Source organism: Mchenga conophoros, linkage group LG19 (assembly GCF_057382185.1).
Source record: "Mchenga conophoros isolate Kocher_MC1m ecotype Shallow Benthic linkage group LG19, M_conophoros_male_GT1.1, whole genome shotgun sequence".
In the NCBI taxonomy this organism is placed as follows: Eukaryota; Metazoa; Chordata; class Actinopteri; order Cichliformes; family Cichlidae; genus Mchenga; species Mchenga conophoros.
The window spans coordinates 26,649,745-26,703,586 of record NC_140544.1 but is presented as its reverse complement, the minus strand read 5'-3'; the positions used below and the strand labels follow the sequence as shown (position 1 = coordinate 26,703,586).

Below are 53,842 nucleotides of genomic sequence, written 5' to 3'. Positions count from 1 at the left end.
TGAGTTACGAAAATCCATGGGTTTATAAATGTAAATGTATTTATCATTGATGTACAATAGGCCCATTTAAAAGGTTACTCCCCCAAGCAAAAGGCACTAAAGTAGCCTTATCTCACACAGAATCCTCAACATTTTAGTGCAATATCAATTCAGTGCCACAGGATTACAGGCCTGTGGGACGTTGTGAAGACCCTGGAAAGACTTATCGTTGCCCAGCCCCGACCCAGTCAGGCCACATCAGAATCCCCTTGAGTTTGCTTGCCAGCCCCACCTCAGAGCTGAGGGCGCCATCATCTAACTGCTCATTCTTGTCTACGCCCATCTGGGCCAGCCGGTGAGACCTGTGAGGGTCATGTTTTTCAACTTTTCCAGTTCATTCAATACCATCAGGTCAACCCTTCTGAGTGATAAGCTGACAGTGATGCAGGTGGATGCATCTCTTGTGTCCTTGATTGTTGATTACCTTACAGGAAGACCACAATATGTGCGTCTTTAACATTGTGTGTCTAACAAGGTGATAAGCAACACAGGAGCACCTCCCCTTCCTCTTCACCATCTATATTACAGACTTCAGCCACTGCACAGAGACCTGCCATCTTCAGAAGTTTTCTGATGATTCTGCAGTGGTTGGATGCATCAATGAGGGTGATGAGATGGAGTACCGGGCTGTGGTTGACTCCTTTGTCACTTGGTGTGAGCAGAATCATCTCCAGCTCATCATCTATGTGTACACCATACCTTGGTGTACTCATAGAAAACACCAAACACCACTGCACTCTACAGTAAGGTCCAGAGTTGTCTCCGTTTTCTGAAGCAGCTGAGGTCTTTCAATATCTGTCGTGCAATGCTCAGGAGTTTTACAAGTCTGTTGTGGCCAATGCCCTCCGCTACGCTGTTGCATGCTGGGGCAGCAGGTTGAAGGTTGCAGATGGCAACAGGCTCAGTAAACTGATCCACAAGGCCAGTGTTGTGGAGACGGAGCTGGACTCCCTTAGGGTGGTGTTGGAGAAGCGGATGTTGTCCAAGATAAGGACAATGCTGGACAATACCTTTGCACGCACTCCATGACCTGCTGGCCAGTCACAGGAGCACGTTCAGTGAGAGACTGAGATTACCCAAATGCACCACTGAATGACACAGGAAATCATTCCTGCCTGTACCTGTCTCTTTGTACAACTCCTCCATCTAATGCACAGTACACACTGCTATAGTTACACCCTTTTGCACATCCTCTACAGTAAAATAACAAAGACAAAGTTGTACAGGTTAGAGTAAAATGTTAATTATATATATTTGACCTCTGTAACATTTTTGATATGTATAAATGAGCTAATTCTTATACTTTTAAAAGTTTGTAATATATTGTATTATACAATTAGTGTAATCTGTTACTATTATTGTCTTGGAGCAACTGTAAACCACATAGTTTCCTTAGGGTTTATTAAAGTATTCTTATTCTGATGATAAACTCTGACTTTCGCATCTGGAGCCCAAAGGAGGACTAAAGAGCTACTTGTCTCTCTCTGTGTGTCCATTACTCCTGAATGGCCAAGAACCTTACAGCGGTATATTCCAGTATTCTTTCTCTGGAACTTTATTTTGTGGTTTTTCTGTTGTTTTAAAAGGTACAGATTAAATGTCTTCAGTCTGTGTATCACAGTGTCCCTGAGAAAAATACTGAACCACAAACTGCCCTCAATACACGCACAGGTGTGTGTGACAAGATAAAACCACTGAAGTGCAAATATAAATGTGAACAGGTGAATGTGGGTTTTCATATACAGTCAGGTCAATAAGTATTGGACAGGTCAATATGTTGTTATGGTAGTTTTTCCTCTGTACACCGCCACAATGGATTTTACATCAAGTTAAGCTGTGATTAAAATGCAAACTTCCAGCTTTCATGTGAGGGATTGAACAAAAGTATTGCAGTAAATGCTTAGGAATTATAGCCAACTTTATACAATAATTGGACACCTGATATACCTGATTATTCTATTAAAAATGAATAAAAGACCTGCATTTATTCCAATTTTTCAACTTGCATTTGGTAGCTGGTCACTGGATTTCTCGATATGAGGCCCAGAGAAATTATCAGGGAGGCTATGATTAGCTGAAAAGCCAGAACAAACCTATCAGAGTGGGAGCTAAAACTTTAGGGTTGACCAACCTGGTACAGTTCTGCAGGGGGGAAAAAATGCAGTGACCAGCTCAGAAACGCAAAATGCCTGAAAAACCACACAAGACAAATACAGCGGAAGATCGCAGTTACTGCCTTGCTTCAGAATCCCCTTCACGACAGCTATTTAAGTCAAGAGCACTGTTGAGGAGGAAGGAATATCATTATGAAAGTCTACAATCAAAAGATGACTTCATGAATACAGGATTTACAATTAAGTGAAACCCACTGGTTACACTCAAGAACAGGAAGACCAGATTAGGCTGCAAAGGAAAAAAAATTGTCGGAAAGATGAAACCAGTGAGATAAAAGTATGGAGAAAGATCTACACTAAACCACATTATTTTTCAAACATGGTAGAGACAATGTTTCGGCATGGGCATGTATGGCTGACAGTGGAAGTGTCTGCTGATAGAAGTAGCAGAATGAATTGTGAAGTGTACAAGGCTATACTATCCGCTCAGATTCAGCCAAATACTGCAAAACTGATCAAAGCTTCACAGATTCACAGTAAACGGATTCTTGCTCAACGCATACTTCAAAAGCAACCCAAGCGTTTCTCAAGACAAACATATGGGATATTTTTCAATCCGTCACCTGATTTCAACCTAACAGATTAGCTTTTCGGTAATTAAATTCAAAACTGAATGAAGAGACTCACAAACAAACAGCCGAAGGTGGCTACAGCACTGGTAACGCTCATGGACTGTAGATTTCACACAGCCATCGAGTGCCAAGAATTTCCACTGAAGCATTAAAAATACTCCTGATATTTAAAATTATGATAGTTTGCTCAGTTACTACGCCACTGAAAATAGGGGACTACGTGTGAAACCCAGTGCCTCCAACTAAAGCACAAGCACTCCAACTGTGTCATTCCCAATCCTTGTGACCTGTAAAATGAGACATGATGATATGATCTCTGTGCAGTGTTGTCTCAAGATTGTTTAATTAAGAACATTTAGAAGTTTAACGAGGTATAAGTTAGCCTGGTCGCAGACATCTGAATCACTATGCACATCTCCAATTCCCTCCATTTGAAGCAGTAACAAAATAAGGTCTACAGTACACAGCAGAATTACATTTTCTATCAATAGTCAAACTTAGTTAACTGTCCAGTATTTTAAATGAACAACTAGAGTGAAAAATAAATATTACTTTGTGTACAGAAATGCATGTTTTCCTCTATTTCTTTGTCTGGTAAGTTCAGGTACAGCTCTAACTGCACTGCTGTACTCCACATGTGTAATGTGACTTAATCAACTCCACAAAATTTATTATTGTAGAAAACATTCCACCATCCTTTGTATTTACATAGGCAGACAATGCATCTGATTGTAAGGAGAAGTCTTCTGAACTTGGTGATGGAAGTTTAACAACCACGTTTCTCACAGCTGGCTGAAAAACAAACATTATCTGTCACAAAAGGCATTTTCAGATTTGCTACTAAAGTATGTGACAACAATAACTGCAAGCATTAACTGCTAATGCCTCTTTTATGAGTTAATCAGTCTGTGGATTAATGTCAGAGGCTTTCATTCCATGTCCTCCTCTAATGGTTGGGTCTTCACTTCAACAACTTTTGGAGGGATGTATGAGCCCATGCCTGCTGCTCTCTCTGCCTCTTCCTGGGTGTAGGGCTCTTCTCTGAGCTGTTTCAGTCTGGATGGGGAAAAAAGGAGGTAAGCCATGAAACTTACATGGATAGGATTACGAGCTGTAAGTCCAAATATGTGACTGTAGAGTGGTCCGCTTACCGTTTTTTATGCACTTTAGTTTTGAAGTGCTCTTTCAAGGATCTCATATCCACAAAATATCTCCTGCAAAACAAGAAGAGCCATCACATTAAAATAAAATCTATATTTCTTAAAAATTTAACAGATGAACAGCTCACAGCATAAGAGAGTATAAGAAGAGGGCATTTCATTTTAAGGAAGCCATGAGGATCTGGAACCCTGAATTAGGACTGAAATTTGCTCGAATCATTCATCATTGGGTACGCCACCCTTTTCCAGCTGAGACCTGTGGCCTCAGACTTGGACAATACAGAATATTTCTCCATTCCAGCTTTTCATATGGGAAGATTTACTTCTTTTCCAACCCCAATGGGAAAAGTTCGGCAGAACTTAAGGTGAAATATTAAATATCTTACTAAAGGAAATACTGATGAAGACTAAGAGTTTAGTAAGCAGCATATATATCAAGCAAAGTCAGTTAACAGATGGACTGTTACAGTAAACAGAGAAATACCTACGCGCAGTGTAAGCAGTAGTGTTGTGCACATCCGGTTACATCGTAGTCAACCTCCTGATGCAGCAGTTTAGCAGCCGTGTCAGGCTTCATGTCTGAGTGGATCTGATCCAGGTCTTTGGTCCTGCGCTTTGTCTTCCAGGTCTTTGCAATGTTCTTCTTCTTGCCATTGTTGTGGTTTCGGGTTTGTTTGGACTTCCCCATGATAACCAGTTGGTACTGTGTGAAACAAAAGGGTTTTAAACACCCAAAATGAACGCAGACACGTCACAGACTTGTGTCAACATTAAAATCTTTCGATTGTTTCACTGATACTTCCCAGTTAATATTCTTAGAATCTATTTACAAATACCGATCAAAAATATGCGTTCAACGTCTAATCAATCGTTACTGCAGCCGATCTACATCTAATAAGCCGTCGCAGATGTTATTTTCAGACTTTGCTTACCTTCCACACGTGTGACCGAGAGAAGTGAAATCTATTTCCGGGTCAATGGAGTAGAACGATACTACGCAGTCACCTCCAGAGGGCGCGAAACTCCCGGTCTCTAACAGTGGGGCGATAATAAAAACACCTTAACTATTTTAATTTAAACGCTAACAAAATTATATTTAATCGTAATTCACTTCAGATTAAGATTTATTTTCCTAGAATATCGGATTTTTACTAATAGCGCTAGCTGAGCACTTATTTGGCATGCAGTTTTAGCGAAAAATTGCCACCGAAGTTGAATAAAGTTGAATAATATTTGATCAACCAATTATTACGATTTTTTTTTTTTGGGGGGGGGGGGTACAGTGCAGTTGATTTTTTTCTGGTCTGATAAACTGTCAGGTGTGTTATGCTCTATGTCACGCTACCTTTTGGTGCTTTGCGTAACTATCAGTGTCAGTGTACCACCCGAGAAAAACTGTAATAAAGGTTATTATTTTCAGACTGAAAAAAATAGAATAGAAAGAGATGGATGTAAGAAAAAGCACACAGAGCTAAAATCAAGCAGAATAACTGAATTACTGTTCGCATAAATTTAGAGAGCAAAGTTTATATTGGATAGAAAATAAAGTATATCGATATTGCGGTTAAAAAGGAATAGCAACAACGGCCTGAATATAACAGTACAAGCCCACTTTGTATTTCTGCTCTTACCACCCCCTCTACTTACTTTTCAGGTGATCTTGGTGTCAGTTCAGCTGATGTATTTAAATATTCCGACAGCATTGAATGGGGTCGTCAGACTGCACTGCATACGCGCTGTGGTGGAGAGTGAAGATGGCGGAGAATAATGTCGAACCAGAGCACGAATGGAGCGACTGGGCCCTGGACACGGCCGAAGATACCCTAGTTGCAATGGAAAACCTGCTGGCCACACTGAGAGCTTTCGAGGACGTTCTCAGGCAACAAGAAATCTCCGTAGCGTCTTCCACGGAGTACTGCGATAACTTCTGTCAGGTAATGTGTACATGCAGCATCGAAGCTACAATTAGCCTATCGTTAGCTCACCGAGGACTGTTTTTTTCCCTCTCGCATCCCGCAAGCAGAATTACCAGCAACGATTGCTGGCCTGTTAGCTAACTGGCCAAGTTTAGGTTAGGATTACACCCAATTGCAGTACGTTTATTTTTGCATATGCTTTTGTGTTTTTTGTCATTATTATTATTATTATTATTTTTACACCCAAACAACTCACGGCCGTTGGACTTATTTGCAGCTCAGTGATTTGTTGCTCAATTTGCAGGTTCGAGTCGCCTTACATTCAAAGATCAAAGGTCTTTTAGCTTTGCTTTATTTGGGAAGTGATTATGGTGGCAACGAAGAAAATGTAATACAGATGTTTGTATGAATTTATTGACACAGTTTGCAGATCATGTATTACTGCATGCCTGTGGGGCGGGGCAGCGTCGAGATATGTTTATCATAATATTTTTGTTGTTGGGGGGCGTTTAGCTACTAAGGAGTGTTGCATTTTGACCACTTTCAAGAAAATACGCTTTTCCTGTGCTCTTGAAATGTGACAGTTTCTAAACCTGCGCATCTGTCAATTACGACAATGGAGATTTTTAGTCTCCCTTAAAGAAATCTTAGATTGGAGTCCAGTTAAAACACAAATCTAGTCATCATGGTAGGGAAATTACTGTGGCTTTCGCTTTCTAAAGGATCTGATTTAACTAAAAACTAGGTATCACTTTCATTTTTGCTGCTTAAGGGACTCTGCAAGTTTTTCAACCATTAGAGAGCTTCCCTTGAAACCTGTTCAGCAGCCTTTGAGAATGGTATAGCAGGAGTAATTCATTAGCTAGTTCACCCTGACAGGTCTGCTTTTGAATATTTCTCAATGATTTCAACAGCTCTAACTTCCCCCTTATAAGTAAGTTGAAAGATTGTATGCGTTCCCATGTTTGGTGTTGGTAACTGTGTAAAATGACACTTGATTTAACACTAAAACTCAATTTCAGTACAGTTTTAACTTCAATCTTCCAGGTTTTCGTAAAACAAAGGCAAAAAGATCTGTGTGACTCCCAATTCCAGTCGGAAATCTCAGGGATGTAATTAGTACACTGATGTAGGTCTTTAGGGCCTAGACTTTATTCCTACCTTCCTTTGAGAGGGTACTGTATATTTAGACAGAGGGGAATTAATTTAGTGCCTCTGTGGGCACGAGAACCACCTAGAAAAGTTCCTTCTATCTGGCAAATGAGACTCCTGGGATGCTGATAGCGCTATGATGATTTAATGTGTATACCCACCAACTACAAGCAGGTGACAGATGGGTGTAGATGTTGACTTCTCTGTTCCTGAAGGACAGCTGATCGCTGAGTATTTGCGCGAAACGAGACCTTCCTCCCTGTTAACAGTAAATGTTGAGTTATATAAAACACCTGTTTCTTGTAGGTAATATTAATTTAATTAATTGAATTTGATTCTGTTTTAAATTGTGTGAAATTATACCAGGTTGAATCATCCCAAGAACTCAAATTTAATGGTCATATACAGTATGAGATCATTATGTATGTGTGATGATCATGTACTGTATGAAGTCTTCCTTCCTTTTTTTGTTTTAAAGCAACAGTTAAGTCCCCTCAGGCCCAATCTGGAGCACAGCAGGCACACACCAGACAGTGTGTCAGCTGGGATCAATCAGGTATAGACAGGCATCTCCCTAAGGTGAAAACCTTTGATCATCCATGGCAAATGCTTCCTCTTCTGGTTGTAGTTTTTGAACATTGCTACTACATATTTCTACTCTACTTTCAAATCTGCTTCATCAACAATTTTTTTCAGTTTCTGATGCCTTTGTGTGTCTTTGCAGGCACTGATGCACTATGCTGGAAGCAGGAATTCCATGGAACATGGGCTGCCTCTTCTGGAGGTCTACTGTCTGTCCATAAACTGCTTTGCTTCAGCTCGATCCCACCTCACGGCAGAGTCCGACAGAGTGGCCCTCGTTTTGAAGCGGCTAGCTTTGTGAGTACTGTAAAATATACTGAATTATGAGAGATAAGCAATTGATTATCTCATGAGAATGTGTGCGAGGTGTCATAGGTGTCAAAGTAGTTTGAATGTCTGGTTTATGCATGGGAGCAATTTGAAATCATTTCAATATAACTTGTATAGACAAAGGCTATACGTATTGTGTGCATGTGTAATAGTCATATCACAACAAATGTCATGTCAGGTATATCAAACTCAGTTATTATGCTTTGAAACAAAAGGAATACCAACATGTTTTTTTACTAGTGTAACTTAATGTTTTTGGATACACAGCCTTTTTTTTTTTTTTTTTAATTTTAACATTACAAAAATCAACATTCTTGGTAGTGTGTCATACAGGCTCTGAGTGTGCACTGCAAAAGGAAGTGAAAGCACCAAACAGAAAAGAAATGCAGTAGACTAGAGAAGTGACTGAGTCTGATACAAACACCTCCTGCAGGATCAGATTGGGTTATTTTGCATGCGTTCTGTGGGGGTGGGCCACCTGAGACCTGTTCACAGTAACATCCCCCCCTTGTGCCTCATTCCCCACAGCGAGAGGGATGGGGCAGGTGGGCCTGTCCTCTCTCTGTCTACTAGTTTCCAGTGAATAGCTCTTCTGAGAGTTTGTGTCTTCAGCCTTCATCTTCTCTGGTTAGACAGGAAGCCTGTTTACTACAGTTCTATTGCAGGGCTCCATCTTTTACCACTTGCAAACGGCTTTACCTGCAGCACCACCGAGAGAGCAGTTTTACACGAACAATATCCTCACTCTTGATCAGAGAAGCAATAATACCAATTCCTCAATCAGCAGGCAAATCATTTGGTCAAAACATATTTTATATTAATAAAATTCAAGAAAGGATTGTTTTACACAGATTATAAAAACACATTTTCCTTTATTTTTTAATTTTTTATATTGTTTTCTCTACAGCTGCACTCCCCTCAGCTTCTTCAATTATTTACAAAGTCCTTAATAGCCTGCTCACTCAACTTTGTCTAATGTAGCTCAAATTCAAGCATTTTCTGTAAACTCAAGTCATTACACCTATACAGCAGGCTTGTGCTGTCTGAAAATGAGATCAAGCGTTGACAATTAAAGACACCAACGCTGATTGTTTCTTTCCTAAGTGGTAATAACTATTAACCAGTGGGAGTGAGTCTAGTCTCCCTCTTTTCCATCTGCCAATCCTCACAAGTACACTTTGCAATCTGACTAAATGCTTTATTCGTGTTCTCCATATGCCTGCCGCTATTCCGAGGCACTGATGATCCTGGCGCTTTTTTCCGTTCAGCCTTCTTAACATGTCTTTTTCTGTTGGGTTCAGTTTTATTTTTTGTTTCAGTTTCGCTTCCTTTTTTTTCTTTCTTTGCTTTGCTTAATAAATTCAAAGCAGAACATGGAGTTGGGGAGAATGTACAAATGAAATATTCCAGATACGTCATTGGTCTAAGAACATTAAACAAATGTTTTTGCAGTATGTATATCAATGACTGTGTGCGTGTGTTTTGTTTTTTTTTTTTTTTCCCCCCATATTTGAATGGGTAACGAAACACCAATAAAGCACTCGTCCTGTAGAGTGAGCAAAGCTTTTATATGCATACAGGAGTCCAGAAAGAGACATAGTACAATAGGTGGCTTTCCTAATATGAAAGACTTTTAGCTTTCTCACAACAGTCCGAGTACAAACAAGAAACTAAATATTATGGAAATCCTCCAACCGATTTGGTGCAATTGCAGCCTGCCTCTGCCCAGGGCATAAAAGTACATTTATACGTTGAAAATGGGAAAACATTGCTGAAATATAGAGTAAATGGTATTCAAATATAGAGGGTAAATTGCCAACACAGGAAATAAGTGGTTTTGTAAATTGATGTAAATGTCACAGCTATGGTTTAAATCTGAGGTATGCAGTGATACTAAGTGTAAAACGTAAGCAGTGGTAACTGTAATAATAACCTCAGCTAATTTTGTTCTTCATTTTGTGCACAGTTATATGCATGCTGTGCTTCCTGGTACTAACTGATGATTATTATTATTATTATTATTATTATTTTTTTTTTTTTTAAAGGCTATAGCATTATTGGTTTTGTCATTTAAAAATATTAGTTTAAGTAACTGTCATTTGCAAACCAAAACAAAAAGAAATCAAAGCTCACACTGACTGGGATTGAGTGGCTGTTGTTTGGGATTAGATGTGCTTCAAGACGTCCTTGAAGGGGCATTAAAGGTCTCGTACTACAAATGAGTTATCTAAGATATTTTGTGACTTTCTCAACATGAGCTGAACTAGGTCAGAGATTTGTGCCTTTGTGTTCATTGCTAGGACCAGTCATACGTCTTCAGCCAGGAAAGGTTTAGAGGCATGATGCGATCAAAGGTGTAGGGAGTTGTCTCATTACATGTGCACTGAAAATCCACTGTTATCCTGAATAAACTGTATTAGTCATGTGAACGGTATGTTAAACTTCTTCAGCATGCTGATTTGTTTTTAGGTTTAAAAACACTGTTTGAATGCACATTTTGTTTACCTGTTTTTGCTGCAGTTTGCAACATGTGGCCGCTTGCTTGTACACAAACTACACAACAATTTGCAATGCTAGGTTAGTGATGAAGAAAAGCATACATTTCTGGTTAGGAGGGATGCACATACTTGTAAACATGGAATGCTGTTGTTGTTTTGTTTTTTGGGAGTTTTTTTTTTTTCTTTTCTTGAGGTAGCTAAAAGAATCTGTGGGCAGTCACAGACTGCCAGTCTACATGTAGAGGGTGTGCTTTGTCAGATGGAGTGGGCTACTCTTGCTTATGTTGTTGTTGGTCTGTTAGCCAGCCATGGAGAAGAGCCAAGTTATAACATACAAAGACCTTAAGTGAAATCAGCCCACTTATTAACTGACACGTAAAGCGCAGTTATGGTGGTTAAAACCAATATGCTATCTGAACAGAAACTCGTATGTGAATGGACACATTTGTATAACCATTATTTGGTAATTAGACAATTTGTGTGCAATTATCTTTACACAAGCCTACAGAATGGTGCTTGAAGAATTAAAAAAAGCTGTGGACGTACGGTCAAACGAGTTGGCCACTGCTGAAAATGTTTTGATGCAACGAAACAAAATAATTGAAGCACCTTCACTTTTCAATATTTGTGTACTATGCAGTTATTGTCACTGACGTCATAGCGAGAAGATTTTGTATCTGGTCAGCTGCAGTGTTTCAGTGTGTTTGCATGTTCTCCATAGGTCCGTGTGGGTTCTCTCTGGATGCTCCAGCTTCCCACCACAATTGTAGTTGTCTGTGGATGTGGGTATAAATGGTTGCCTCTCTCTTTTTGCCAGCAACCGGCTGTCTGTTGAAGGCGCACCCCACTCTAATGTCAGCGGTAATAGGCAAGGATCCCCTGAAGCCTAAGTTCAAAGCTTGAACTTGAGATGATTATTCATGCTTTTATTTCCTCTCGTTTAGACTACTCTAACGGCCTTTTTACTTGTTTTAACAAATCAGCCTTAAATTGTCTTCAGACTGTGCAGAATGCTGCAGCACGTCTCTTAACAGGCACCAAGAGAAGATCGCATATCACTTCAGTCTTGGCCTCCCTTCACTGGTTGCCTGTAAATTTTAGGTTTCATTTTAAAATTTTAGTTCTAACCTTTAGGGCCCTACATGGTCAGGCTCCTCAATATTTATCTGACCTGCTGAAACCACATGCATCTTCTCGGGCTTTAAGGTCATTAGATCAGAGACTGCTGGTGGTACCGCGCACTCGTTTTAAAACTCGTGGTGATCGGGCCTTTCAGACTGTGGTACCACGGTTGTGGAATTCTCTCCCACTGTCTCTTCGCTGCACGGACTCCATTGATTCTTTTAAGAAACAGCTGAAGACATTTTTATTTAGAAAAGCATTTGATTAATTTCTTATGCTGTTTTTATAGTTTTATTGTTTTACATTGTTTTATTTACTGTTATATTGTTTTTATATTCCCATTTCCTGTGTTGTAAAGCACTTTGTGATTTTTATCTGTGAAAAGCGCTATATAAATAAATTTTACTTACTTACTTATAAGGATATTAATTGGCATGCACACAGATCCATGTGTACAGGAATATTAGTGAATATTAATATTGAATTATTAGGAACACTGCCTTGTAGGGGGGCGGCCATGGTGGCTTGAAGGTTGGATCATACTCTGCACACTCTTCATACTGTCGTTGGCTGTTCTGTTTTGCACTGTTTTATTATAGTGTCATAAAACATCTCCTTGTTTTTACTACAGGAGCTGTTTTGAACTGTTGCTGTCAGTGCCTGAGAATGAAATCCCATATGAAGCCTGGGTTCAGTTCCACCACTCTGTTCAGGTACAGGACCTTCAAAGCATTGTTTGCTGATGGGTGACTGCATAGAGAAAAGTAAATTTGTGTGTGTCTGTGAAGGGGGGGGTCAAGTTGAGTCTTTGGGCGTTTTCTGTAAAAGCCCTCCTAAAAGTAAACCCAAAGACGAGCTGTTTCAAATTGGTGTGGACAGCATTGTTTTGTTTTTATTTACCCCGTGGTGAGTCTAAAACATCTGTCTTTATAACCTCTCACTCTTCACAGGTTGTCAAATCTGTACTTCAATATGAAACCAATCTAGGTGTGAATATCTTCAGTATCAGGCTTGAAATAGTTAGTTATTTTCTCAAAGGATTTAAAGATACAAGACTTAAAAAGAATAGTGTTTCAATTTTTCTTACATTCAGCAGTTTTGTTTCCAAAGGATGAAGTGAAGCGCTTCCGTCTCATGGGGTGGGTCGCATGGCTGTGGACTTGATTTCTTGTGGCAAATGTGCACTGAAGAGTTGGCAGAATACGTTGCTAAATTGATTCAATATGTTCAAGCTGAGCAAAACTGTGACATACTGAGAAGATTTATGGGAATGTAATAGCTCTGTAGCTGAAGTCTCATATAGGTTTTTAAGTACTCTTACTTTCTTTGATACTAGATTTTGGGCTGCGAAGTCACTATATTAAGTTTAGTTCACCCACATGCTGAATGACATTGATTGATTGATGACATTTCAAAAAGGAGAAAAAAAGTCTTAATTTCTACAGACAGACTTGTCAGCAAAGAAAAAGTAATTCTAAACCAGGCTGTGCTGAGCTGTCACCTGTTTTCCTTTTTAGATGTGAACAGTGACAAACGTTTCGCTTGGTGTAGAGCAGATAATGAAATATCGCTTGTGCTGAATCACAAACTGTGACAGCCTTTTGAGTTGTTCATTTATCATTTTATCACACATCAACAGAGAGAAAGCAGCACTGCTGCCTCCATAAAGGGAACATAGCCCTTAATAATTATATTTTTTGTATTCATGAAAATGAATGTTTATAAAGATGCTGACCGAACAATGTTATTGTATTTAGCGTTACCATTTTTGTGTTGTGTGCAGATTGCCCATGATACCCTGCTACAGTATGGAAGCACAGACCTTCAAGCATTACTCCAAATCACAGGAGAGGGAGGGGCATGGAGCAACCCTGTCCTTACATCTCTCCTCACCGGGCAGCTGACTAACCCAGAAGAAGGTTAGGATCTAATCAACTAGGTTCTTTTTATTTGAAAACTATAGTTACTTAGAACTACGTTGGCTTTTTCTTTATTTGTGACTTGGATTTTGTTTGAATTCTGTCTTTAGTTAATGCATATATCAGCTTGGAGGGCGAGGGCTTCATGGAGATGCGGGTGAAACATCTGGAAAAGATGGGCGAGATTGCCAAAGCTGTGGTTTTGGCCAAAGCTTGCACTGAATGCAGCACCTTTTCTAATCAAGCCACGTTTCGTCAGACATATGTCTCCCTGCTTTGTCACCTGTTGCCCAACGAAGAGGCCATAATGGAGGTATTCCAGCAGTTTCTTTTTGTGAGCTGGGATTGGTTGCTTTGGTGACTTTTGGGTGTTTCAGTAAATTAATTAATGAGTTTCTACATTTATCATTTTCACCAAACCAACGTGAAGAGTATCAAAAATATAAGAAGCGTTCAGTGTGACACAGAATGTGTGCCAGGTGATCACGACTGATGGCCTCCCAAAGCTTTCAGAGGACAGACAAAAGCATCCATTCTTAGTATTCAGTCACACATACACAAGCAATCTGTAACTGATATTAGCTGATAAAGAAAAATGGGGCATATTTGCAAGTCAAATCTTTTTAGAATGAGTGTAAAAAATTTACCTATTCATAAGGGTTTTCTGCACTGACTCCAAAAATAGAGCTTCAAACCCACATGCAAATTGAGCTTTCAGTTTTCTGGCTTTCAGTTGGAGGACTCAGAAAATCCTCCAGCCGATAGAACATTTGGGTGCTTTGTGGCCTAGTTTCAGTTTGGCATTATATTGTATGCTGTAAAAGTGTTTTAGCCTGCTTCTTTGTACATAAATCTAACCCATGTGCACACAGAAGAACCTTAGCATAATAATTATTCTTTGTCAGTTACTATTGATAATTCCTGTACTAAGCAGTAGGGCTGGGCCATATTATACCGTTCACGGTAATACCGGTATAATGTTAGGCAACGATAGGAAAATGAAATATCGCGATAGAATGGGAGTAAAACGCGCATGCGCAGTGCCTTTGTTTTCATACACACATGGCCGATTGTTGAGTGAAACAGATGAACCAGAATTGGTTTGTAAAAATGGTGCAACTTCCATGATGTGGAACTGGTTTGGTGTTTGTCCGTCAGATACACAACAAAGCACATTTTTTTGCAGAACATGCAAGCGGCCGTTGTCATTGTCATATTTGTCGGACTAAGATGCTCTTAAATCTGGGAGTAATCTGGGTCCTAAACTCCGTATGCTTCAGGTCAAACAACACTGCAGCATCACTTAGAGTTAAAAACTGTCTAAATTCTTTCATCTTTAATAAAACGATCAGCATTGCTGCTTTACCAGGTGTAACTATAAAGTTTAACTTCCAGGCATCCATGAAAACAAAAGTTATTACATTTAACGGAGTTAGAAGTTAGCAGGAAGCTAGCGGAAGTTAGCTTGCTAGTTTCGCTAGTTACCTAAGCATGATATTGCATGTTCTGACTGAGAGATTTCTGAAAAAAATCAAACGTACAGCTCTGCTATCACTTCCAACATAAATGAAGACAGGAAACTAAACAGCAGTGACGTTTGTAGGGTTACTGAAGTTGGGCTAGCTGGTATATAATGATGTGCTACGTGATCGCTAGCGATACAGCTATGTTAGCATAACATAAACAGTGAAGCTGGAGGACGAACACTAACACTTTTCCACTTATAAAAGTTAACGTGAAGGTTCTTCATGGTTAGAGACAAATGCAATCGCATGGCAGGATGCTGTAAACGGACCAAACTTCAGTCAGGAGAACAACTGAGATAATCCATCCACAATACGAGGTTAGTCATTAATATACTGCAACAACATGGGAATAGAACAGCTGCCAGAGAATTCAACATTAATGAATCAATGGTACAGAAGTGGAGGAAGCAAGAAGAATGAGTTTAATAAAGTTTGATTTATCTGACTGCTTTGTTTCGCTTAATGTGCCTTATAATCCCGTGCACCTTATGGTCCGAAAAATGCGTACTGCACACTGCAGTTTAATGTTGCAAAGCACCTATTTTTAACTTCAGTGGATATTATATATGGTTATGCTCAGGATATGTCAGCCCATTTCTACTGGAAATGCCTTTTGGTTAAACTTTCAGCAAGGAATTTGCATTTGCACTGTTACATTTTTATAAAGCTTTAATGTACATAAAAACCAGCTTCTTGTTTAAGTGAAAATAAATGGAAGGTTGTCTTTTTGCGCTAGTAATGTTGTGGAGTTGTATTTTGTCTCGCATCAATTATATCGTCGGTTATATCGTTATCGCAAATTTTCAAATATATATCGTGATAAATATTTTTGGCCATATCGCCCTGCTCTACTAAGCAGTGTTTGGATTTGTTTTACATGCTGTCTCCTTTTATTCTTTTGATTACAGTGTCTCGCCAGTGTTTCAGATAAAAGTGCAGACTAGGTATAGGATTTGCATGATCAGAAAAGAAAGAAGTGTAATTTTATTACACACACAGAGTTGTCAGTATGTTGGGCATTTTTTTTTTTTTTTATATTCATACAAAAGCCACACAGCTTTGAACTCGGGATAAAAAAATGATACAAAAATAGTTTTGTTTAATCAAACGGCTCACATTTCCACACATAATATCTAAGTGAGCGAAGAAAGAGGCTATTATACTTTATAAATATAAAGCTGTGAAGAAAACTTGAGTCAGCGGTGCAGTGATATTTAGATCGAGTGTCCTATTGCATTTTCTGTGTGTGTGAGAGAGTGAAATGGAAAAATGGCCTTTTAAATAAATATAACATAATTTCTCTGCCATGAAGAGAGAACATTCATTATTATAATACAGTGAAGGAAAAAAAAGTTGTTGTTTTGTCAGGAGGAAGTTTTTAGTTTGCTCTCTTATACATTTTATAAATCAGACTAGTATGAGCTCCTCCTTGAATCGCTACCTTATCGTGGTGGAGGGGTTTGTGTGTCACAGGGATCCCAGGGGCTATGTTGTCTGGGGGCTTTTGCCCCCTGGTAGGGTCTCCCATGGCAAATTGGCCCTGGGTGAGGGACCAGACAAAGAGCGATTCATAAGACCCTTATGAAAAGGACACCGAGGGAACAGTTTACCCTGCCCGGGATAGGGTCACCGGGGCCTCGCCCTGGAGCCAGGCCCGGGGAGGGTGCCCGAGGGCGAGCGTCTGGTGGCCGGGCCTTAGTCCATGGGGCCCGGCCGGGCACAGCCCGAAGAGGAGACATGGGCCCATCCTCCCGCAGGCCCACCACCCGCAGGAGGCACCATAGGGGTCGGGTGCATTGTGTGCCGGGTGGCGGCCAGGAGCAGAGGCCCTGGCGGACTGACCCCCGGCTGCCAAGACTGGCAATAGGGACATGGAATGTCACCTCTCTGGTGGGGAAGGAGCCTGAGTTAGTGCGTGAGGTTGAGAGGTACCGGTTAGATATAGTCGGGCTCACCTCTACACATGGCTTGGGCTCTGGAACCAGTCTCCTGGAGAGGGGCTGGACTCTGTCTCAGTCCGGAGTTGCCCCTGGTGAGAGGCGGCGGGCTGGGGTGGGTATCCTAATATCCCCTCGGCTTGCTGCCGGTACGTTGGGGTTTTTCCCGGTGGACGAGAGGGTTTGTTCCCTGCGCCTTAGGGTCGGGGAACGGGTCCTGACTGTCATCTGCGCTTATGCGCCGAGTGGCAGTTCAGAGTACCCAGCCTTCTTAGAGTCCCTGGGGGGGGGGGGTGCTGGAGGGTGCTCCACCTGGAGACTCTGTTGTCCTGCTGGGAGACTTCAATGCTCACGTGGGTAACGACAGCGAGACCTGGAGGGGTGTGATTGGGAGGAACGGCCTCCCTGATCTGAACCCGAGCGGTGCTCTGTTATTGGACTTCTGTGCTAATCACAGTTTGGTCATAACGAACACCCTGTTCGAACATAAGAGTGTCCATAAGTGCACGTGGCACCAGGACGCTCTAGGCCGTAGGTCGATGATCGATTTTGTAATCGTATCAGCAGATCTGCGACCATATGTTCTGGACACTCGGGTAAAGAGAGGGGCTGAGCTGTCAACTGATCACCACCTGGTGGTGAGTTGGATCAGGTGGCGGGGGAAGACGCTGGATAGACCTGGTGCACCTAAACGCGTAGTGAGGGTGTGCTGGGAACGTCTAGCAGAGGCCCCAGTCCGCGAGATCTTCAACGCACACCTCCGGCAGAGCTTCAACAGCATTCCGAGGGAGACTGGGGACATTGAGTCCGAATGGACCATGTTCAGCGTCTCCATTGCCGAAGCTGCTGCATTGAGCTGCGGCCGCAAGGTGGTTGGTGCCTGCCGTGGTGGTAATCCCTGAACCAATTGGTGGACACCAGAGGTGAAGGGAGCCACTAGGCTGAAGAAGGAGTCCTATCGGGCTTGGTTAGCCTGTGGGACTCCAGAGGCAGCCGACAGGTATCGACAGGCCAAGCGGAATGCGGCTCGGGCAGTGGCTGAAGCAAAAACTCGGGTGTGGGAGGAGTTCGGAGAGGCCATGGAAAAAGACTTTCGGACTGCCGCGAAGAGATTCTGGCAAACCGTCAGACGTCTCAGGAGGGGAAAGCGGTGCTCTACCTGCACTGTGTATAGTGCTGGCGGAGCGCTGCTGACGTCGACTGAGAAAATTGTCAGGCGGTGGAAGGAATACTTCGAGGACCTCCTTAATCCCACTGAGACGTCTTCCGAGGAGGAAGCAGAGTCTGGGGATGAGGGGAATGACCCGCCAATTTCCGGGGGCGAGGTCACTGAGGCAGTTAAACAACTCCTTGGTGGCAGAGCCCCTGGTGTTGATGAGGTCCGCCCCGAGTTCCTGAAGGCTCTGGACGTTGTAGGGCTGTCCTGGTTGACACGCCTCTGCAATGTTGCGTGGAGATCAGGGCAGTACCTGTGGACTGGCAGACCGGGGTGGTGGTCCCCATCTTTAAGAAAGGGGACCGGAGGGTGTGTTCCAACTACAGGGGGATCACACTCCTCAGCCTCCCTGGGAAAGTCTATGCCAGGGTGCTGGAAAGGAGAGTTCGTCCGTTAGTTGAACCTCGGATACAGGAGGAACAATGCGGTTTTCGTCCTGGTCGCGGAACACTGGACCAGCTCTTTATCCTCTCCAGGATACTTGAGGGTGCATGGGAGTTTGCCCAACCAGTCTACATGTGTTTTGTGGACTTGGAGAAGGCATTCGACCGTGTCCCTCGGGGTGTCCTGTGGGAGGTGTTGCGGGAATATGGGGTGTCTGGCCCATTGCTACGGGCCATTCGATCCCTATACAACCGTTGCAAGAGCTTGGTTCGCATTGCCGGCAATAAGTCGGACTCGTTCCCGGTGGGTGATGGGCTTCGCCAGGGCTGCCCTTTGTCTCCGGTTCTGTTCATAATTTTTATGGACAGGATTTCTAGGCGCAGCCAAGTGGCGGAGGGCTTTCGCTTTGGTGGCCTCAGAATCTCATCTCTGATTTTTGCAGATGATGTGGTTCTGTTGGCTTCATCGGGTGAGGGCCTCCAGCTCGCACTGGAACGGTTCGCAGCCGAGTGTGAAGCAGCGGGAATGAGGATCAGCACCTCCAAATCTGAGGCCATGGTTCTCAGCCGGAAAAGGGTGGAGTGCCCACTCCGGGTCGGGGATGAGTTCCTGCCCCAAGTGGAGGAGTTCAAGTATCTCGAGGTCTTGTTCGCGAGTGATGGGAGAAGGGAGCCGGAGATCGACAGACGGATTGGGGCTGCAGCTGCAGTAATGCGGACGCTGCACCGGTCCGTCGTGGTGAAGAGGGAGCTGAGTGTAAAAGCGAAGCTCTCAATTTACCGGTCGATCTACGTCCCTACCCTCACCTATGGCCACGAGCTGTGGGTAGTGACCGAAAGAACGAGATCGCGGATACAAGCGGCAGAAATGAGCTTCCTCCGAAGGGTGGCTGGCCTCTCCCTTAGAGATAGGGTGAGAAGTTCGGCCATCCGGGAGGGGCTCAGAGTAGAGCAGCTGCTGCTCCACATCGAAAGGAGCCAGCTGAGGTGGTTCGGGCATCTGACAAGGATGCCCCCTGGGCGCCTCCTGGGTGAGGTGTTCCAGGCATGTCCCACCGGGAGGAGGCCCCGGGGCAGACCCAGGACACGCTGGAGAGATTATATCTCTCGGCTGGCCTGGGAACGCCTTGGTATTCCCCTGGATAAGCTGGAGGAGGTGGCTGGGGAGAGGGAGGTCTGGGCCTCTTTGCTTAGGCTGCTGCCCCCGCGACCCGGCCCCGGACAAAGCGGATGAAGATGGATGGATCGATGGACTAGTATGAGAATATTATCCAGATGTTGCATGTGCTTTATCTTCTTTTTTTTTTTTCTTTTTTTTTTTTTTGCGCTCCTGCCTCTGTGGCTCAGTTACCCCGCTTTTTCTATATGCCTCCAAGGGCATGCTCACCCCATTAGAGTTTAAGACTATTTTCTGTCCTCATGGGGTCATGAAATTCCTCCAGAAACATTTAAACATTTTAAAATGTTGTACTGCAGCTACAACAGCACTACTTCTTCAAAGGTCTGCATCTTAGAAAACAGCAAATTTTGTATTAAATCATACTGGGAGAACATTTTATCACCATATTCTGGTGGTAGTATATGACTGACATAAAACTAAATATACTCACCTTTATCCATGGATGTTGATTTTTCTGGCATTTGTAACTTTTTGTTGAGTGACTGGAGATGTGTTGCCTCTTTCGTTGTTTGCTGAGCAGCCAACATTATGTTTCCTGTAGATATCGAGACTGGACTGCAAGGACGTACTTGAGATCACGTGTAATTTGGAGACAGAGGGGGAGGAGAATACAGCGTTCATCCTGTGCACAACTTTCTTGACACAGCAGCTACAGCAGCAGAGTCTTTACTGCTCCTGGTGAGTGGGCTCTCTTTAAAGACAAGTTTTCTCTTTTAATTTTCTTTTTTTTAGACTTGATGTAGGAATTTATTTAAAAGAAAGTGATTCTTTGGTAATTTTTGCATTCACAAACAACTATATGTGTAAACTTTTTCTTTTTTTTTTTTTAAATTAAAGGGAGTTGATTTTATTGTGGAGTAAGCTTCAGAGGAGGCTTGACCCCTCACCAGTGTCTCTTCTGGAACGATGCCTTCAGCTAGGTGCCATTGCCAAAACAGTCGACCATTTGCTTTACTTGGTCCGTGTGATTCAGACAGAGGTGAGTGTGAAAACCCGTGCTTTACACTTGTGATACTAAAATGGAACAGGTTGTTTGTAGAGCTGGGCGATAGAACGATAACGATATGTATCGCGATATAACTTTTACTCGATAGAGAAATTAAACTATCGCGATAGACTTCGCCGCTCTTGTCCTCTTAAAAAAAAAAAAAAAAGGTCAGCCAATCCAAATTAAGTAGCACAGAGCCGAACCAATCACAGCCGCAGCGTCACGTCGCGTGACTTGTTACGTACAGCACAAGTGCCAAGCCGCACGTGTGTTTGTTTGGGAAGCAGCCAGCGGGTAATGGAGGAAATGAGTGTGCCGACTAGAAAAATCAACCGAGCGTGACCGAAGAGAAAACAGATGATGGTTCCAACGCCGGAGAGATTGTCGAACGGAAGAGCCATAGAAGTTCCGTAGTGTGAAGGTATTTCGGCTATTTCAAGTCTGACAAAAAATAGAGTAGCGTGCACTGTAAATTGTGCCGAAAGCAAGTCTGGAAATACAATAAACCGGTGCATGCGTCACACTGCGCCACGTTATTGTTTCGGTGAAATGAATTTCTACAATACTGTTACTGTTAATTCTACTCTCTGCAGTGTTTAAATGCTTACATATACACACAGTTACTGTCCCTCCACACATACGACTCGGTTCTGCTTCTATGCCCCAGCTTTGTTTACTTTTTCCCACCGAGGCTTCTAGACTTCTGATTGGCCAACATTTCTGCACGGTTAGGAATCTAGCGCCACCTGCTGCTTTGGCATGTTCATAGCAGCGGTTTCCTTCATTTCTGCCTTTATGTGTGGACGGGATTTTTTTTTAAAACGAAAACGGAAAATCTCCGTTTTCAAAAATACCCGTGTACGTGTGGACGTAGCCTCAGTCTCTGACTGGAAGCGCTAATTCGTCATTCGGCTTTTGTCAGACTAAAGTAACTGTTAAAACTGTTTGAAAAGCTAAGCTATACAACAAGGAGAGATTGAGAATTTCCTTTTAGTTCTCAGTTTATTTGATATTGACAAAAGTTAGTCAGTTTTGTCTGTTCTTCTGTAAAACAAACTAAGATTTATTTTTAGAATTAATATTTTGTTTCTAAGTGGAATTGACAATTTAGTAGTCTGTTTCGTTTGTTCTATTTTGAAACTTAAACACTTTAGCGGCTGCCTTTTGTGTAGTTTGTAATATTTGCCTTTATTTATCTGAAAAAGTCTCATGTTCCTTAAGTACATCTACCCTGTTGAACTTATTATGGGAAATAAATATTTAAATAAAAACAAGCTGCTGATTATTTCACATTTTACTTGTGAGCAACGGCACATTTAAATCTTACAAATATAGTTATTTGGCTTATATCGTGATATATATCGTTATCGCCTGAAATGAAAAAAACATATCGTGATATGAAAAAATCTCATATCGCCCAGCTCTAGTTGTTTGGCATTATGGGGGCAGGCAGACTATATTTGCATTACTTCTTACTTGACTGGAGAGTGAAAACAAAGATGTATGAGACAGATTGGATGCCCTGCTCATTGATGCCCTGGCCCAGATCTGGGAGGACAAATTTTAGCCTAATGGACTAGCGTGCCTGTTATTTTTCACTTTGACTTTCAGGGTGTCTTTGAATTCAGCACTTTGTAGGTTTATCATTTTCAGTTTCATCAAATGATGTGGAATCCTTTTGTTCCTGACACAGTAACCAGTCCTTATCAGTGTAGATCAGTATGGATATGAGCCCCCTGCTGCCTTCATTGAAGTTGATGTATTTTCAAAGTGTTCCTTTAATTTAATTTTAATTTAATTTTTTAATTTTTTTAGCAGTGTATTTAGAGGCTTATGTAGCCAGTGTAACAGGGTATTTTTTTGTATTTCCCAGCACTCTATAATGGGAATATAACTCTTCATATCACTTTTTAGGCGGAGGAACCAGGGATACCTGCGTCGGTAGAGCTTTGCGTGAAAGCCCTTCAACTTCCAAAGCAGGATGACTCGGAATCGAAGATCTCTGTCTGTAAGACGGTGTCCTGCCTTCTTCCAGACGACCTTGAGGTTCTGCGTGCCTGCCAACTCACAGAGTTCCTGCTTGGCCCTGCTCAGGAAGCCTTCAGCTGTCTTGAGGAGCTCTACTTGCGCCCAGACCAAAAGTATGACCAGGACAGTGAGGTTATTCCCAACTCACTACGCTGTGAGTTGCTACTAGCACTGAAAGCTTACTGGCCTTTTGACCCCGAATTCTGGGACTGGAAAACTCTAAAATATCACTGCATCTCCCTTCTGGGGCTGAGGCCAGAGTCAGAAGGGGAAGAGGAAGAGGCCGTTGAGAAGGATAAACTGCATGAGCTGCAGGGAGTCACTGTTAAAGTAGAATCGGTGCACCAAAATGGGATAAATGGAGGTCTTGACAGTCATGAACAGCTAGATCAAAAACAGTCTATTAACCAAACAGACATCAAAGGTGATTCTGAGGCAAAAAAACAGAACTTCTGCTGTCACATTTGTAAAAGGTCTATCTCGGACACCCAAGTAATTCACCACTCAAAAAGACATGCAGAGGATAACAACCACCCCTGCCCTATTTGCTTGGAAAAGTTCGAGAGTCGGAAGAAACTCGTTCCTCACATTAAAAAACACATTGAGAGTGAAACACATCTTGTCAAAAATCATGCCAAGACTGAGGAAGTACAGAAAACGATAGAAGAAGATGACGACGTTGAACCGGGTGAGATCACCATCGATCCTTCTCTAATGCTGTATTACAAATCCACCCATGATCCAGATGTCTTGCAGCATATTGTGCAGCAAGCCAAAACAGGGACAGAGAAACATGTGGACAGCGACGAGCATGTAACTTTCGATTACATCGACCAACATTTCAAACTGCAGAACAGGGATGAGTATCCCTGTCCAGGAACTGGATGTACACGAACTTTTAAACATTCCAAGTACTTGTATGTCCACTTAAAGTCGGAGCACAAAGGTGATGAAAACGTGAAATATTTTCACCAGATGAGAGACAAGCGGGAAAAGTGCGTCTTCTGTAGACGTCATTTTGTCTCAGCTTACCATCATCGCAAACATATAAGAGTTCACTATGGTGATCAGCCTTACGCGTGTGTGGTTATAGGCTGTGGTGCGCAGTTTAATACTTCCAATGAACTTGTCACACACAAGCAAACCCATGGCTATCAGCTCAACTACCAGTGTCAGCTCAAAGGCTGTTATGTCACATACTCTGACTTGGGACAGATCTATCACCATGAAGCACAGCATTTCAGAGATGCGGCATTTACCTGCTCTAGTACTGACTGTAGAAAGTATTACTTGTCCAAAAAGGAATTTATAAAGCATCTGTCAACACACAACATCACTTTCTCTGAAGAGGACTTTGAGGCTCAAAGGAAGGCAAAGCGGAAACTTTTTAAGACTGTTACTGATGCAGCCATTCGCCTTACTAAGTCAGTTGAATCTGACACTGTAAATGGAGACGTCCTGAATGCTTCGTCAGTGAGTTGCTCCTCCTCCTTGCAGGAATCTGACGTCAAAGAGCCCAAAGCAACAATGACTTTGGTGGCTGTGTGTTTTGATGGAAGTAAATTCACTTGTGGCTTTGAGAAGTGTGGCATGACGTTTTCCAGAGCCAGAGATGTCCAGAGACATCTTAAATGTGCTCACCCAGAACATCTCAAACTGGAGAACAAAGAACACAAACATGACAATGAGCAGGGATCCAAGTCCAAATGGATAAAGTCTGAAAATCAACCGGAAAATGAAGAGAAGGGACAAAACGACCCAACTCCATTTCAACCTGTGGACACTTGCCAAGAAAAAAAAGCTTCCACTCATCCCAAAAGCAGTGAAACAAACTCTTTAAGCCTTCAAACAAAAAACGATGCTCTCAAAGAGATTCTCATCGGGCTCAGTAGACTGGACCTGAATTCCGACAGTTTGCCAAACGAACCCACTCAGTCCAGCGTGGACTCAAACACGTCTCAAATATCTCTTCATCAGGCAATTATGGCAAAGCCCCCTGTTGTCTTGCTTCAGAAGAGACCACATCTTTCAGAGGAAAAGGTTAAAGTCCTCACTCAACAAGCAACCACTGAGGAAGGTGGTAGTGAATCACTAGCCAGTGCTAAGCCCTATGTTTGTGAGATGAAAAGTTGTGGCTTTAGAACGGCTCAAAGTTACAGCTTACTGCGCCACTATAACACCAGACATGGCCGTACCATTGAACAGGCCAAAAGGTTGACTTCTTTGAAAACCACCTGTTTTAAGCCTTACGTGTGCCACCTTTGTTCCAAAAGCCACAGGGAAAAACACGTGTTGAGGGCCCATTATATTCAGTTCCATAACATGAGTGAGACTTGCGTAGATCAGATTAGTGTAACATCTGTACAGCATGAGGGAAACAAAGTGTCCAAATCTAAAAAAAAACTAACAGCGCCTTTGACAAACCACGGCCTAAAGGTAAAAAAGAAAGAGCTCCCCAAGTTGCAACACCAACAAGAGACCAAAAACTCAACAGTGATAAGTGAAAATGGAAAAGACTTTGATAATCACTCCCCATCTGAAGAGGAAGGGGAAGATGAGGCAAAGGGTAGAGAGGAAGATGAGCAGAGACAGGAAAGTGAAGATAAGACCACACAGCAAGTCAGAACGACAAGACGCTTGGTAGCCAAAAGTAATCTGTGCTATATACTTGATAAGTTCAGTAAACCTTTTCATTGTGTGGCAAAAAATTGCGATGCAGCTTTTTCCACCCAGGGAGGTCTTGTGCGCCACCTCCAGTTAGTACATCATTACAATCGCTCTCAGCTTTTGTTGGAAAAAGATATTGATGTGCACCACAGTCCAGAAGTGAGAAAAGAGCCTGCCAAAAAAAGGCCTCTCCCAAACTCAGATGAACCTCAACCCCAGTTCAAATGTCACTTTGCAAACTGCAATGCTTCCTACCACCTTAAAAGCAGCTTAGTGCGTCACACTCGTGATTACCACTCGCAACCACCTGAGCTATTAAGGTGCAAGTATGACGGCTGCACAAGAGTGTTCAGCCATGACGGTGCGCTTAAAAAGCACACTCTTTATAGTCACTGCGAGTTGTACGACTCGCTGGTGGTACGTCTGCAGAGCACTCACAAGAAGTCTATTACCGGGTGTCAAAAGAAGCTTATAGTCACACCAGAGAGTCCTCAGAAAGAGGAACCTGGTTCACCCACCGCACAGGCTGAGAGTCCAAAGCCTGAAGTGACAGCTACGTCAGAACAACTGGGTGATGAGGGTGCTGCGGAGAAAAAGGTCTCAGGAGAGAAAAAGCGAGCGAAAAGAAATTGTTTCAGCAGTTACGTGTTTAGATCTCACGAAGAAGCACTACAGATGTGCCAGGATCGCTGCTTGCGAGTGGCCTACCCATGCATGGTTCAGGACTGCGATTCTGTCGTCACGTACATGCACAGCTTGAACCGTCACTACCTGAAGGTCCACCACATGCGCCGAGAAGATGTCTTTAAGAATGAAGATAAGCTTGTTTTTACTGCCGAGCAGCTCGAAGAACTCATTCAAAGGAAGTCCGCCAGACCGACTGTTGCAGGCACGTGCGTCCCTAATGGGGTTCTTAAAATGGAGTACCAAGCAGAGTCGGAAAGCGCAGGGGCACAGCCTGCACCCGTGAGTCTTCATTCCATCAAAGGGGACACGCAGGATGAGGACAATCATGATGCACTGAGCTTCCCTGGAGAAGAAGAGCAGGAGCTGCCACCTGTTGAGAGAAATGGTGTCCTCGTTGGTGCAGACGAGGTGCTATATGGTGAGCCGAGCACAGGCGGGCATGCTGAAGACGCTGCTGCAGGAACACCAAGCACTCAGAAACCAGAGGAGAGACTGAGCTTGGATAAAATCAAGCCTCTGCTCCGCCCGGTCACTGTTGATCTCTCACCACCATGTTCACTTCGTTTCACTACTGAAGAGGGCTTCCAAGATGGATCGGGCAACAAAGATGGTAGTAAAACATTAAATGGATCCGTAACGTTGTCCAGTCCTCCCGTTCGCCAGCCCCTGAAAAGGATGAACGAGCTGTCTGAACAGCCTTCAAACGTAAAAGACTCTCAGTCTCGTAGTGCTTCTCCACGGGCTTTTGACATTGCTGGCTATAAGCCTATGGGGTTTGAGTCTTCATTTCTTAAGTTCATACAAGAAACCGCTCCAAAAGACAAAAATACAGGATTAGCAAAACGGCGGGACACTTTCAGACGTAGTTGTTCTGTCAAAGAGAACAACCAGCTAGGAATCTCTCACACCCGCAGCAGACGCACTCATTCCCCACTGCTGAAGCCCCACTCTATGACTGGGGACTTCACGTCAGTCCAAAACTTGAAGTCCATCCTGGACAAAGCCCTGGCTGGGTGTGGGGACCTGGCAATTAAACAGCTTCAGTACCTCAGACCCGTGGTGGTCCTGGGCAGACCCGTGTGCACCACCGCCCTCCCTGACCTCTTCCCAACAGACACCAACAACAGCAAACTGCTTCTTGGAAGTTAGTTTAACCGAGCACCTTTTTAACATGGCTATGGTAAATGACTTTTTAGTTTCACAGCTGTGTATCAGTATTTTTATTTCTCCCAACCATGATGATGCTGTTATGTTTTTGCTATTTTTAAGTTGCCAAACTGAACAGTTGTAGTAATTAGCATAAAATTAAAAAACAAGCTTAAACACTGCACACTAGATCCAGCTGATTGTTTGGGTTTTTTAGACATCTGTAATGAAGCATTCAGATAACACCTATTATGTTAAATCCTGGTCACAAGTGTATATACTGTAGTTCTCTGAGATAAATGTACAGCTTTTCAGATTGTTGGAAATGGTCAGTAGCGAATTGCAAGGCCTTTTCACTTTTGTGAAAATGTGACTGAAAATATTTCCTTACTACAAAGTCCATGAAGGAATACGTTTGGTTATTTTTCACCTCAGTTTATAATAAGTCAGTGTTGGGTTGCAGTGGACAGGTGTTGGCCAACATGTATGTAACACTTTCTAATAAAATAAATGTGGAAATGAATTTACAGTCTTGACTCTCTGGATTGTTTATTAATTTGTTAAATTTCCAAGTAAATTACTAATTTTCTTATTTCTTGGTAAATGTTATTGTCTTCCCTCAGATTAAAACTGTTAACTGAAAAAGTAAGCTTAGCGCTTTACATTATTTTATGGATCAGGCAAAGACGGACATCGTTTATAGTCCCAAACTCCTAAACTCCAAACAGTCCAGCGTTAGCTGTGCAACACTTCTTTGGGCTTAATTTTCAGTGAATTACAGTATTCGCTCATGAGAAGTATTCAGGAGGCCCTGCCGGAAGGTCTGTCAGAATCCAGTTTGCCTGGCACATGTGTGGTTAAAATTTGCAGATGCGACACTGCAAATAAACAGATTCTGTGCACGGGAAGGGTTGGGGGCAGCTGTGTGGTTTTAGTATTTAAAATTTTACATGTCTAAAGTGTTTTTAATTAAAGGTAAATTATTAGTTATTTAAATCCATATTTATATAGATATGAAAAGCCACATTAATATATACTTTATATGTGTGCGTACTTTGTACTGAATAAAATGGGTGTGGTACAGGATCCGACACGTTTCCTGTTGTGTTGAAGTAAAAACCGTTATTTTATCGGTGGTGATTGCATGTAAATAATCAAAATGAACCGAGAAGAGGAATTAAGTAGCAAAAGTCAACATTTCCTGCGCTGCCACGTCTGTTTAGCTATCATGCTCATGGGATAAATGGGGCCGCTACCGCCAGCAATAAACGTGTAGTTCTAGTGCTTTAAAAAAAAAAAGTAATACTCTAAAACCATAAATTATGCTTTATTAGGAGTTTAAATAGTGTGAATATACATTTGCATTCGTAGTTGCATTTTACACGAATATTTGTGTAGAATATTTATTAATGGGGGTTGAAATAAAGGTGTTTTCTCGAAATACAAAAATTTGAACTCTTTAGTGAGTCAGTCAAATTAAGAAAATCCACTGCGGAACCAAGTTATAGAAGACGTTCCTTTGGGTGCCGAATTCGTTGATACGCATAACCAACGGGCTCGGTAGTTGAGATGAATGGAATGATGTTAGTTGTAAAAGCCTAGACTTTTCTTAGGAATGAAAACTGGATGCAAAGATCTAAACTTTAGTCTGTATCTGTTTATTTGACGGAGGGGCATAGTTCCCATAATTCACGGTTAAAGAGCTGTCTGTGAGTGTGTGTGTAGAGCGGAAGCTAATTAGCTGCTAGCCTGCTTAGCTAACTGCTAGATTAACAGAGCAAAGATGGTTGAAACTATGTTTGACCTGCCGGTGGAAAAGCAGATATTTTACGCTGTCCTAGGGTTTTCATGGACAGTATACCTTTGGGAGGCATATCTTTCTTACAGACAGGTGAGTCAATTGTTTACCAGATTAAATCCCTTTGCTTTATAATAAAAGCAGAGCGTAAATCAACGAACCGCTGACAGTGGTTAAAACGTTTGATTTTAATCTCCCGTGAACTCACTATGAGCTGTGTCTTTCATAAAGTCTGCATTTAATATAGGATATTCTGACAGTTGAATATGTGATGCGACCAAGGGGTCCGTTTAGCAGGGTTAGACTTTTATTGCTATTCAGTATTCTAGGTATTTAGTTTCAAAACACAACAGCGTAAGATTTCTTAATACGAAACCACAAAGCTATGAGTCCATAATCAGCTTGCTGGAAATGTTTACTGGTCTATTTCACGCCCAGACACGTGGATGTGAAATATGAAGCTATTTGAATCCTATTAAAACATTTTTTTATTCACTTCAGTTAAGCCACATTGAAAAGTATCTCACGACAGTGTTGGGATGGGTGTAGTTCCTCTAGGAACAGGAACTGATGTAGCAAATAATACAGAGAACGTCTTTAACCGAGAACATTATCACGTAGTCTTGATATGCTAGTACACACATGGAAAGAGTGCAGAGAGCAAGTTTTATGAGAATATGGACAAGGATTCACACGATTATCAAACACAATTGGCCTTCCTGTAAATCATTAGATTCATGGCAGTAGGCAATGTTTACTTGTTCTGTGAAATTTCTTTAGTTCAAATTTAGTGATTAAGAGCTAAAAGACTTCAAAGTAGATTTTGGTATCCCTAGTATAAAAACCCCCCACACAAATTATTGGCCTCACCCACCAGCTCAAAGGTCGAATTGTTGCAATATCGTTCACACGATTGTATAGTATTGACTCAACAAGTTAAAAAGTTGCTCTTTGAAACACATATTTAAAGGAAAACATCAAATTGGATTAGTATTGATTATGTTATGTGATACTTGTCAAGTTTTGAGTTTAACACTTGAAAAATGCACATCTGAAATACGTAACTTGGACAGTTACACTGACCGCATTGGATCCCTACATCAGTACCTTGATGATTTTCACTGTTAATGTAACTTTATGCGCACGTCTTCCTACACTGCAGAGGAGGATATATAGAACAACAACCCATGTACCGCAGGAGCTGGGCAAGATCATGGATTCTGAAACATTTGAGAAGTCACGTCTTTACCAGCTGGATAAAAGCAACTTCAGCTTTTGGTCTGGACTCTATTCTGAGACCGAGGGGACGGTAAGATCATTTAACTAAAAGACACTGTTGTTTTAGCCTAGTAACTCATTCTGTATGCCACACATTTAAAATATTGTGCTCAAAACGGTTTCAGCTGATTCTGCTACTGGGTGGAATACCATTTCTGTGGGCTGTCGCTGGTTCTGTGACTGCTCGCTTTGGATTTGGTCCAGAATACGAGATCACCCAGTCCCTCGTGTTTCTGACGCTTGCTACCCTGTTCAGTGCTATAACTGGACTCCCCTGGAGTTTGTACAACACTTTCGTCATTGAGGAGAAGCACGGCTTTAATCAGCAGGTACACTGGCTGGAATGCACTCACTGTTTGTTGCTGAGACTAACTTGAGTTTGATTGGATTGAAGTTACCACAGTTGATGTTGTGTCTTTGTTGTTTAATGTCAAAAACACAAACGATTTAAAATGTAATAAGAACTTTGATGGACTGAAGTTTTTGACTGTGAAATTTTGTCTGTTTAAACCCAAAATGAATTCAAAGACCGGAGAATCTGTGAAGAAGTAAAAAGAAATCAGAACTCTAACACACTGTATTAATCTCCTGTTTACTCTGTTCTCTTTTAATGTCTGCTCTTCCTCTCAGACGTTGGGGTTTTTCCTCAAAGATGCCGTGAAGAAGTTTGCTGTCACTCAGTGCATCCTGCTTCCTGTGACCTCCCTGCTGCTGTACATCATAAAGATCGGCGGAGACTACTTCTTCATTTATGCTTGGCTCTTTACCCTGGTCGTTTCTCTGGTTAGTGGCGCATTCGCCTTGCTCTGTGAAAACGTTGAAAATGCATCACTGTGTAATAAGAAAATGGGTTTCTTGTCAGATAACTAGTGAGAAACTCAAAAGAAGTACATAGTTGATACTACACCTGTAATACATCCTGTCATCTCTGTCTTCTAAGGTACTTGTAACCATCTATGCTGATTACATTGCTCCCCTGTTTGACAAATTCACACCATTGCCAGATGGAGAGTTAAAGACAGATATCGAAGCCATGGCCAAGAGCATAAGCTTCCCCCTCACCAAAATTTACGTAGTTGAAGGTATGTCTTGAATGTGTCTTTTTAGTTATCATTCCCACTGTCACAGAGTGCTTGCTCATTGTGGGTCGTTTGTTGGGGATTTCTCTCTGTTGTTCTAGAGTCTTTTCCTTACATTATCAAGCCCCTTATTATTACATTGCAATCATTAGTATGTTGTTTTTTTTGTTTTTTTTTTACATTGTGGAGCGATGGTTGGTTGGAGATCCATGAATTTTTGTCTTGTTTCCAGGTTCTAAACGTTCTTCACACAGCAATGCATACTTCTACGGGTTCTTCAAGAACAAACGCATTGTGCTGTTTGACACACTGCTGGAGGATTACTCGCCGCTCAACAAGGCTGGAGAGTCACAGCCTGAGCAGCCAGAGAGTGATGAGACATCCAGCGAGTCTAAAGCCAAGCCCAAGGTTGCGAAGAATTTCACTTGATTCATAAAAACACTTTTAAAGACAGAGTATTCTTACTTGTCTTGAAACACACTTTGGTTGATTTTTGCTTGATAACAACTGGTCTGAGAGCTTGAAAGATATATATCTTTTTTGTCATTAAGCTCTGTTTTGCTTTTAAAATCCTTTAATAAAGGATTGGGAAAAGCCCAAAGTATTAAATGTATTAATGTTTAGGCTTGATGTTGTTGGAAATTTTAGGTGACTGATTTTGAATCTTCTGTCACAGAACAAAAAACAAGGATGCAACAACCCAGAGATCCTTGCTGTTTTGGGTCATGAGCTTGGCCATTGGAAGCTTGGTCATACCGTCAAGAATATCGTCATTAGTCAGGTGATTTCTCCCAGATGGATGTCTTTTTGTTTTATCCCAAAGCATATAAAAGCCTGATTAGATCATACTACAGACATTCAGAGATTGAACTGAATCTATTTTTATCTCTTCAGATGAATTCCTTCCTGTGCTTCTCCTTATTTGCTGTTCTGATTGGACGTAAGGAGCTGTTTGTAGCTTTTGGCTTCGATGACAGCCAGCCCACATTAATAGGCTTGATGATTATCTTCCAGTTCATCTTTTCTCCTTACAACGAGGTATGTGTGAGATCATGAAAGTTTGAATAATTAAACCCTGTTGTTTTGAGATGTTTAAATATTTCTCTTCTTCCTCGCTTTTGTAGGTTCTGTCTTTCTGTCTGACGGTCCTGAGTCGCAGGTTTGAGTTCCAGGCAGATGCTTTTGCTCGCGGCATGGGCAAAGCCTCAGAGCTTTACTCGGCTCTCATCAAGCTGAACAAAGACAACCTGGGCTTCCCTGTTGCTGATTGGTTGTTTTCCATGTGGCACTATTCCCACCCTCCTCTCCTTGAGCGCCTCAGAGCACTGGGCAACACCAAGCAAGACTGACGGGGCAGGAAGGGGGAGCGGCGACCGCTGCCTCCTCCGAAGGGCCTCCGCAGACCGCTCCTGGCCCTGTGATGCACCCTGGTCTTTTTCCTTCCCTTCTGCCCCCCATTAGCAAATTTTATCTTATTTTATCCTTTTCTTCACTTGCCATACTTTGTTTTGTTTTTTTTTTCTTTGAAAGTTAGTTTTAAACAAAACCAAAACATATCAGCACAAGGCAACCATAAAAAAAATCTAAGCCTGTACTGTTCTTTTTCTTTTATTCAGAAAAACCATTTACACACTTGCTGTGTGTGATAGATCTGGACAACGTGTAAAGAAAAAAGCAATTGTCAGAGCACATATCAGATTTCTCAGATTGCACTCATAGATTTGTTTTTAGAAATCCTTTTATTTTTGTACAATTTATTCAGTACATCATTCTTTTTCCCTTCTAAGTATGAAGCTCAAATGAAATTGACAAGTTATTTGGCTGTTAAATGTTAAGTTGTTTTTTTTTTTATTTATATTAATTTAAGATGATTAGTCATACAGTATATTTACTCATTACAATGCTTTTTACAGATGCACGGGCCAGATTGATTTGTACAGCAAGTGCAACATTTATTGTCAAGTTCAAGTGAATATTCATGAGTCTACTAATCAATTCAGTGCTTTTTTTAATTTTTATTTAAAGAGAAACTCTGTAGATTCTTTGTCACAGTGACAAAATACGAGTGCCTCCAATTCTCCTCTTTGTACCCATAATGATCACCTAGTGAACAGAGCGGTGCGAAATGTTTCGTTTGAACATTACATTAGACGTGTTATTTTTGTTTTGTTTTTTACATGCAATGAGGGGCTGCTGTTTTAATTTTCTTAAGCACCTGCTTGTCATGTAGGGTCCAACCATACCTGTACATATGTAACTTTGGTGATTAGAGTAATGATATATGGAGTGAATTGTTGAAAAAAAAATGTTGAATGTGATTTGAATTTTTAAGTTCGTGTAGAGTTTCATAGTTTTTGTTTGGTTTTTCTCTTTGTTTCATGCCAGCGATACCTGGTAAGCAAAGTATTTATAGGGGACTTATGGGAGGGAGATGGCAAGATTTCACCACGTGAGCCAGAGTTTGGTTTGCTCAGAGAGGGGGTGTATGCTTTCTTTGCAGTGTTGAATAAAATATTCTAAGCATTTATCTTATTTGGGGTGCTTGTTTTACTTAGAAAAAATTTTGCGAAAATCACACAAAAGATAAGATTTACATCCAGTGATGACTTTGGAATATATTTTTAATTTTACATATATGTGTGTGTGTGTGTGTGTGTGTGTGTGTGTGTGTGTGTGTGTGTGTATATATATATATACACACACACACACAAAATGCTCACTGGACACTTAATTAGGCACAGCCTGGTTGGACCCCTTTTATACCTTCAAAACTGCCTTAATTCATATAGATATATTCTCTGTATGAATTGAGGCATTTTACACCATATCTGTAATGCATAGATTCAACAAAATGCTGGAAACATTCCTGAGATTTTGATAATTATATAATGGCATCACACAGTTCCTGGGCATCCATGAAGCAAATCTCTTGTTCCACCACATCCCAAATATGCTTTATTGGATTGAGACCTGGAGACTCGAGGTCATGTGAGTACAGAGATGTTCTGATCTTTGGCTAGAAGGATGCCAAGAAAATATCCCCTGCACCACCAACACCAGAACCATTAATGCAAGGCAAGACAGATCCATGCTTTCATGCTGTTTTAAAAATTCTGACCCTAACATGAATATGACAGCAAAAGGTAAGTCTTATCAGATCAGGGGAAATTTTTTTTCTTTTTTTTTCCAATTTTGGTGAGCTTCTGAGATTTGTAGCTTCAGTTTCCTTAGCTAACAGGAGTGGCACCTCATGTGATTTTCTGCTGCTGTAGCCCATCTGGTTCATGGTTTGGCATGTACATTCATGTATTTGAATTACTGTTGCCTTCCTACAATCTCTGTAAACTCTAGAGATGGTTGTGTGGGAAATTCCCAATGGATCAGCAGATTTTGAAGTACTTATAAAAACCATGCTATGGTCAAAGTTAATTAAATACCCTTTCTTCCCCATCCTGATGCTCAGCTTAAAAATAAATTGATGTTTTATAAACTTATTTCTTTAGATAAAAAATTACTGTGTACTAAAATATCAATTTAAAAAAAACCCAATTCACAAGTTATTTAATTAAGCTATGTAAAAAAGTAGAAATAACCATTGTTATTGTTGATTTTGTTTTTTTGTTTAAAAAACATTTTAAACCCCTTTTTGTTCACTAGCTGTGAATGTATATAGTATTTAAATTAATTAAAAAATGAATTAAAAAAATCACACATCGTGTTGCGTTATTGGTATGTAGCATAACAAAAATTATAAGGTCAGCTGCTACGTAAAGAGAGGCAATGCGGTGTCCATTTTTAAGACCATACCACTGCGGGAATTAAACACTGTGTTTTTTCTGCACTATGTTATTATTCCATGTTATGTATATGAAATATATTTAGCAGATAAATTGAAATAATACATCATCGTATGAATAGATTTTTTAAATGTATCATTTAATTGAACTAACGTATCTTCTGTTGGCACCCCCGCCTTGGACATAATGGCGCCGTCCTGTGGTGTATTTTTGTGGACAAGGACAAGCTCGACACTACTTGTCAGTGGTGTTTTCATAAACATGGCGAGGTTTTTGAGGCCTAATATCAGGACTTTTGTCACCTCACAGCTGAGAATGTCATCCGACCAGGTAATAAACGTCCTGCAACCGCCTCACTTCATTGCAAATACCGTGTAACCGTTATACAGCGGTGTGACATGTTTAGCCTCATCATTTTTGCTAGCTGAAAACCTTAATGACAGGTTCACCTGCTGTAGCACTGTGGTATTAGCTTTCTAATTGAACATTATTACCTAATAATTATAGGTTATATATGCCAAGGGGGTTAATTTTGTATGCACTGCCACCTGTCAGACTATTCAGAAAAAGAATTTGGTTTTGTGAGCTGCTTTGTCCTCTCAGACGTTTAGGTTTTGCTCAAAAAGCGTTTCTGGTCTGTTCGAGATATCTCCATTATCACCTTGGAAACAAAGAAGCCTTTTAACCCACTCAAAAAATATAAAACCTTGACCTTCAACGTGGGCTTGTTTTCACAGTGTCCAGCAGATTCACCTTAATATCACACAGAAAGCCCTGATCACTAAAGTTGAGAAAGAAAGTAACTTTAAGAAATGTTTAATTTTAAGCTGCCATCTGTTAAAGAAATGTCTTTATAGAAAATACTCAGAGCTCTATTTTTTATTTATGCATTTATTATTGGGTTTTGGGGTTTGTTTATTTTTTTGCTTGTTGCTGAGTTAATTCACTAAACTTGTTTTTCTCTTAAATACTTCCCCACCCACTCAGCTGGGTGAGCTGGGTAAAGGTGCCGGGAAAGGTGGTGGTGGTGGAGGCTCTATCAGAGAGGCAGGTGGATCCATGGGGAAGAAGCAGGCTGCAGAGGAGGAGATGTACTTCAAGTATGAAATTCAACTTATAGAGACAGTTTTTTGTCCACTTTTTCCACCTCTTCTACATGAAAATAAGCTTGCGTGATATCTGTCTTTCTTCATATAAGGCGCAAGGAGAAGGAGCAGCTGGCAGCACTAAAGCAGCACCATGAGGACGAAATTGATCACCACAAAAAGGAGATTGAACGTCTCCAGCGCGAGATTGACCGCCACAAGGGAAAGATCAGAAAGCTGAAGCATGATGACTGAGTGAAGCCTTTAAAATAAAACAAAAGTTTTGTTTTTTTTCTCCTCACTGTCCAAGACTCATTTAGTAACCACACTAGTTTCTGCGTGCACTGTGTTATGCCAGTCATGAATGTTTGAGTGATGGTACTTATGTAAATTCTTGAAAGGTATTAAAATTGATTAAAAGAAATGAGTACGGGTTCCATGGCATGCTCTCCAAGAACATTTTCCTGTGTGATGTTGTTCATTGGTGTGCCGTATGTCACAGGTACAATGCCAAAGTGAAAAAGACTAAATATAATCTGTGCTTCATGCAACTGTTTTATTTCAGTGAACAGTTTGTGAACTTGTGAGAAACATTGTTTTCAATGAGCAACAATAGGCAGCAAATCAAGTGATAAAATTGACTAAGCTGCAACCAGCACACCTTTAATGTGAGATATAAAAATGGTAAAAAAAAAAAAGATAATTAAAGTTATCTGGCACCACAAATATGTGACCTGGTCAATATGTGTTTCAAACTGCTCCTTAAAGCCATCTTGATCTGAAGTAGGGTAATATAAATTTAATACTATTAAGATCTTTAAAAGTATTTAACACCTTTATGATTTCTTTTTTCTTTGTTTGCTTTTTGCCTACCTAGCCTACCTAGGATATTCAAATTGATATCATAGGTACATCTACTGAGTTTTCAAGCTTGAAAGGACTTTACCACTTATTTTTTTCTCCCTTCCCCTTTAGAAGTGGACACTGGTGCATTTTGGATCATTGTCCTGTTGCCTAAACTAAGTGTGCTTGAGCTTCAGGGCACAAACTGATGATGGAACATTCTCATTCAGCATTTTCTGGTAGAGAGCAGAATTACAACAAGTTGTCCAGGTCCTGGAGCAGCAAAGCAAAACTGCGATTGCTATATAATTAATATATAATTATATAATACATAATAGTATACATAATTTATAATACTGAACTTAATTCGCCCAACAGTGGCGCTATTTTTTCATAGCCTGTGAGCCACGAGAACGAAGGAAGCTGTCGTCACTTCCGCCCACCCCTGCCTTTTACCACGAGCAACCCCGTTTGTCTTTCTTTTCGCACATCATGGCGGACCGGTTCAATAAGGTGGGAAGCTGCTCTGGAGATATTATATCATTTTTCAGCTCTGTAGGCAAAATAAAACCTTGTGTTTTGCAGTTAAGCGACTGGCGATAACTTGGGACAGCTTTGTGTAGTCGTTGTTTTGCTCAGTGTTTTTTCTGAGACCTATTTTTAGGGAATGTCTGAGGCAGCTCGCTATAGCCGAGTGAGCGTGCCTTCATCATGGCAGCTTCCCTGAGTCAACGCTGTTAGCTTGCGAGGCTAGGTTTAACGTGTGTACTGGATATATGGTCGTATGGGAAACGTACCGGCAAACTTAACTAAATTTAATGGGTGGTATTTCGTTGCTTCTGTGTAGGGAACCTTTCATGACATTTCAACTCAAAAAATACAAGGTTAATCGTCAGCGCGGTTTCGTTTAGATGCTAAGCAAACGTTATGTCTCAACCGGCAAGTCAATAGTGTCCCATGTGCCATTTATCACAGTGACGTGGAGCCAGAAATACAGTTCAGTTCACAGTAAACCCCTTTATTAAACAGTGATGGGGTTAAATGCGTTTTATTACCGTTTAACTTGTATGTTAGTGCAAGGCTGATAATGTGACGATTGTCAAGTAGATAGTAAATGCAAGTTGATTAACATTACTATACAAGATTATAGGGGAATTACTAGGATGTTTTTTCACGGTGAGGATAAAGCATTGATATCCTTTTCCCCCACCTTTTATTTTAGGTTCTGCTGCTTGATGGCAGGGGCCATCTGCTCGGCCGACTTGCTGCCATTGTGGCTAAACAGGTTCTTCTGGGTAAGTTTTCAGAGATTAATAGGAATTTTGGTAATAAACAATATAAATGTTTGATAATAAACAATTTAAGTTAAGTATACACTGTGCGATTTTTGGACTGTCCTAGTCAAGAGGTTCGAATTTAGTATCACACTACATGCATGGACTCCTTGGAGCAATATCCTGACAGTGTCAGAAATTTTGTAGCAGTATCTCATAATGAGACTGCTGCTGTACCTGCTGACCATTCAGTAGGAATGCAGTGCAAACTAACCTGAAATAGCTGAGCCATTGTGGGGTGCTGTTGGAGGTAAACTGTGCAAAATAAGGTGGTTTGGATTGTAACACATAATCTAGTATAGTTTTACACACCTGAACTGTGGACAGTGTCAGTAGTATTGTTTCTGAAAATACTCATGATGTCCACTTGCTCTGGGAATTCTCTAGTTACTGGCTCTTGTTACATAGCATCAGTTAGGAATTATACGGTTATTCGAGCACTAGAAGGATGAGTATTTGATTTCCATTCCAAAAAATTTGATATTTGTGTCCTCATGTCTAGTTCAGGTGGGTAATGTCTTTAAAAAAACACTTGCATTTTGTATGTGAAAAATGACTGTTTGTGCAAAAGTCCTGCAGAGAGCATTGTATGCTCTTTCTACACATGGTCCAGATGCAATCACACAAAACATGCAGACACACAGATGGCTACAAAGACCGACCAATGCTACGATGAAACTTTACCTTTAACTTCCAGACTTGTGTCAGATCCATGTCGCACAGTGTGTTTTGCAGCATGTAAGACTGATGAACAATGTGTTCATAGTTGGCTGCTGTTGTGTCATTCTGTCGATGATGACTGTATTAACTGCCTTGGTTGAGTTTAACGACAATGAGAAAACTCACATGCACTACCATCTGAGACAGGAAACAAACAGTATCTGCACCTGTTTGCTACTCTCTTTAACTGTTGGGATTAACTTTTGGCATTTTGTCTTTTAGGCCACAAAGTGGTGGTGGTGAGATGTGAAGGCATCAACATCTCTGGCAACTTCTACCGTAACAAGCGTAAGTAGGGTTATGTCCTATTTTCAGTCCTTTAAAATGCTTGTTGTCGGTGATGTTTTACTAGTTTGAGTTTCACAGACCATGAGAAAACCTTACATGCACTACCATCTGAGGCATCAGCATTACTTAATAAAGCAATGGTTGCCCCTTGCATGTATCTTGATGTATGTGTAATGTGGCTAATGTATATCTCTTCTGGATCATGTGCCTGTTTGCAGTGAAGTACCTGGCTTTCCTGCGCAAGAGGATGAACACCAACCCCTCTCGTGGTCCGTACCACTTCAGGGCTCCCAGCAAGATCTTCTGGAGGACCGTTAGAGGTGAGGAAGTGACACTACCGGCACATGAAGGGGTGTATTTGCATTCATCTATGATACTTGCTTAGCACAGTAAAGCTGTTTATAGCAAAGCTAATGATCTATTGATGAAGCAGACTTCAGACATCTGACTTTTTTTCAGTTTAGCATATGTTGATGGAAACTGAGGTTGTTTTATTTTTTTAAAGCACAATCTCTCTTTAAACAGGTATGCTGCCTCACAAAACCAAGAGAGGTCAGGCTGCTCTGGAGAGGCTGAAGGTGTTTGATGGTATCCCCCCACCCTATGACAAGGTATGCTGGTAATGTCTTTCCTTAATCTTTACGGCCCCCACAAGTGGCTTTGACTGTGCTGTCTGTGATGCCATACATCTTAACTGCCTTGTCTGAATAGTAACCATGAAAAGAAATGATGTCTGAGACACGCTGCCTATAGCAGTTCAGATGTGCTGTTGTCTTCGTTATCTGATTTTGCTTTATTTGATTTACAGAGGAAGCGCATGGTTGTCCCAGCTGCTCTTAAAGTTGTGCGTCTGAAGCCCTCTCGCAAGGTGAGCCTACAAGGTTGTTTTTTGTTAAGGAAAGAAAATAAAGGGTGACAATAAGGTTACTCCATTTATGATTATTCGGCTGTAAATTTTGAGTTTGGCAGGCACAACCATTTAGTTTGTGTAACATTGTTCTCTTCAGTTTGTCAACTGTTGATTTCATATGGTTTTTCATTTCTCCCTCAGTTCGCCCTCCTTGGGCGTCTGGCACATGAGGTTGGCTGGAAGTACCAGGCTATCACAGCCACTCTGGAGGAGAAGAGAAAGGAGAAGTCTAAGCTCCGCTACACCAAGAAAAAGACACTGATCAATCTGACCAAGCAGGCAGAAAAGAACGTCGAGTCCAAGATTGCAAAATACACAGATGTTCTGAAACAATATGGAGTTATTGTCTGAGCTAAACTCATCTGGCCAATAAAGATGAATACATGTTTATAAAATGTGTCATGACTATTTTATTTCTCATTGAAGTAAACTGCATTTACTACAACATGAATATGTTTAAGACGAAGACACTGCTGTGAGTGCAGCTTCTCTTTAAAAATTGTGTGTAGGCAGTTGTATTAGTAGCTATCACAAGAAGGTAGCATTTGTGTATTCATGGTTATATTTACTTGGAATATGAAAAGTATCACTCAGACTTTTGAAAGGGTTTTAAAAAATAAATTTGTCAAGAAGCATCACGAATGTAGATGTTCTTCAAAAACAAGTTTATGGTGCAGAGCTACGTGTAATCTAAGCCAGGAAAAGCACATTGGAGTTGCTTATTTTTCTTACATGATTTTGCATAATGTGTAAAATCAAAACATAATGAAATTTGACATCTGACCCACTAGTTTTTGAATTGTATAACAATTTGGTGCAGCTGTAGAGAAATAAAATTTAAAAAAACAGAAAAAATACAATTTATGCATGTGGGAACTTCTCATTGGAACCAAGCTTAACTACCAGCAGAGGGCAGTGTTGAACTGCGACACTTCCAAGCGTTACAGTTAACTAAAACATTTAGCGTTTTAGTTAAAGTAGTGTTCATATAACTGTAATATTGTTAAAGTATTATTCTCTAGAAACCGCTGGATCATTTTTATTTAGGACATAATCATACTGAGACTGGTTTTACTTATTGTTATTTTTTAAAGTAGGCTACAGGTTATCGTGTGCAGCTTAAAATTACACTGAAGATTTGAACTGAAACAACTGAATCTCCTTGAATAGCTGGCTTCTGCTGTCTGCTCTACTTAAGACAGGACCAGCTCTGAGGTTAAAAATAACCAGGTGAGTGTTTTAAAGCATTAAAAATCCCTTGTCCTCTAAAGATTTAATATATAAAAGCAACCCAGTGAAATGAAAGCACCTGTTCAGAGATGGTTGAAAGACACATGTCGACCTGTTTTCTCAGTCATCTGATTAAGTGAATTACTTAATAACCCCATCTTTTGCATGGTGGGATTCTGCAATCATATGTTCAGATTATTTAAGCATTCTGTGCTGACTGTTGATAATAACTTAAATCAGCAAAGGATTTGGCTGCAGGTTCACCCACATTTATAAATTAACCCCCATTTTCCCACTATTGAGGCTTGAAATAAGAGAAAATTTAGAGATTTTTTTTTCCTTACATGGTTTCATCTGAAGGAGTTTTAAACCCAATAAGACACAAAAGAGAACCAATCTTTCATAAGAAATAAAGGCAATTAATCATCTTCCAGGGTAGCTCAGTCATCAGATTTATATTGGGCTCATTACAGGAGCTCAATCATCATTTATTAATGATAATTTTATGTTCAACTGCTGTCTGAGTGTGGCTATCATCTGCTCTGTGTTTGAATTTGCCCAGTTTTTATGATATTGTGTACTAATTCTCTCTCTCTCTCTCTGCCTGCCTGCCTGCCTGTCAGTCAGTCAGTCAGTCAGTCAGTAATGTAGCGAGACAGATAGATATATGTCACATTCACATGAGGGAAAACTGGTTAGGATGTTCAGGAATAACCCAGGAACAAGGCTCAAGGCTCCATAAATGAAACTGCTGGAAGAGCAGTGTCAGTATCCAAAGTGAAGCAAGTTTTACATTACCACAGACTGAGACAATGCCAACTAAGAAAGGGTATCTTTAGATGTGTAAAGGTAAGACTTTCAAACCTAACACTGTACCAACTGTCAAGCATGGTGGTAGCATCATGCCCTGTGGGTCTTTTGCTGCTTAACTATTAGATTGCTGTATTAGCTAGTGGTTTTACACCCTTACAGTAATGGTAGATGTTAGATCTTGTAAGCCCTTTTCTAACGTTGCTGTGTTTATCCGTGAAGTGATCTGACTCAATTCAAAGATTGTACAAAGACTAAATTCTTTGTACAGCTTTGTACAGCTATGATAACACACATCTAGAATTCAATTCATTTGTCTAAAAATAGAGAAAACACATAAAAAAGTTATAAAAAGTTCAATGGCAATTTCACCAATTTGATTCTTTCTCTGGTTTTCTCTCGATATCATAAAAATATCAATAATATTGTTATTTTTAATAAAATATGGTGTTGTGACATTCTGTTGTGGTGACTTGGTATATGTTGGTGAACTTAAGTTGCTTTTTTGATGGTGTATGGTTGCCTGTTTTTCTACGTCGCCCTAGCTGCTTTAAACTCACAGTGCATTGTGGGAGTTTTCTTTGACTTCTTTTTAAGTTAATAACCCAGATTCTCAGGTCACCTCTTCTCTTTTTCTGTCTGTGCTCTTTGCACTTTAATCTTATTATAGCACAACGGAACATGTGTGGTGACAAATCTGTTATACTAAAGCAGGACAGGACCATGTAGCTCCCGTCTTACTTCCTCTGGTTAGATTCCCAAGAATATCCTTTAGCAAAAAACCTCTGCATGCACCTGCCTTGGGTTTTTATTCAAGTACTTCGTAGTATGTTAAAATGATTAGTTGTGCATGTTTTGGCAATGCATTCGAGTCTTATAATATTTCCTGATTTTACATGATTGTGACTGTGCTGAAAATACTGCTTAACCCCCTGATTAAAGTATATAGTCCATGAAGGAAAAGCTGATAACACCATCCTTTCTATGTTGGCCTATCCTGTCTACTTATAGATATCCACATACTAAAAGCACACATGCCTTCTATAAAAGCTCGCCCACTGAGGATCAGGCAGGAGGCCAATCTGCTGCCTTTCTACCTGCGTTAAGGAGGGACGTTATGTCTCCACCAACAGATGGAGAAATTACTGTGACGGCTCCAAAAATGAGATATTTTGTGATGCTGCCAGCAGCAGATCACTCTCTAATCACACCATCTGAAACAGATTGAAGAGACCATGATTGTCTGAAACTGCTCCTGCAAGCCAAGCCTATTATGGGTTCCAACATTTATAGACAATGCCCTACCCTCATCCCAAAAGAAGGTGCTTCAACTGTGAAGCTACTATAAGGAAAACATACAAAGTTCAGCTTAAATTTAAACTCTCCTCACGTTTTCAGAATAACATGTTTCTGGTTTTGAAACAAAACCTTATTTAAGCTTTAGTTTGACTTCATAAAGAACGTGAGCACTAACTTATTTGACCGGTCTTATTGGAGCAACACACCTGAGAAATCACAACACGGTCACCGTATATTGGTAACGTTTGCCTACGGTGTGCATTAAACTCACACAGTGTGTGAGTAATGAGAGCGATAAAAGACCTTTTCCCACATGCCAGCGTGAGATGATTAGTTTAAGCTTCTATTTGATGTTTTAGTAATGTCTTATTTCTACAGAGTCAGTCTCAAGCTTATACTGCTGAATCCTTTTTCAACCAAAATAGCTTTAAATCAGATTAGCTAAGAGGAGCACGTCTGGGTCACAGTTTGAATAACATATCTACTTTATTCCTGATGAAAACTTCCCATTTTTTTGTATGTGGATCCACACAGAAGTGCTCCAGAGGGAAGATGTCCTCTTTGAACCATCCGGTGAAAGGTTTTGCCGTCTCTGTTGAGGTCACCCTTGGACAACTTCTTAGTAGTTACTTTAAGAAAAAGATAAAGAGCAAAAGGAAAAGATGGAGATGTTGTTTGGTGAGATGGTGAAAAACACGGGCCTCGCTGAGAGTGCAAGCATTCAAAAATCAAAAGCTTTCACACATTTCACACATGCTATTTTACTAGAACTGTTCTCTTCAAAATCTATAAACCATATTTACAGCATAAATGCATTCAATAACTACTTCTACTGTTCCCCACAGAAAAAAAGTCCAAGGATTTTCTCCACAGTTCACTGCGCTGTGGGGAAAATACGACACTCACATGTATTATTTTTGAATTTACTCTTGATTAGCAACACATTAAAACACAACTCTTCACAAATAATACAGATAAATCATCAGCCTTCCTTTCGTGCCTTCAGGCTTTAAAAAAAAAATTTATATACACCTTTACTTCTGATTATATGAATGATGATATAATAATAAAAAAATAATTTCCCCATTAAAATAACCTGCAGTGGTTAGGATGGGTTGGTTCTGTATTTAATGTCTCCCTCTGCTTTGTCTCATTTACTTGAAATTTACTGGATTTCTGGAATGAGAGATGATGGCTGAGTTTTTAAAAATTATTTATGTTCATTAATTACTAATTGGGATTTGATCATAAAAGAATTTCCATTTACCAATATATTCAAGAGAGGACAATTATCTCTTATGCAGATAGCTTACACCCATTTAAACTGTAACAGCTGCATGGTGAGGATCAGATTCTCAGATTTTTTACTGTATTTAACATGTTTCAGCTGCTGATACTGAGAGAGAAGCTACCAGAAATGTCAGCAAACACGTCCATCATCTCATGGATTACTGATTACCTGACAGACAGGCTGCATGCAGTATGTGAGACTGGGTGGTGCTTTGTCTGATTTGGTGAAGTGCAGGCGGTCCACAGGGGCCTGTACTGTCTTTCTTCCTGTTCATGTTGTACACCTCAGACTTTCAGTACAACTGCGGGTCATACCACCTACAGAAATACTCTGATGATTTTGCAGTGGCTGGACAGCTTAGTGATGGGCAGGAGGAGTACAGAGCACTAGGGGATGATTTTGTGGAGTGGTCTGAGATGAGATGAGATAGCCTTTATTTGTCAGTTGCAGGTCTTTTGCCAAAACCGAGATGACAAACCTTGCCGGCCGTACATACAATACACAAACATCACATTGGGGAGACAGGTCAGGCTAGGTAGCGAGGAAAAAAACATTGAAATGTGTTACACAAAAGGATAATACAGGAATGCACAGATATCAACACACCGTAGCACAATAAACACAGACAAGCAGCATGGGAAAGTGTTCCAGTGTGTACATCTGATCTGGGACCGCTGCAATCTTCGACTGCGCCTCCAGCTGACTCGATGTCCACATCAGAGGGGAGGTAACCGTTGGAGGTGCGTCGGTGAGTGCTTATCAGTATCAGTATATGTATGTGTGTGCGTGTCCATAGTTCAGCTGAGACAGTGTCCTTCGCCCTGCCAGGCTAAGTAAACAGTCTTCCAGCCAATCCAGGTGGCCTTGCATGGAATGGGAATGGGAATCCCAGCGGGCAGCCTTGGGGGTGTTTGAACAGCCGGTTCCGCTTTCTTAATTCTCCGATAAGCCAGGGTCAAGCCAGCTCCGATCAGCTTCAGTTTCAGTTTTCAGTTTTATTTGTCATATGCAAGTTAGCACAGGGTCAACATTGCAATGAAATCAGAGATCAGCGAGAACCCTGTTATCATGGTTCCGAATAGGTAGATATCTTCAGCGTCCTCGATCGACAGTGATCTGCTTCTGAATGTGAATAACATCACAGAGAGACTTCAGAGAGAAAAGGACAGCTACATGGCCTATCCTGGGACATGAGTATAAGTACTTGGGCATCCACACTGACAACAGGCTGAACTGGAAGACCAGCACAGAGACTGTATATAGAAATATTTCTATAAGGAAGCTGAGATCCTTCTATTTGTGCAGCAATACACTGAAAAAAATGATTATCTGGTACTACTTCTTCTTCTTCTTATTGTTACAAAAACGTATTTCCCATTTCATAAAATGTTTTTATTATTTTATCCTATCTCAACAGCTTCTGCTTTTAGCCTGTGTTTTTAGTCAGTATGCATACAGTATATATGCATGCATATACATTTTACAGAAAAAGTGCATATAATGATAGAGCGTGTTTATGACTGCAATATACATAACCACATGCTCTGAACCCACATAAAGGTCATAAACACCTTTCAAAAAAATCCCTTGCAAGATGATGCATGCTCAAGGTGTGCAGCAGCAATACGTTGATATAAACATGAGGTGCAGTAGGCCATGTCAGTGCCTTATTTTTATTCACTGACCTCTGAGTGTAATTGAATGGATTTATAGTGACAGAGGGGCAACTCTGTTCATTCAGTTAGTCATTATATCCATTGGCAGACAAGAGCAGCTGTAAAATTCAGAGACGGCAGTGATCAGAGATTGCTACTGGGTTTGCAGTCACAAGTTGGATTCAGAAATTGAAATCCATGATGAGAAAACGACTAATCACAGAAACCTTTATTTCACTGTATGAAGCACTCCTGACTGATGAGACTGTCCTCCCCCATAGGTCATTAGGGCCTAAAGTTATGCTTTAAAGGTTGATGGCATTACCAATGAGAGTGAACCTTTTTAACATCTAGTGTGTAACTTCACCTAAACTATGATCCCAAGTTTGGACTTCAGTATCCTGAACAAAAGTCTTCTGATGTGGACTGTTTAAAAAATGGGAAGCACTTGCTTACCTTGTTTCACGACATGATAAGGCTGTATTTTGGAAGACTTGTTTCATCCACTGTGGCAGCAAACACGTATGCACACTTTGCTCAGTGTTCTTAAGCAAAATAAAACCCTTCAGTGGTTGCAGATGGTCGACCCAGTACTTGTTCTTTTTTGTAAACGCACATCCACCAGTGTCTCATGGGAAAGCAGAAAGAAAACAAATCCCTAATTACATAGTGTGTGAGGCGGTGCAACAAACTAAATCAGTTCCTCTTTTATTGCTAAACCCAGATTCTACAGTATTGAATTTGTGTTGGAAAAACTGATCAATAACATGCTAAATCGAATGCCACATGTGAATTAACTATGCTGTTCTGGCTGCAAGGGAAATGGTAGATGGACTAGAGTAAAAAGTATCCACCGCTGGGGTTGGGTGGCTTTGGACGCTGCAGGCAGCATCAGCAAATGTTTTAATCATATATTAGTCTACGGGACTAAAAGCAAAAGAAGTTATGACAGAAAAAACTACGAAAAAACAAAAAAACCCCAAAACTGATCAGTCCTAAGATTGGAGCCTAATATCAAATATCAAAAGCATGATGTCAGAAATCTCATAAAAAAGTGAAAATTATGAAATAAGTCTATCTATCTATAATAATAATGGATTGGATTTATATAGCGCTTTTCAAGGCACCCAAAGCGCTTTACAATGCCACTATTCATTCACACACTGGTGGAGGCAGCTCAGCTACAGTTGTAGCCACAGTTGCCCTGGGGCAGACTGACAGAAGCGAGGCTGCCATATCGCGCCATCGGCCCCTCTGGCCAACACCAGTAGGCAGTAGGGTAAAGTGTCTTGCCCAAGGACACAACAACCAGGACAGAGAGCCCGGGGATCGAACTGGCGACCTTCCGGTTACAGATACGCTTCCCAACCCCCTGAGCCACGGTCGCTATCTATCTATCTATCTATCTAAATTTCACTTGGTTTGATATAACTATATTACTGTATTAGTGACACTGTGAAGCTGAAAGTGCTGTATTTTTGTTTCACTTTTATTTCTTTGAACTTAAAATTATAGCAGCTTTAGAGGGAAGAACGAAGAGAATGCCTGCTCACACGAACTTTGTAGTGACCCAAGGTTTCAGCCAACATGATCTCAGGCCACAGTGCAAAAAGGCCAACCTCCATTTTACTCCCACATACTGACAGATCCCTGAACAGAGAGGCACAAATGGTCAGCAGCAAAGCTCCAACTCTGGGTAGTTAAAATGAGAAAAGGTACAAGGAATATCTTTGCCAAGCCAAAAACATAAAAGAACCTAAATGGGGTTGGCATTCTTCCCTCATCGTTTAGCATCACTGATTTTGTTGAGCTTAGGAGTTGCTCTGCAGCTCCGCTGATTATGTAACTTGGCTTTGCAGATAGGGGTAAAGACCTGTAACTGTGCAGGGTTATCAGAGCTGACAGGCAATTTCGGTGTATTGATTGTGATTTTCACATAATTGCAAACACAGAGGAAATATGGCTACCATTAAAGTTAAAAGAGTGTATTCTTTCAGTGGATTTCCTCAAATAAATATCTAAGCGTATGCCGTAAAGCATCGCCATGAATAGGTGATTCTCAGATGAGAAGGCAGTCACCCCGGAGCTACAGTATGTGAAACAAATGCATTTCACATGTAGTTAATGTTTTTGCCAGAGGCATCTGGAAAGCTTTACTTTTGCCTTTCCATTCTTTGTCAGCAGGAGTAGGAATTTCAAACTGGCATTTGAATGAGTATGCAGGTATGTGTTTATCCTGGTGCTCACCAAGACCTCCCAGCAGCACAGCATGTAAGCCAGTAAAGCTCACGATATACCCATGCACCTTCAAGGTGCACACGCACACACGAACCACCTTCACCGATGGAGCTCATCCAGGGCAAATTCCTTCTCCAAAGGAATCAATCGGAATCCTGCACTGTGAGCTGTGAAATTCAAAATTATTTTTGATTTCGCTTGCACAAAATGACCTGTAATAAAGAGCAACACAGAGCAACCTCTGTACAGATCATCATTCATATAGACAGAGGAAAGTGATAAAAGTGAAAAAACTAATTTCAAGTGACTTTCCATGTGCTTTCAGCAAAGATTTATGGGAAATTTCAAACACAAATTTGCTTTTTAATCAACTATTGCAAATTTTTCACTGATTCTGAAGGTAATTGATGCACTGAGAAATGCAAATAAAACAGAATATATTGATTTGCAAATCCCATAAAACCCATATTTTATTCACAATAGGACACTGACAACACATAAAATATTAAGCTCACAAAATGATGATCACATCATCCCAACTTTTTCAGATTTGGATTTGGACATGCACGAATACAAATACAATGTATGGTAGGGAAATGAAACAGAGAATGCTTAAACATGATGGTGGTCATACCTGTCAGCCGTCTGTTATCTACACAGCCAGTTTGTGTGTCAAATCAGTGAGATGTGGACTTTTAATAGCGAGGTCACCTTTAAAAGCTGGAGTTAAAAGACACCATATTTCCCATGTAATTTGCATAACATCCCAAGTGTGTAAAATATATTATCCAAGCTAATGTGCTCTGACTTTAATTGACAATTTATGTCTTGTTAAATTTAATCCAGCTGAAATTGAGACTCACCAGACCATACAATGTTTTTCCAGTCTTCCGTTGTCCAATTTTGGTGATCCTGTGTGAACTGTAGCCTCAGTGTCCTGCTCTGAGATGACAGGAATGGCCCCTGATTTGAGCTACTACACATCCTTGGTTGGAGACAGGTGAGATATTGAAGGCAGTCTGAATGGCACCAACAATCGTGCCGCTTTCAAAGTCTCCTATAACACCATTCTTCTCCATTCTCATGCTCAGTTTGAACGTCACCAGGTTGTCTTGATCATGTCCACCTGCCTAAAAGCATCACGTTGCCCCCATGTCGGTAGCTTGTTAGATATTCATCTTAATGGGCAGTCGAACAGGTGCACCTAACAAACCTTACCTCAATAAAGAAACAAAAGCTTACACATTCCATGCCAACAAAATAAATGTAAATATTACTCTTAGATCAGGTGAGAGCTGAGGAATTGCATCGAGTCACAGGAGCCACTTGGCTTTGTCTTTCTCTGCTTCATACATGCACCATTAGAGAAGCTGAAAAAGCCCTAACTGCCTGTTCGACATAACTTTAAAGTTTTTCATTAACAAACTGAATAAAACGGAAAGAGTTTGGCAGCGCTTTTGCAGTTTAATGAGAAAAGTTTAGCTGACTTCAAGCCTGCAGACAAACCGGGTTTTCTCACTGTTTTACTGGTGGAGAATCTCAGAAGACACACACAGGGAGTTAGGAAGAAAGATGTTTGCATACAGAAGCCCCACACAGTGATGAACATCTCTAATGAGGCCTTCAAACTGGGACGTTAAAGAACAGCAGTGTATCCGTGTACTCAGACCAAAGCGCTGCGCTCACCCACATATCCACCTGTGAGCTGGAGAAAATAGTTTAAAAGCAGGTTTTCCAGGATATTTTTCCTCCGTTACAAACAAAAAGGAAAATGATTTCTATAAGAACATCAAGGGAAGAGGGAAGAAAGGCTCCCAGAATCAGGAGTTGCTCATGATAAGCAGTAATGAAACTCACTGAGTTAAACATTTAGTATTGATTTTTTCTCCTGTAACACTGTGTATGGAGACATCTCCAGTCATATTTAAGCCACTCCTTGACAATCATAGATGGTTGTACAAGGGAACAAGCGCCGTCTCTATTCCTATATTGCAATGGAGTCACATGGGACCCTCAGCTTTTTCCATGTTCTCACTACAGAGACATTAATCAATCAACATTAAATGAAATGCTGGCCTTGTATCCATACTGCCGGCAGGCTAACAGAGAGAGCACTGTGGGCTGTCCTTTAAAGAAAGACACTTTTGCTAATACCCACAGTTTCTGAATATCCACCAGACAGTCTTTGTCCAACTATGTGCATGTTTTTCTAAAAATGTAAGCAGAGTTAGATAATCCAGAACAGTAACAGTAGGAGCATTTTCAAATATGGCATCATTTATTAGTTTTTATAGGTTGTAAAATGGCTTTATTAATGCTATTAAAATATTACTAATGAAAAAGTTATATACACAGGAGTTTCACTGAGTATTCAACCTTTAAATATACAGTAATAAACGTTAATAAAATCTTAAAAAGAATGACTGGAATTCCTGTAGCCTTTCTGCTAAAGTAAGGAGCTAAGAAGACAAAGCATGTGTAAAAGATTTTACATGCCCAGACATCAAGAGTGACTGACTATAAAAAAGCAACATGTCGCAACTTATAATCAACACTCAAGTCGTAAAATGGATTTTCATGTGTCTCAGTGTCACCATGAGTTTGACATTTGTGCTCTCGCGTGACAATTTTAAGCATGGCAGCCACGAAATCTGGTCCCCACCTTCATGTCTTCTGCAGGATGAATTATAATTACTGTGTTGATATGTTAACATGCCAAAATAAAGATGCTGGACATGATAAAGATAATACTTGCTAAACATCAGCATGTCATGTTCAAAGCATCTCTTTGCCTGTAGGTCTCATAGAACCAGCAGAGGGGCTTGTCCTTGTCTTTCTGTTAAAACAGTGGGTGTCTTTGCTATGTGCTATACAGTAGAATAGGAACGCCCTCGCCTGAAGTTTTTAATGATCATTTATATATATATTAATATTTTTTGACAACGCTAATAAAAACTGCTCAGTTACTTCTCTGAAATCTCTGCTCAGTTGGTGGTATTGCATCTATAATAAAACACCATCACAGATAAAATGCTCTGAAGCAAGACACTGAACCCTGAACTGCCTTCAGGGATGCTGCACCGCGGGGCATCCACAGCGCTCTAATCCAGTGTGGAGGGCTTCATTAATTCAAAATCGAAACACTGCAAGTTCATGATGAAATTTTATGGTAACTTTTATACCTCTCATATACAGACATAACATGGCTTCTCTAAATTCCAATAATACTTTTCCTTTCTTGTTCATCCTTTCATGCGGCTCGCTGGGCTGTTCTGCTGGCTTCAAGGATCATTAAAACTCCTCAGTGCTGTTTTTCTAGTGAAGAATTGTAGGCACACATTTGTAGGAAAGACTGACAGCAAATCCAGAAAAACAAAGAGTGGTAAAATGCTTATTTGGAGGTAAATAGTACTATCTGAGTGAGAAGGTTAACTTGTTTCCTGTCCCTATTTAAACTGCCCGACAATATTTGCCTTTTTTTTACTGTATGCCCAGAGCAGAGAGCTGGATTGAGTAAAAACAGCACACATACTAACGGACAAAAACACAGTACTGTGAAAAGGGAGAAGGGAGTCTTTTGGCAAGAACTTGAGTGGCAGTGCTTAATTTAATTTATTGTTGCTGGACATCATGAGCCAACCTGAGGTCTTGGTGGGCTGTTTTAAAATTGCTTTTACATCAAATGTTGTAAAGTAGATAATTTCCTCTATTATTATAACCACATATAACCTCCACTGTACAACGAAAAGCACAAGTTCTTCATTTACCATGGAAGAAGGTAATAATGGATTAATAATAATGGATTGGATTTATATAGCGCTTTTCAAGGCACCCAAAGCGCTTTACAATACCACTATTCATTCATTCTCACATTCATACACTGGTAGGTAGTGTTATATACAGTTGACATCTTCTTGTCTGGTTAGAAATTCAACTTTGGGAAGATTAATTTTGGGAAGATTTTAAGTCTCGATACAATGCTACTCAGATCCTTGGACCTTTTTTGAGAGTGAATTTTTACCCTTTTATCTGATAAATGTTGAATAGATTTGGAATTATGACACGGGCATTATGGAAACTGTATAGACTTTGCCTTGTAGGGCAGAGATTCTGTAAAATATGAGCTGAGTTGTCTCTCTGAGATGCTGCAAGAGTAAAATATCCACACATTGTGAACCGTAGCACCCCTCCCATCTTTTCTCCCCAAGGAAAAGACCAAACAATCGGAAAGCCATGTATAGATGCTTACCTAACTGAATTTATTCATGACGTTCCGGTGGAAAGTCAAGGGAATAAATCACTTCTTTCTAAGAAACCGTTCTCTTCTGGTCCCCATCTCCCTTCATTTCTCAGGAGTTTTCACTCAAAGCAACAAGAACTTGTGGAGACAAAAACAGAGGAAAGCAGAGGGGGGAGAGAAACGGCACAATTCACTGCCCCGGGAGGTGTAAACTCAAAGTACAATATGTTTGCTCAGTGGTGCGTTAGGAGAAAGATGCCGGTAACGCTTCTTTGAGTGGACATAATCACCTAGATGTAGAGCATTCAGATATAAGAAAAAGACAAATAGCTCAAGAGTCTTCAGTTGCTAGGCAAGATCACCATACAAGCCAGCATTTCAAGTCCATCCATCCATCCATCTATCGATCCATCCATCTTTGATATATTTGATGGTCACACTCTGTTAATTACAAGAATTGGATCGAAAAGAAGTTTTGTCTCAGTCGTGGGAATGCTCCATTAAGACACCACACTTGTACCACAGATTCAAACTTGGCTAAATCTACGTCATTACAACCCACCACTAATCCTTGATCATTGTGCCTCAATGCTGTTAAATCTTTGGCATCTGAAAAGCCAAATGTTTGAAACATTTAGGGGTCTTTGTCACAGTAAACGTTTTCCTCACTCCATCTGGGTTGGAGCAGGGTTCAGAGGCCATCTGGCTGACTCTGGCTAAACCCC

The 53,842-nt window shown here is 40.8% G+C and overlaps 5 protein-coding genes and 2 non-coding genes across 7 annotated transcripts; 6 read left to right on the top strand and 1 right to left on the bottom strand.

Annotated features, from left to right (window-relative positions):
* Positions 1-3,106: 3,106 nt before the first annotated feature.
* znf593 (zinc finger protein 593) lies at positions 3,107-4,993 on the bottom strand. The gene is made up of 4 exons (XM_085256584.1): positions 4,878-4,993; positions 4,434-4,648; positions 3,937-3,999; positions 3,107-3,841 (listed from the first exon to the last, which is right to left on the bottom strand). The coding sequence occupies exons 2-4, from the start codon at positions 4,631-4,633 to the stop codon at positions 3,715-3,717; spliced, it is 390 nt and encodes a 129-aa protein (XP_085112710.1). The 5' UTR covers positions 4,634-4,648; positions 4,878-4,993; the 3' UTR covers positions 3,107-3,714.
* Positions 4,994-5,636: 643 nt separating this feature from the next.
* On the top strand, positions 5,637-27,751 carry rlf (RLF zinc finger). The gene is made up of 8 exons (XM_085256583.1): positions 5,637-5,879; positions 7,738-7,892; positions 12,177-12,258; positions 13,329-13,464; positions 13,575-13,777; positions 20,248-20,384; positions 20,544-20,685; positions 22,609-27,751. Exons 1-8 carry the CDS (start codon positions 5,652-5,654, stop codon positions 27,223-27,225), a joined length of 5,700 nt encoding a protein of 1,899 aa, XP_085112709.1. The 5' UTR covers positions 5,637-5,651; the 3' UTR covers positions 27,226-27,751.
* Positions 27,752-28,736: 985 nt separating this feature from the next.
* zmpste24 (zinc metallopeptidase, STE24 homolog) lies at positions 28,737-33,904 on the top strand. Its single transcript, XM_085257631.1, has 9 exons — positions 28,737-29,113; positions 30,183-30,329; positions 30,424-30,627; positions 30,929-31,081; positions 31,239-31,380; positions 31,610-31,785; positions 32,054-32,158; positions 32,272-32,415; positions 32,502-33,904. The coding sequence occupies exons 1-9, from the start codon at positions 29,006-29,008 to the stop codon at positions 32,724-32,726; spliced, it is 1,404 nt and encodes a 467-aa protein (XP_085113757.1). The 5' UTR covers positions 28,737-29,005; the 3' UTR covers positions 32,727-33,904.
* Positions 33,905-35,345: 1,441 nt separating this feature from the next.
* On the top strand, positions 35,346-36,683 carry atp5if1b (ATP synthase inhibitory factor subunit 1b). Its single transcript, XM_085256759.1, has 3 exons — positions 35,346-35,504; positions 36,162-36,274; positions 36,373-36,683. The coding sequence occupies exons 1-3, from the start codon at positions 35,361-35,363 to the stop codon at positions 36,512-36,514; spliced, it is 399 nt and encodes a 132-aa protein (XP_085112885.1). The 5' UTR covers positions 35,346-35,360; the 3' UTR covers positions 36,515-36,683.
* Positions 36,684-37,539: 856 nt separating this feature from the next.
* Positions 37,540-40,749, top strand: rpl13a (ribosomal protein L13a). Its single transcript, XM_085256757.1, has 7 exons — positions 37,540-37,615; positions 38,325-38,397; positions 39,379-39,444; positions 39,663-39,764; positions 39,970-40,055; positions 40,253-40,312; positions 40,496-40,749. Exons 1-7 carry the CDS (start codon positions 37,595-37,597, stop codon positions 40,703-40,705), a joined length of 618 nt encoding a protein of 205 aa, XP_085112883.1. The 5' UTR covers positions 37,540-37,594; the 3' UTR covers positions 40,706-40,749.
* On the top strand, positions 39,222-39,304 carry LOC146552426 (small nucleolar RNA Z195/SNORD33/SNORD32 family). The gene has a single exon (XR_014890095.1). It is a non-coding gene; the product is annotated as a small nucleolar RNA Z195/SNORD33/SNORD32 family (small nucleolar RNA).
* Positions 39,487-39,562, top strand: LOC146552425 (small nucleolar RNA Z195/SNORD33/SNORD32 family). Its single transcript, XR_014890096.1, has one exon. It is a non-coding gene; the product is annotated as a small nucleolar RNA Z195/SNORD33/SNORD32 family (small nucleolar RNA).
* Positions 40,750-53,842: the final 13,093 nt, after the last annotated feature.

Bases quoted from the DNA above. Each gene is read 5' to 3' on its own strand.
- atp5if1b (XM_085256759.1), top strand. From the start codon at position 35,361: ATGGCGCCGTCCTGTGGTGTATTTTTGTGGACAAGGACAAGCTCGACA. The intron at 35,505-36,161 runs GTAATAAACGTC...CCACCCACTCAG, and splicing joins TGAGAATGTCATCCGACCAG to CTGGGTGAGCTGGGTAAAGG. The intron at 36,275-36,372 runs GTATGAAATTCA...TCTTCATATAAG, and splicing joins GAGGAGGAGATGTACTTCAA to GCGCAAGGAGAAGGAGCAGC.
- rlf (XM_085256583.1), top strand. From the start codon at position 5,652: ATGGGGTCGTCAGACTGCACTGCATACGCGCTGTGGTGGAGAGTGAAG. The intron at 13,465-13,574 runs GTTAGGATCTAA...TTCTGTCTTTAG, and splicing joins GCTGACTAACCCAGAAGAAG to TTAATGCATATATCAGCTTG. The intron at 20,385-20,543 runs GTGAGTGGGCTC...TTTAAATTAAAG, and splicing joins CAGAGTCTTTACTGCTCCTG to GGAGTTGATTTTATTGTGGA.
- zmpste24 (XM_085257631.1), top strand. From the start codon at position 29,006: ATGGTTGAAACTATGTTTGACCTGCCGGTGGAAAAGCAGATATTTTAC. The intron at 31,082-31,238 runs GTTAGTGGCGCA...CTGTCTTCTAAG, and splicing joins TTACCCTGGTCGTTTCTCTG to GTACTTGTAACCATCTATGC. The intron at 31,786-32,053 runs GTTGCGAAGAAT...CTTCTGTCACAG, and splicing joins AGTCTAAAGCCAAGCCCAAG to AACAAAAAACAAGGATGCAA.
- znf593 (XM_085256584.1), bottom strand. From the start codon at position 4,633: ATGGGGAAGTCCAAACAAACCCGAAACCACAACAATGGCAAGAAGAAG. The intron at 4,000-4,433 runs GTAGGTATTTCT...CTTGTTTTGCAG, and splicing joins CACTACTGCTTACACTGCGC to GAGATATTTTGTGGATATGA. The intron at 3,842-3,936 runs GTAAGCGGACCA...TTCCCCATCCAG, and splicing joins ACTAAAGTGCATAAAAAACG to ACTGAAACAGCTCAGAGAAG.
- rpl13a (XM_085256757.1), top strand. From the start codon at position 37,595: ATGGCGGACCGGTTCAATAAG. The intron at 37,616-38,324 runs GTGGGAAGCTGC...CTTTTATTTTAG, and splicing joins TGGCGGACCGGTTCAATAAG to GTTCTGCTGCTTGATGGCAG. The intron at 40,056-40,252 runs GTATGCTGGTAA...TTTGATTTACAG, and splicing joins TCCCCCCACCCTATGACAAG to AGGAAGCGCATGGTTGTCCC.